Raw genomic sequence first — 71926 nt, forward strand, 5'->3', positions numbered from 1 at the left:
CGGCCGGCCGGCCCGCGCCGCCGGAGCCGAGCTCGCGCCGCGGCTTCCCTCCCGCGCCGTGCCCTTCTCCTCCACGGTCCCATCCCTCCGCCCTCCCCCACTCCCTCCCCACGCCCCAATAGCGGTGGAGCCTCGCAGCGCACGCCCCTCCGCCCTTCTCTTCGCTTGCTCATTGGCTGAGACCTCAAGGACGCGTCCCGAGGGCGGGCGGCGGCCATTGGTGGGATGAGCAATCCGAGTTCCCGGATGAGGGAACATTCTGCAGTATAAAGGGAGCGGGGAAGGCGGGAGACAGCGCAGTTTGAATCGCGGGGCGGCGGAGCGGTCGGCGCGGGGGCTCGCAGGGCGGCGGACTGGTCCTTTCTCTGCCTTGCTTGTCTGAGCTTCAGCAGAATTCGAAATGGTAAACTTCGCAGAGGCGCTCGAAGCCCCCGGGGGCTTCGGCGGCGGCGGGGAAGCCCGTTAGGCTCGGAGGTGGGGGCGAAGTGGCGACGGTTGGGAAGGCGCGGAGCCGGGCTTGGGAGCGCGGGGGGAGGCGCTCTGTCGGCGGCGAGCGGAGCGCCGCGGCCTCGCGGCGGCGGCGGCGGTTAGCTGACGCGCGGCGCCACTGGGGGCCGCGGGCGGGAGCGGGCGGAGGCGGCGCGCGGCCGCGGCGGGCGCGGCGGGGGGTGGCGGGCGGGGGGCCTGCGGCGCGGCGGGCCGGAGACCCCGCGACAGGGCCGCGCCGGGCCGCGCGGCGCTCGGCGCCCGCGGGGGGAGGGGCGGCCGCGCGGTAATCCTATCTCCGCTTCGCCCTCGCTCGCGGGCGTGCGCGCCGCAGGCTGGCGGTAAGGCTGGGAAGGACTCCGGAAAGGCCAAGACAAAGGCGGTTTCCCGCTCGCAGAGGGCCGGCTTGCAGGTCAGTGGCGGCTCGTGCAGTCTGGGGATCGCGGCGCTGCTCCTTCCCCCGCTCTTGTTTATCGTCGCTCTGGGTGGGCGGCTCGTCTTTGCGTGGGTGATGCGGTGTCGCGACTCGGTTCGCCGACACAATGCATATCGGGGAGGGGGCGATCACGTGTGTCGGTGCTGGGGCGCTTTGCTGCACCCGCGTCTCTGCCCCTTGCTTTGGCGCGCTTGTAATTTTATCGCCTTTGACTCTTTGTGCATTTATGTTTATGCTTACAATTAAGTTCCCGGTGGGCCGTATTCATCGACACCTGAAATCTAGGACGACCAGCCATGGACGTGTGGGCGCGACTGCCGCTGTGTACAGCGCAGCCATCCTGGAGTACCTCACCGCAGAGGTAAATGGGAGTACGCCTATAATCTGGAAGGTTTGGGGGGGTGGTGAGAGGGAGGTGGTGAGAGGGAAGGAGGAAAGTGATGCAAGAAAACTCCCAAGCCCTAAACGCGGCGAGAAGCATCTGAGAACGCTAGAGGGAGCTGGTGTTCATTAAGGGATCCCACTGAGCTTGAGTTTGCTGCTCTTGGAAATAAAATTGCTGCATGCGCCTTTACAGCTTTTGCGTGTCTTGCCATTCAGGTAGTGGGGGGAGGCAGTAATTGGTAGATTGACGTTTATGAAGGTTTGATCCTACTCTCTCGATCTTGTCCTTAAGGAAAGATGGATGGAGATTGATTAGAGTCTGCCTTCTAGGTACTTGAATTGGCAGGAAATGCATCAAAAGACTTGAAGGTAAAGCGCATTACTCCTCGTCACTTGCAACTTGCTATTCGTGGAGATGAAGAATTGGACTCTCTCATCAAGGCTACAATTGCTGGTGGTGGTATGTAAATACTAAAATTTTACTTTAAATTTCTTTAGAGAAGAGAATTCTCTTTTTCTCATTAGTGGTTTTTAGTCTAGAAGAGGACACAAGTATTACACTCATCTGCAGTTTGGTTGCATCATGAAATTTTCCATGAATATAACGATGAATTTTTACTCTCAATTCTTGAGCTACTCGTTTAAAGACATCTTCCAAGTTGAACACTGAACTGTCTTGGCTTTAAGTACTGTGTGCAGTAAAGAGTAGAATTAATCTCTGTCCCTCTCCTAGGTGTCATTCCACACATCCACAAGTCTCTGATTGGGAAGAAAGGACAGCAGAAGACTGTCTAAAGGATGCCTGGATTCCTTGTTATCTCAGGACTCTAAATACTCTAACAGCTGTCCAGTGTTGGTGATTCCAGTGGACTGTATCTCTGTGAAAAACACAATTTTGCCTTTTTGTAATTCTATTTGAGCAAGTTGGAAGTTTAATTAGCTTTCCAACCAACCAAATTTCTGCATTCGAGTCTTAACCATATTTAAGTGTTACTGTGGCTTCAAAGAAGCTATTGATTCTGAAGTAGTGGGTTTTGATTGAGTTGACTGTTTTTAAAAAACTGTTTGGATTTTAATTGTGATGCAGAAGTTATAGTAACAAACATTTGGTTTTGTACAGACATTATTTCCACTCCAGTGGATAAGCTCAATAAAGGTCATATCCCAAACTAGTTGTGCTTTAAATTTCATTTGATTGTAATAGGAACGCCTTTCTTTTGAATAGGTATTTCATCGAGCAATAACTTCAGCATGTTTCTTTCCTTGAAATTAAACTGTTAATTCTGTCGATCAACCAAGTCAGAAGGCCCAAATGTACTGTTTTTGTTTTAATGTCATGTAATGCGTCATTAAAGATTTAAAATCTTTGCCAGGAGCTGGAATGGGACAAGTTACTGTTTTTTGGCTGTTTGACCATCTCCGTTTGTGGGCTATGCTTGCTGTATGTGACAGCGCTACCCCAGCGCACTACTGCTGTGGTGGACTTGGGGAGGGGACCCGGCAGGTAGGGACGTCCTGTGTCTAACTCTCTACCTCCACAGAAGGAACTTTCAGGGTAGACTCATTCCGCGTGCTATTCACTGTTAGTCTTACCTCAATGGTTCAAAACTCAGTAACATCTTTAGGGTACGTACTATTCCCATTTTACAGAAGAGAATCAGGATCTTTTTCAAAGTGCCATGTTATTTGCTAGCATGGCTACCAGTAGCTTCACTGAGAGTTGTGTATAAATGTGTGTTTTGTGATTGGGTTGAGTGGATCTTCTTGACACTTGGATTCTGGCAAGTTATTCTTAAAAAATCTAAGTGGCCCTTTTCCCCTCACCAAGGAGACCAATGTGAAGTGGCACGGAATTTCACAGGGCGATGTCAGGAAAATGGGAGAAGGGAGAAAAGCAAGTAGTTTACTTCCATGATGGGACTGCGTTCCCAGATAGCTGGTTCCTGCCTTGTTTTGGTCAGAAAGGATTAGAATTACGGTTTTTCACCAGAATAATTGTGAACTACAAATTTAAAACTTTGTAGCTTCAGGACGTACTGAGCTGCAATTTAAGATCTGTTTGGAAAAATGGCGCGTAGCTGAAATAAGCAGACAAACGAGCCCCGGCCTTGGGGTCAAACGCTGCTCCTGCGTGTTCCGACACCTGCGCTAGAAGCCGCGGAGACCTCGGCACGGCCCTCGCCGCGCGACCCTCCGGGGCCGCCTGCAGTTCTGCGGAGGGCGAGCGGCGCCGGCGCCGCCACGGACGTCAAGGGCTCGGCTGCTGCGGGTGGCTGCCCCCGCCGCGGCGGACCTCCCAGCGAGCCGGCCGGCCTCGCTGCGCTCACTGTGTGCCACGCCCGCTCCGCGCTCCGCCCCGCGCTCCGCCCCGTGCCCCACCCCGACGCCCCCGCACGCCCGCCACACTCCGCTCGCGACACGCTCACTCCGCCCCGCGACCCGGACCGCCCCGCCCCGCTGCCCGGCTCCGCCCCGCACCCCGCTCTGCTCGCCCCGCTCCGCCCTGCGCCCCGCCCCACTCGCGCCCACACGAACGCCTCGCCCCGCCCCGCGCCCCGCCCACGCCCCGCCCCACGCCCTGATTCGCTCTGGCCTGCTCGCCCCGCCCCTCGTCCAGCTCCGCGCCCCGTTCCTCGCCCAGCGGGCCTCGCCCCGCCCTGCTCCGCTCGCCCCGCCCCGCGCCTCGCCCCGCTCGCCTCGCCCCGCCCCGCTCGCCCCGCCCCTCCCTGCTCCTCTCGCCCCGCCCCGCCCCGCTCGCCCCGCCTCGCTCTGCTCGCCCCGCCCCACGCCCCGCTCCGCTCCGGTCCGCTAGCCCCCGCACGCCCGCCCCGCCCCGCCCGCCGTCCGCGCTCGCCGCTGCGCTCCCGGAGGAAACGGAAGCCGGCTCTGGCCATGGAGGGGAACCGGGACGAGGCGGAGAAGTGTGTGGAGATCGCCCGGGAGGCCCTGAACGCCGGCGACCGCGAGAGGGCTCAGCGCTTCCTGCACAAGGCCCAGAAGCTGTACCCGCTGCCCGCGGCCCGCGGTGAGGCCCTCGGCTCCCCGCCCGCCCCGCACAGCCCGCGGCGGCCCGGCGTGGCTGCTCGGTCCCTGGCGGCCTGCGGCGCCGGCGCCGGGCCAGAGGCCGCCCGGCCGTTGTCGTCGGCGTCCGCCGGCTGCAGAGCGGGCTTTGCCCCGGGAGCCGGGTCGCGGGGCCCGTCCCGCCCTCTCCCCGCCGAGGCGGGCCCAGCCCCGGGGGCGGGGGAGCGGGGGCGCGCGGCCGGCGCCGGCTCGGGCCGCAGCGCTGCTCCGGGGCAGCCGTGCCGAGCGCCGAGATGACACTGCTTTTCCCGGGAGCGCTCCTCTGGCAGAGCGGCACATCTTCGGCCGGGGTGCAGGCGGCGCTGCTCCGCTAGATGGGGTCTGACTTGACAGCGCCGTGGTGATCCTCCAGCTAGGCCGCCCTCTGAGGAGCGGGCTGCTGCACCTCCCGGGTCGGATTCGCCGTCTCCCTGTCTTGACCCCAGGCTTCAAAGTGATAGTGACAGCCGGCCTTGCTGAGCGCTCACCGAGCGCCAAGCCTGTGCCTAGTGTTTCGTAGGAGTGTTTCCTTCACTTCTCAGAACAGTCCTGTGTGCAGCTGCAGGATTCATTTGACCAGGTTGACCCATATGGAAACAGTTTTTGAGACCAAATGAGTGAGTGAATGAATGAAATTGTCTTTCCCAAGGTCACAGGAATTAGTAACAAAGTCAGAATAGTACTTGAGCTTTCCAGCTCCAAATGGCCTTTAACCCACTACGCTCTATTGTCCTGCTAATAAGGTATTGTCTCACTTGAGGTTCAAGGTATTTTTAGGTTAAGAAGAAAGTTATTAATAAGTTAATAAGAATGTGGGGCTGCCTGTTTTATTTTGTTTTTAAAATTTTTTTCTACATTGAATACATTGAAGCCCTTGTATTCTTTGCTTTTCTCTGTCCTTTGCATTACATGTTGAACACTATACCAGGGAGGACGGGAAAGTGAAAGAAAAGAAAGTTGTTGGGTTTTTTCATGTGACAAAAAAAAACAATTTACCAACTTAACTATTTTTAAGTGTACAGTTCACTAGTTAACCATTTCACATTGTTATGCAACAGATCTACAGAATTTTTCATCTTACAAAACTGAAACTCTGCCAATTAAACAGCATCCTATTTTCCCCACCCATTAGCTCCTGGCAACCACCATTCTATTTTCTTCTAAAAATTTGACTACTTTCGATACTTTATGTAAGTGGAATCATATGATGTTTGTCTTTTTTGACTGGCTTATTTCACTTAGCATAATGTCATTGAAGTTTATCCATGTTGGGATATGTGACAGGATTTCCTTTTTTAGGGCTGCATAATATTCTATTGCATGTATATACCACATTTTCATTTGTCAACATTTAGGTTATTTCTGTGTCTTGCTCTTGTGAATAATGCTCCTATGAACGTGGGTGTGCAAATACCTCTTCTTTGAGATCCTGCTTTTGGTTCCTTTGGATGTATACCTAGAAGTGGGACTGCTGGATCATATTGGTAATTCTATTTTTTTTTTTTGAGGAACTGCCATACTGTTTTCCATAGCAGTTGCACAATTTTTCATTCCTGCCAGCAGTGCGCAAGAGTTGTGGTTTCTCCAGAGTCCTCACCAACCCATGCTATTTTCTGTCTGTTTTTGATAGTAGCCATGCAGACAAGTGTGAGGTGATACCGCGTTGTGGTTTTGATTTGCATTTCTTTAATGATTAGTGATGTTGAACGTCTTTTTATATGTTTGTTGGCCATTTGTATATCATCTTTGGAGAAATGTCTATTCAAGCCCTTTGCTGTTTTTTTAACTGTTATTTTTGTTGTTGTTGAGTTGAAGGTGTTCTTTATATATTCTGGATATTAGCCCCGTATTAGATAGATGATTTGCAGTTGTTTTCTCCTGTTCCGTGGGTTGTCTTTCACTCTGTTGATTGTGTGCTTTGATACACAGAAGTTTTTAAGTTTAATATAGTCTCATTTGTCTGTTTTTGATTTTTTATTGTCTGTGCTTTTGGTGTCACATCCAAGAAATCATTGGCCAGAGTTGAAATGTTTTGAATCTGCGTACTGTCTGAATACATGATTTCATGTAGTCATTGTCTAGTCCTCGGGGACAGTTTTAACATTATGCAACTAACCACTTGAGACGGAATACCTTGGCTTTTGAACCCCAGCTCTTCCACCTCCTACCTTGTAACCTTAATTTTGGGCAAGTTAGACAATCTCTCTAGCCTTTAGCTTTTTCATCTGTAAAATGGGACAATAATTTATGGATTGCATAGGGCTGTTTTAAGGATTAAATGAGTAAATACGTGGAAAGCGTTTAACTGTATCCACTGTTGTTTTGGTATCATTTCCATTTAACAACTGTGAGGCTCTGAGAATTTTTAAACTTGTAGTCTGTCAATCTTTATCATACAAGCAACTTGAATCAGTCTACTAAAGGATACTATAAGATTTCAAAGCACAACACAGTTGTCAGTTTTAAAGTCACGAACATAGGAACGATGAAGAAATAGAACAGTGAACGTTAATAGCAGAGTGTCTTGTAAGGTGGTATGTGATTACCAAATAAAGTGATAGGGTACAATTGTGATGTAGTCCAAAAACCTAGTTCAGATGCCAACTTTGCCTCTGATAGCTTTGCAACTAGGGACGAGTTACTTAGCATCTCTAAGCCTTGTTTAGTTATGTGTAAAATGAAGATTTCATAACAGGGTTGATGTGAGCATTAACTGAAATAAAGTTACATGCAAATACTTAGCAAAGTGTATTTCACATAGAATGTTCTCAGATGTTTATTGGAATAATTTAAGAATTCAGGGGAGGGAAAGATGTAGAACACTGGTGTAAGCTCCTGGTAAAATATTTAGTGTAGAAGGAAAATGAAGCTGTTGGTTAAAGTGACATTTAAAATTTTTATCCTTGAATTTCACCTCTTCTAGACTACCATCAAACCCTTATAACTCAGAGTTTGTTGGGTTTTTTTTGTGAGGAAGATTGGCCCTGAGCTAACATCCATTGCTAATCTTTCTCTTTTTTGCTGAGGAAGAGTGGCCCTGAGCGAATATCTGTTCCTGTCTTCCTCTATATTATATCTGGGACGCCGCCACCGCATGGCTTGATGAGTGGTGTGTAGGTCCGTGCCCGGAATCTGAACCAGTGAACCCCAGGCCACCGAAGTGGAGGGTACACACTTAACCACCACACCACTGGGCTGGCCCATAACTCACAGTTTGGATTGAATATTCCTCTGGCTGTGTCTTCATACTAAGATAGGCCAAAGAAAACATTACATCTTGATTATCATTGTTCTTAAACAGTGGATGGGAAATGTTAGACTAAATTTCAGAACTTTCCTCCTCTTTATGTTTTATTCTTGCTAGGTGGGAAGTCTGATTGATAAAACACTTTTAAAAATTGGCAAGAGTTTTCTTTGAGGAAAAACTTGATCTTCAAATGAATCTGGGACATCGTTGCTTTCTAAGTTTTTAGTTGAGAATATTATTTTATGGTTTCTTTATTGCAGTGGACTGCTAAGTGAACTGTATTTTACAGCTTTCAAGAATTTTCATATTATGAGTTTGGTTTATGTTTGAAAGGATTGATGTATATGAATAGGTACTAAATAGGAAACATAAATATTCTGAAAAAATAGCATCAGTAGATGGAAAGTAAATTACATTTGTTTATTAAACTGTATATTTATTGAATTATTGATAAGTTTTGAACTTTCACAGAGGCATACAATTTCATTGGGTTTTTTTTGGTCAGGAAGTTTGGCTCTGAGCTAACATCTGTTGCCAATCTTCCTCTTTTTGCTTGAGGAAGATTGGCCCTGAGCTAAGAGCTGTACCAGTTTCCCTCTGTTTTGTATGTGGGATGCCACCGCAGTGTGGTTTGATGAGGTGTCCACATCTGGGATCCAGGCCCATGAAGCCTGGGCCCCCAAAGTGGAGCACAGGAGCTTAACCACCATGCCACGAGGCTGGGCCCTACTTTCTCTGTTATTGCTTTACATTGCTATTTTAACATGTTAGTGTTTCATAGTAATCGGGGGACAGTTTGGAGTATATTTTTTTTTCCCAAGAAAAGCATTTTTAATGTTTTCAAGAATTTCATAATAATTTGAACCAAACGGTGGCCTACAGCTTCAAAAACGTCCGTCCTGGGGCCTGCCCCATGGCCTAGTGGTTGAGTTCAGTACATTCTGCTTTGGTGGTCTGGGTTCAGTTCCTGGGCACAGACCTACAGCACTTGTTGTTGGCCGTGCTGTGGCGGTGACCCACATTCAAGGTAGAGGAAGATTGGCACAGATGTTAGCTCAGGGCCAACCTTCCTCAGGAAAAAGAGAAAGATTGGCAACAGATGTTAGCTCAGGGCATATCTTCCTCAGGAAAAAAAAAAGCCATTCTCAGTCTGCTTTAATGAATGGATAATTCATGTGCAGTGTGCAGCCTTATATATATTGCTGTACAATAGCAATTAAAATAGTCATCTTTTTATTTTTTTCCCTCGTGAGAGATATGTATAAATTTTTTTCCTTTATTTACTACATTATTTTAAAATTTAAATCTAATAAAAAATTCAAAGTTCTCTTCCCCTTTTGTCTCATTTAAAATAGTAAAGTAAAGCTTTTTAAACTGTCATTACATATCTGTAGTATTATCCAACCTATTCCTTTTAAGACAATTTCATTTCTTTCTATTTCTGACTTAATTAAAATGTAGTGATGAATACAAATTATACATTCTGAACAATTATTTCGATAGCACCAAGTTTTGTTGTAAAATGATTTTCAAGTTTCAGCTAATAGCCAGACTGTTTCAGACATTATAGTTAAGGAATGCCAAATTTGGTATTGAACCTTAATTTAATAATTGTGTGACCTTGCATACATAACTATCTTTTTGGGCCTTAATTTTCCTATCTATAAAATGGGAATATTTTTATTCAACAGATATTTACTGAATCTACGCTTCTTTGTGCCAGGCACTGTTCTGGGAACAAGGGAGTCAGTGAAAAATAAGACAGTGTCCTTGCCCTCTTGGAGCCCACGCTCTAGAGGATGAAGTACAAAGCGTTTGCTGGACGTTGTAGTGGCTCAGTTTGGGCTGTTCCCCTTTCCCTCCCGGAGCCTCAGTTTTCTTATCCTCTGGAATCTTCACAAGATTGTTAGAAGGATGTTTTATTCAGTGCTATAAGAACATCATGTATTATTACTGTGGCAAAAGTCTTTGGATGGTGCCTTGGAGCTAACAGTATAATATTTGTCTCTTTTCTGTCATTTTTTAGTTACCCTTTTGAGCACTAAATATTTGCTGTAAGTTAGGATTAATCTCCATTTGGATTCAGCTACTCATTCTGTGCTTAGTTAACATGTAGCTCCCCCTGCCTGGCTGCGTTCATTCCTTATGTTGTCTATATATGTAGCTGTCCTGCTTCTAGATTAAAAAATCCTTTGCCGTCAGGAACCATTTTAATTTTCATCACCCTTTTTTAATCCCCTGGTGCCTAATAGTTTTTTGCATATACTTGTGGCATCTTTAAGCCAGTATTTCTGGAACAGTACTTGTTTATGTAATTTTATTCCCCTCAATAAAGATGACTTGTTAAATAATTAAGTGAAATATATATAGCTGTAAGGCTTTTTCATACTAATATATTCACAAGTGAAGCTTTTCCTTAATCAGACAAGTATACCCAAAGGTAATATATGAAGATTGTCACTGTAGCAAGAATTTGGAAAGAGTATAAATGTCCGTTGGTAGGAATTGATTACATAAATTGCATTGCATTGATATACGGTGCACCTGTTAAAAATAGTGATGTGCTTCAGTAGTTTTCCATCCATTGATCCCCTCACCCTGCTTGTTGGCTATACATTTGCAGCTGTCTTTGCTGAATTCGGAGTTCAGGCTGATCTTGCTCCCCTATTGCAATAGTCCTGAATAAGGTCTTCAAAAAAAAAAAAAAAAATAGGACGATGGGGCCAGCCCAGTGGTATAGTGGTTGTTTACACTTTCCACTTCCGTGGCCTGGACTTCGCAGGTTCAGATCACACATGCCGGCTTAGCACTGCTTGTCAAGCCCTGCAGTGGCAGCATCCCACATACAAAATAGAGGAAGATTGGCACAGATGTTAGCTCTTCCTCAAGCAAAAAGAGGAAGATTGGCACTGGATGTTAGCTCAGTTACCTCACCAAAAAAAAAGGATGATGTGAACCTATATTTATTGCTATAAGATGATATACATAATGTATTATGAATTAAATAAAGGTAGACTACAAACATATGTAGGTTTTTCTAGTTTTATTTAAAAATATCTAAAAAGCTAGACAGCTAGCTAACTAGAGTTAAATATACCAAAATGGTTGAGTAACTTTTTTTCTTGTGTGGGATTTATAAGTGATTTTTACTTTATTATGTCTTTTTTAATGAGCAGAGCAACATTACTTTTATAATCAGACAAAAACTATGTCTAATTTGTGGAGGAGGGGAAAAAATCCATTTGTTTTTCAAATTAGGTGTTCTTATTTTAGATTCCCCTAGAGATGGGCATTATATATAACAGGTGTGTGACAGAAACATATAAAATAAAAATAGATCTCGGTTCTTCACTTTTGGATTATCCACATAAACGTTTTTAATACTATATTTACTTTTTCACTGGTCCTTAATATGGGATATACTTAAATTAAATGCAGATTACATTAAAACCCCAAGCAAAGCAATATGCGTAAAATAAGGTTGGATAGTGGGGCTGGCCAGTGGTATAGTGGTTAAGTTCACGTGCTCAACTTCGACAGCCCGGGGTTGGCAGGTTCAGATCTCCACGCCGACCTACACACTGTGTGTCAAGCCATGCTGTGGCAGCATCCCACATATAAAGTAGAGGAGGATGTTAGCTCAGGGCCACTCTTCTTCAGCAAAAAGAGAAGGATTGGTGGCTGATGTTAGCTCAGGGCTAATCTTCCTCAAAAAAAAAGAAAAAAGAAGGTTGGATTATTTTAGAATCAAAAGTAAATGTAGTCTGGTTTATAAGTACTGTATCTGTCCAACTAATGTTTGTAATACTGCACATTATTGTAAATGAGATCTCAAGTGATGGCTAAGACATTTAATCAGAAAAATCTAATATGTTCTAAATTCTGGCAGTACTTGAAGGGAATCATATTATCTTCTCAGGCGTTGGTTCTCTTGGTTATTACTGCAGAAAACCTAGCTGATTCCATTTTAGAGATGACAAACCTGGATATTGAGACCCAGAGGTAATGGAACTTTTCAAAATTTTCACTCTTTGGAACCGAAGAGTGGTGTGAGCACATGTACACCCACAGCTATAATTAAGCAGAGCCCCCATACATGAAATTATAGAAAGATTTTTAGTATAATGTTGAAAATCTAAAACAACTGTATGATCTGCTTTAGCAATATCCAGCATCTAGCAATTAACATTGGAAAATGTCCAGAAAAACACTGGGAGAACATAGTTGTGCTAAGAATGGAGAATATACAGATGACTTCTAAGTAGCATGCATCGGGACTTTGTGGCCACCTGTAAAGACTAAACACATATAACCACTTCCATATCTGGCTCCACAATTTTTGAAAAATAATTTCTTCATTTCTTAGCTGCAGCAGTTCTATAAAGGGACACTTGCCCCTCACCTGTCTTCGGGTTACACAGTGGTGCAGCTCCTGTTGGAAAGACAGGGTAAGGAGCACTTGATTGCTTTTGTCAGTTTTCAAGAAAAGGAATTGGTTCCCTTTCTTCTCCAAAAGCAGCTAATTATTATTACTTTTTGGGTCTGGTCAGTGGGAGCCCCTGAGGTTCGCTCTTGAGTCCTGCAGACACATTCTTGGTAGTCTGTAGTAGTTACTGTGCTCTGGTGTGACGGAAGGTCTCAGGCTCCTCTCATACATTCCCTGTTCGAGACCTGGAATCGCCCCTCTCTCCAACAAGCCCTGGTTTCTTTTAGTGGAAGACAGTGTTTCAGCATCACCATCGGGCACTAAGGATGCTGTGGCTGCTAGATTGTTCGTTGTTTTGGTTCCTTTTCAGTGTGCAGAGTAGGAAATATTTTTTTTAAAAGCTAAAACAGCTTATGAGTTTATATTGTTACTTCCAATTCAAGTTAAGCACTTTGGAGTGTTTACTTAAACTTTTCTAGCTTATATTTCTATCTCCTTCCTTCCATAGTAGTTATCCTCATTCTCAAGGCCATAGAAAGTCGTCAGGTTTCTCCACTCTAAATGTACTTTTCTTCCTCCTTTATAATAACTAAGCATTTTGTGGGAAAATACTTTGACTCTGTAACAAAGTGCCCTGTTCCACAACAAGCTTTTACCAACTCCTGTTAGCATCCATTGATGTTTCTTTCCTGAATAAATTTCTGATTGTTGCCAAATGATGGTTTTCTAATTCCGTCGTTCCCTCTGTAATTTGTTAGTTCGCATTCAACTTTATTTATTAGTACGGATGCATAGATTCCTGTTTAATTTATTACTATCATTATTTACTTTGATGCTGATTGCCTCAGGTTTAGTCAGCGGGTGCCCCTTCAAGCTGGCTTCTGTGTCTTTTCGACATGTCTTCATTGTTCTTTGAGCTTCCTTGCTTTCTGGCACAAAACATTTTTCAGGCCCACTTTTTACTTTTTCTGCCTTGGGAATCAGCTGTTTCTCTAAGGAGCTCTAATTCTTTTTTTTTTTTTTTTTTATTAATGTTATGATAGATTACAACCTTGTGAGATTTCAGTTGTACATTTTTGTTAGTCATGTTGTGGGTACACCACTTCCCCCTCTGTGCCCTCCCCCTACCCCCCCTTTTCCCTGGTAACCACCGATCAGATCTCCTTATCAATATACTAACTTCCACCTATGAGTGGAGTCATATAGAGTTCGTCTTTCTCTGACTGGCTTATTTCGCTTAACATAATACCCTCGAGGTCCATCCACGTTGTTATGAATGGGCCAATTTTGTCTTTTTTTATGGCTGAGTAGTATTCCATTGTGTATATATACCACATCTTCTTTATCCAATCATCAGTTTCTGGGCATGTAGGCTGGTTCCACATCTTGGCTATTGTAAATAATGCTGCGATGAACATAGGGGTGCAACGGACTCTTGAGATTTCTGATATCAGGTTCTTAGGATAGATACCCAGTAATGGGATGGCTGGGTCATAGGGTATTTCTATTTTTAACTTTTTGAGAAATCTCCATGCTGTTTTCCATAGTGGCTGTACCAGTTTGCATTCCCACCAACAGTGTATGAGGGTTCCTTTTTCTCCACATCCTCTCCAACATTTGTCACTCTTGGTTTTGGATGTTTCTGCCAATCTAACGGGTGTAAGGTGATATCTTAGTGTAGTTTTGATTTGCATTTCCCTGATGATTAGCGATGATGAACATCTTTTCATGTGTCTATTGGCCATATTCATATCTTCTTTTGAGAAATGGCTGTTCATGTCCTCTGCCCATTTTTTGATCGGGTTGTTTGTTTTTTTGTTGCTAATCAGTGTGAGTTTTTTGTATATTATGGAGATTAACCCTTTGTCAGATAAGTGGCTTGTAAATATTTTTTCCCAATTAGTGGGCTGTTTTTTTGTTTCAATCCTGTTTTCCCTTGCCTTGAAGAAGCTCTTTAGTCTGATGAAGTCCCATTTGTTTATTCTTTCTATTGTTTCCCTCAACTGAGGAGTTACAGTGTCCGAAAAGATTCTTTTGAAACTGATGTCGAAGAGTGTACTGCCTATATTCTCTTCCAAAAGACTTATTGTCTCAGGCCTAATCTTAAGGTCTTTGATCCATTTTGAGTTTATTTTGGTGTGTGGTGAAAAAGAATGGTCAATTTTCAATCTTTTTCATGTGGCTGTCCAGTTTTCCCAGCACCATTTGTTGAAGAGACTTTCTTTTCTCCATTGTAGGCCCTCTGCTCCTTTGTCGAAGATTAGCTGTCCATAGATGTGTGGTTTTACCTCTGGGCTTTCAATTCTGTTCCATTGATCTGTGGACCTGTTTTTGTACCAGTACCATGCTGTTTTGATCACTGTAGCTTTGTAGTATGTTTTGAAATCGGGGATTGTGATTCCGCCAGCTTTGTTTTTGCTCAGGATTGCTTTAGCAATTCGCGGTCTTTTGTTGCCCCATATGAATTTTAGGATTGTTTGTTCAATTTCTGTGAAGAATGTTCTTGGGATTCTGATTGGGATAGCATTGAATCTGTATATTGCTTTAGGTAGTATGGACGTTTTAACTATGTTTATTCTTCCAATCCATGTGCAAGGAATGTCTTTCCATCTCTTTATGTCATCGTCAATTTCTTTCAAGAAAGTCTTGTAGTTTTCATTGTATAGATCCTTCACTTCCTTGGTTAAGTTTATCCCAAGGTATTTTATTCTTTTCGTTGCAATTGTGAATGGGATTGAGTTCTTGAGTTCTTTTTCTGTTAGTTCATTGTTAGTGTATAGAAATGCTACTGATTTATGCACGTTAATTTTATACCCTGCTACTTTGCTGTAGTTGTTGATTATTTCTAATAGTTTTTCTGTGGATTCTTTGGGCTTTTCTATATATAAGATCATGTCGTCTGCAAACAACGAGAGTTTTACTTCTTCGTTACCTATTTGGATTCCTAAAAGGAATCCAGCCGAATTGCTCTGGCCAGCACCTCCAGTACTATGTTGAATAGGAGTGGTGAAAGTGGGCACCCTTGTCTTGTTCCTGTCCTCAGAGGGATGGCTTTCAGCTTTTGTCCATTGAGTATGATGTTGGCTGTGGGTCTATCATATATGGCCTTTATTATGTTGAGGTACTTTCCTTCTATACCCATTTTACTGAGGGTTTTTATCATAAATGGGTGTTGGATCTTGTTGAATGCTTTCTCTGCATCTATTGAGATGATCATGTGGTTTTTGTTTTTCATTTTGTTGATGTAGTATATCACGTTGATTGACTTGCGGATGTTGAACCATCCCTGTGTCCCTGGTATAAATCCCACTTGATCATGGTGTATAATCTTTTTGATGTATTGCTGTATTCGGTTTGCCAAAATTTTGTTGAGGATTTTTGCATCTATGTTCATCAGTGATATCGGCCTGTAGTTCTCCTTCTTTGTGTTGTCCTTGTCAGGTTTGGGGATCAGAGTGATGTTGGCTTCATAGAATGTGTTAGGGAGTTCTCCATCTTTCTCAACTTTCTGGAACAGTTTGAGGAGAATAGGTATTAAGTCTTCTTTGAATGTTTGGTAGAATTCTCCAGAGAAGCCGTCTGGTCCTGGACTCTTATTTTTGGGGAGGTTTTTGATTACCGTTTCTATTTCCTTACTTGTGATTGGCCTATTCAGATTCTCCATTTCTTCCTGATTCAGTTTGGGGAGATTGTAGGAGTCTAGGAATTTGTCCATTTCTTCCAGGTTGTTCGATTTGTTGGCATATAGTTTTTCATAGTATTCTCTTATGATCTCTTGTATTTCATTGGTATCTGTTGTGATTTCTCCTCTGTCATTCCTAATTTGCGATTTCTCTCTTCTTTTCTTGGTGAGTCTGGCTAGGGGTTTGTCAACTTTGTTAATTCTTTCGAAGAACCAACTCTTTGTTTCATTGATCCTTTCTATTGTCTTTTTTGTTTCAATATCATTTATTTCTGCTCTTATTTTTATTATTTCCCTCCTTCTACTGACTCTGGGCTTTGTTTGTTCTTCTTTTTCTAGTTCTGTTAGGTGTCGTTTGAGGTTGCTTATGTGAGCTTTTTCTTGTTTAGTGAGGTGAGCCTGTATTGCGATGAATTTCCCTCTTAGGACTGCTTTTGCTGCATCCCAAATGATTTGGTATGTCGTGTTCTCATTTTCATTAGTCTCCAGATAAAATTTGATTTCTTCTTTAATTTCTTCAATGATCCATTGTTTGTTGAGAAGCGTGTTGTTTAGTCTCCACATTTTTGCACCTTTCTCTGCTTTTTTCTTGTAGTTGATTTCTAGTTTCATAGCATTGTGATCAGAAAAGATGCTTGATATTATTTCAACTCTCTTGTATTTATTGATGTTTGCTTTGGTTCCCGAAATATGGTCAGTCCTTGAGAATGTTCCATGTGCACTTGAGAAGAATGTGTAACCTGCTGTTTTTGGATGAAGTGTTCTATATATATCTATTAAGTCCATCTGGTCTAATTTTTCATTTAATTCTATTATTTCCTTGTTGATTTTCTGTCTGGATGTTCTGTCCATTGGTGTTAATGGTGTGTTGAGGTCCCCTACTATTATTGTATTGTTGATGTCTTCTTTTACTTCTATTAAGAGTTGCTTTACAAATTTTGGTGCTCCTGTGTTGGGTGCGTATATATTTATAAGTGTTATGTCTTCTTGGTGGAGAGTCCCTTTTATCATTATATACTGTCCCTCTTTATCTTTCTTTATCTGTTTTGCTTTGAAATCTATCTTGTCTGATATTAGTATAGCGACACCTGCTTTCTTTTGTTCATTATTAGCTTGGAGTATTGTTCTCCATCCCTTCACTCTGAGTCTGTGTTTGTCTTTGGGGCTGAGGTGTGTTTCCTGGAGGCAGCATATTGTTGGATCTTGTTCTTTGATCCATCCTGCCATTCTGTGTCTTTTGATTGGGCAGTTCAATCCATTTACATTTAGAGTGATTATTGAGATGTGGGGGCCTACCACTACCATTTTGTGTCTTGTTTTCCGGTTTTCTTCAATTTCCTTTGTTTCTCGTCCCATGGTCTAGTCTGTTCTGATGGAGAGCTGCTACTCTCTGTTGTTGTCCTTCTACTTATCTCCTCTGCTCTTGGTTTTGTAGCCCCTTCCCTTTTTTGGATTTTTCAGGAATGAGGGTTTTCCTGAGGATTTCCTATAGAGGAGGTTTTGTGGCAATGATCTCCCTTAATTTTTGTTTATCTTGGAAAGTTTTTATTTCTTCATCGTATTTGAAGGATATTTTCACTGGGTAGAGAATTCTCGGCTGTAGATTTTTGTCCTTCAGATTTTTGCATATATCATTCCACTCTCTTCTAGCCTGTAAAGTTTCTGCAGAGAAATCTGCTGATAGCCTGATGGGGGTTCCTTTGTAGGTTAGTTTCTTTTGCCTGGCTGTCCTTAGTATTTTCTCCTTGTCGTTGACTTTTGCTAGCTTCACTACTATATGCCGTGGAGTTGGTCTTTTTGCATTGATAAAGTTTGGAGATCTATTGGCTTCTGTCACCTGAAGATCCATCTCTCTCACCAGATTTGGGAAGTTCTCAGCCGTTATTTCTTTGAATAGGCTTTCTGCCCCTTTCTCCTTCTCTTCTCCCTCTGGTATACCTATAATCCTTACGTTGCATCTCCTAATTGTGTCTGATAATTCTCGGAGAGTTTCTTCATTTCTTTTTAGTCTTGCTTCTCTCTCCTCCTCTGCCTGCAGCAATTCTATATTGCCATCTTCCAAATTGCTAATTCTTTCCTCCATATTATCGGCCCTACTGTTCAGAGCATCTAGATTTTTCTTAGTCTCCTCTATTGTGTTCTTCATTTCCAATATTTCTGTTTGGTTCTTCTTTATCATATCAAACTCTTTTGTGACATAGCTCCTGAACTCGTTGAGTTGTCGGTCAGAATTCTCTCTTAACTCATTGAGTATTTTAATGATGGCTGTTTTGAAGTCATCATCATTTAGGTTATATATCTCATTTTCTTTGGGATTGTTTTCTGTGTATTTGTTACTTTCTTTCTATTCTGGAGATTTAATGTATTTTTTCATATTGCTTGATGTTGTTGATTTGTGCCTCTGCATGGAGATAGAGTTTAGTTGCTCTTTTCACTTGTTTCAGCTGCTGCGGTGGGGGAGCAGCTGTCTATACTGCACCAACCAGGAACCCTGTCCGCAGTTGTTAACTGGGCCTGGGCCCCTCCTCGTAGCCACAGTGGTCCTTTGGATTCCCTCCTCTGCCGTGGTGGCCGTCACAGGGGGGCTTCAGGCTGCTGGTGCCTACTGTTGCAGCCCACCTAGATGTGCTCCCTCCTTGGGGTCTGCAACGGTGTTATGGGCTTTTCCAGCAGCCAGGGGTGGGATCACTTATATTTGTCGCTCCGTTGCTGTTGGCACCCACAAAATCTCACTTGTCCTCTATGGGTCGCAGGAGAGCTATTGGCATCTTCTACAGTCTGTGGTTAGTTCACCTAGCTATGCTGCTTTTGCCCTGGGGTCTTCCAGCCTTGTGGCTGGCGGCTGGGTGCCTTCTACTGGTGCTGTGCAGAGGCTTTCCCTAAGGCTGCTGTGTGCCTGTAGGGTTTCCCCCTAGGCTACGGAGCTGGGTCTCTGGAACTCCCCCCAACCCCAGTCCTCTCCGAGATCTCCGGCTATTCCTAGTCCCACGGGGTGGGCAACGGCAGCTGGGGGTCGCCCCACCCTCTGGGATTCTCTCCGGGCCTCTCCCGGAGCCGTGAATGCTGGGCGTGGCCCCTCTGCTAATGGCAGACAGAGAGTTTTGTCTGTTGCCCGGGCAGAACGGAACTCCGGAGCTTCCCCTCTGGGTTGCAGAGCCGGCCTTTGAAACTTCCCCCAGCCCCAGTCCTCTCCGAGATCTCTGGCAATCCCTAGTCCCACGGGGTGGGCAACGGCAGCTGGGAGACCTCCGTACCCTCAGCGACTCTCTCTGGGACCCTCCGGGAGCCGCGAACACCAGGCGGGGTCTCCCCGCCAATGGCGGGGAGAGACTCTCCCCGCGGGCTCAGGTGTGCAACTCCAAAGTTTCCCTCTACGTTTAGGAGTAGTTGCGGGGGGTTTAGGTAGGGTTCTGGTCACCTGTTTCCACCGTCGCTCCTCTGTTGTGTGCTCGCTCCTGCCCTAGATGTGTGTAGATCCTCTGGGGGCGTCCGTTGGAAGAAAGCCGTTTGCGGGTACTAGGCTGCTGGGTCGGGGTCGGAGAATTTTCACCTATTTCCACATCCTCCCGGAGGAAAGTCCGTCCACCTTCCGATGTATAGTCGCGTGGGTATCTCAGACGTCCTGAGATGCTGTCTGGATATCCTTTGTCAAGCGATAAGTGTCCAAATAATTGTAGACTCGAAGGGGGAGAGACAAAGAGGACTACTCACGGCGCCATCTTGGATCTTCCCTCCTGAGACACTCTTCTTTTTCCCTGTTTACGATCACAGTGGGCCAGGGGCAGTCACAGTGTGTGGTCACTGCCCGTACCAGCACGAATTTCTTGTTGTTCCTGGCGGCTTCACAGGACAACCGCAACCCCTCAACATTTCAGGCAATGACCCATTTAGGGACTATCTCAGGAAGGAATGTGTCAGGAGCTCTAATTCATTATAGTGTACAATGGTACTTAGAAACTAAGACACAGACAATAGATAGGCTCATTGCTACAGGATGTCACGCCAGACAGATCTAGGAAATATATGTATGTTTGAATGCATGTATGTATATGTATAAGTATGTATATTTGTGTGTTATGTGAGTTTTTATGTGGGCACACACACATCTATAGTAATTTATATTAATTTTGATATCTGTGTGAGACTCACACACCTTCCCTTTCAGTCCACCACAGAGTTCATTCTAGCCTTCTCCATTTTCATACTTGTAATTCCAGTTTCTGACAGTGAGAAACATGGCTCCTGGTATCGTCAGTTAACTTATCTGTTTATTTTCCCTTGTGTGTAATGAGTTGACTCCAGTGCAGGCCCTCTCAAGCTCAGCCATGTTTTTGGCTTTGACAGCCTCCTTGGTTCTGTGAACTTCCTAGGTTCAGGCCTCAGCTGCCAAAAGGAAGAGAAGGGAAGGGAAGACAATTTTTTTTTCAAGTAAAAGGAAAGACAGGACAGCTAGTGTTTTTAAATACTCAAACCTATCTATAGTGTCAGAACCTATTATCATTACGTACCATATGCTCTCTCTTTTAATCATCATTTAGTCTTATCTCTATAGGTCACTATACATTTATCAGTCCTTGTGTGGAGGTATCTCTAATTATTTTGGATTCCTGAAGCTTGTTCTCTAGTAGGTTTCTAGGAAGGGCTTGTGGGAACTATGTTCCCTAAGATCTAGAATGTTGGAAACAGTTCATCTGTGGTCTTAATGCTTGAAGTTAGTTTCAGGGATACAAAATCCTTGGCTCAAATTTTTCTTCTTTTTTTTTTTTAAAAAAAGATTTTATTTTTTTCCTTTTTCTCCCCAAAGCCCCCTGGTACATAGTTGTGTATTCTTCGTTGTGGGTCCTTCTAGTTGTGGCATGTGGGACGCTGCCTCAGCATGGCCTGATAAGCAGTGCCATGTCGCCCCTGGGATTCGAACCAACAAAATACTGGGCCGCCTGCAGCGGAGCACCTGAACCCAGCCACCCAGCCACTCAGCCACAGGACCAGCCCCCTCAAATTTTCCTTCTTTGGATATCTAAATATGTTATTCTGTTATTCTTTGCAAGTAGTACTGATGAGCAAAGTCTGATGACAATCTAATTTTCTTTGCTTTATAAGTCATTTGAGCTTTTTGCCTAGATGCCCAGCTAATTTTACTAGCATATATTTTGGTGTTGGTTATTCTGGGTCAATATTCTTAGGTATGTGGTTTGCCTTTTCATCATATGGTTTCAGATGTTTTTGTATTTATATCAAAAAAGTTTTCTCCAATTATTGTTATACAGATTTTATTTCCTTTATTTTTCTTCTTGGAGACTCCTATTATGTGTATGGTGGATCTTCTTTAACTGTCTTCAGTATTTGCCATTTCCTTTCTAATTTTTTTTTCAATTTTTAAATTTTCCCTCTTTATATTTTCTTTCACTCTCACATCTGTTGTGTTTATTAAGTCTTTGTTTTTTCTAGTTCTGTCTTTTTGAATTGATTTTTTCTTTTATTTCTTATTCTTTCCTGAGTTTTATCATGTAAGCTCTGGATAGATAATTTTTGGAATTGTTCAGATTTTAGTTTATGTTGTTCTTTATATTGTGTATAATTGCTTAGTGTCTTTCCAGCTTGTTTTGAAGTAGTAGGTTATAGTGTGTTCCTCTTTTTTCGGCAGGTCTTTGTGTTGTGCTTTCACTGTCTGCAGAGATTTATTCTCTTCCTATTCTCTTTTTTTCTCATAATAACCTTGTATCAGATTTCACTTTTATCATTTCTTTTACTCGTCTTTATGTGAAGTTAGTTAGCCTTTCTAAATACACAGAGATCCTTCTCCAGTTTTTTTTTTTTTTTTTTGAGGAAGATTAGCCCTGAGCTAACTACTGCCAATCCTCCTCTTTTTGCTGAGGAAGACTGGCCCTGAGCTAACATCCGTGCCCATCTTCCTCTACTTTATATGTGAGATGCCTACCACAGCATGGCTTTTGCCAAGAGGTGCCATGTCTGCACCCGGGATCTGAACCGGTGAATCGCGGGCCACCGAGAAGAATGTGTGCACTTAACTGCTGCGCCATCGGGCCAGCCCCTCCTTCTCCAGGTTTTGTGTAATGTTTGGAAATATGTCACCTTGCTATGTAAGATCTCCTCACTCCTTTCTCCTTCCCCACTTTATCTAGAGGTTTTCATTTCTATTTTTCTGTTGCCGCATCCTCTTCAGTTTAGATCTTGTTCCCAGCAGTTTCTCCTTCATGTAATTTTGTTCTGGAAGAGAGATTTGACTGATTGGTTTTGAGAGTTTGTAGTGACTGGAGTGTTCTATGCCCTTAAGAGTTTATTGTGGACTCTCACTCATGTGCTCCTGTAGTAAGCAAAACCCATTACTTTTTATGCACTTTTCTCAGTTTTGCGTGCTGTGCTGTGTTGTGTCCCTGTTGGTTAATTTGGAGTTCTTTTGTTCTGTGGACTGGTAAATGCCCTGTTAAATCCTCTACTTCTTCCCACACAGAGGGTAATACACTAGTCCTCAGTAGTCCTTTCTTATCCGCGTTTCACTTTCTGTGCTTTCAGTTACCCGGGGTCACCTTTGGTCTGAAAATATGAAATGGAAAATTCCAGAAATAAGCAATTTATAAGTTTTAAATTGCACGCCATTTTCAGTAGTGTGATGGCATCTCCCATTGTCAGGCTCCGTCCTGCCTGGGACATAAATTACCACTTTGTCCAGCATATCTACAGTGTATATACACTACCCACCCTTTCGTCACTTAGCCTACTCGGTTATCAGGTTGACTGTAGCAGTACTGCAGTATTTGTGTTCAAGTTACCTTTATTTTACTTAATAATGGCCACAAAGTGCAAGAGTAGTGATACTGGCAATTCAGATATGCCCAAGAGAAGCCATAAAGTGCTTTCAAGTGAAGTGATGAAAGTTCTTGACTTAAATAGAAAAGAAAAAAAATTGTATGCTGAGGTTGTTAAGATCTATGGTAACTTTTATTGCAGTTTATTGTTATAATTGTTCTATTTTATTATTATTGTTGTTAATCTCTTACTTGCCTAATGTATAAATTATAAACTTATCCATTGGTATGTATCTATAGGAAAAAACATGATATATATAGGGTACTGTACTATCCACAGTTTCAGGCATCCACTGGGGGTCTTGGATTGTATCCCCCATGGATAAGGGAGGACTACTTACTGTACCCACATAGACCTCCTGAATGCACTAGCTGGGGAAAAGATATAGTAGAAAGAAGTTCTCTTATGTATATAAAATTAGATGATAAATATCTCTATGTTTGAAAATTTGCCAATGTACTGCTGCAATTTAAAATATATATGTAACACCTTTATGGAGCTATAATTCACATACATACAATTCATTCATTTAAAGGATACCATTCAGTGGGTTTTAGTATATTCACAGAGCTGTGCAACCATTACAACAATCAATTTTAGAACATTTTCTTCACCTCACAAAGAAACCCCCTACTCATTAGCAGTCACTCCTCATTTCTCCCCAGTTCCACCCTTCCCTTCCCACTAGCCTTTGGCAACCACTAATTTACTTTCTGTTTCTGCAGATTTGCCTGTTCTGTACATTTCATATAAATGCATCACACAATATGTGGTCTTTTGTGACTAGCTTTTTTCACTTAGCATGTTTTCAAGGTTCATCCATGTTATAGCATATATCAGTACTTCATTTCCTTCCTTTTTGTTGAGGAAGATTAGCCCTGAGCTAACATCTGTGGCCAATCCTCCTCTTTTTGCTGAGGAAGACTGGCCCTGAGCTCACATCCGTGCCCATCTTCCTCTACTTTATATGTGGGACGCCTGCCACAGCATGGCTTGTCAAGCAGTGCCCTGTCTGCACCCTGGATCCGAACCGGTGAACTCCGGGCTGCCAAAGCAGAATGTGCGAACTTAACCTCTGCGCCACTGGGCCGACCCCTTCATTTCTTTTTCTGGTTGAATAATATTCCATTGTATGGACATACCACATTTTATTTATCCATTTATCTGTTGATGGACATTTGGATTGTTTCCACTTTTTTTCTATTATGAACAATGCTGTTTGAACACTTGTGAACCAGTTTCTCTGTAGATGTATGTTTTTATTTCTCTTGGGCATAAACTCAGGGATGGGATTGTTGGGTCAAATGGTAACTATATGTTTAATCTTTTAAAGAACTATCAGACAATTTTTCAAAGTGGCCACGCCATTTTACGTTCTCACCCACAGTGTATGAGGGTTCCAGTTTCTCTACATCCGTACCAACACTCGTTATTGTTCATCTTTTTGATTATAGTCATCTTAGTAGGTGTGATGTGGTATCTTATTGTGGTTTTAATTTCATTTGCCTAATGGCTATTGATGTTGAACAACTTTTCATGTGCTTGTTGGCCATTTGTATGTCTATTTTGGAGACTGTCTATTTAGATCCTTTGCTCATTTTTTAATTGTTTTTGGTCCTTTCGTTATTGAATTGTAAGAGTTCTTTATATATTCTGGGTATATGTCTCTTTCAGATTTATGATTTTCTAAATATTTTTTCGTATTTTGTGGGTTGTCTCTTTACCATATTGATGGTATTCTTTGAAGGGAAAAGGTTTTTAACTTGGATGAATTCCAGTTTCTCTATTTTTTCTTTTGTCATTTGTACTTTCGTCACATCTAAGAATGTTTTGCCTAAATCAGGGTCACAAAGATTTACTCCTATATTTTCTTCTGAGTTTTATGGTTTCAGCTCCTACATTTAGGTGTGTGATCCGTTTTGAGTTAATTTTTGTGTGTAGTATGAGGAAGGTATTCGTTGTGTTGCATGTGGATATGCAGTTGTCCCAGCACCATTTGTTGACCCACAAGTGCTGATATGTAGTATGTTCATTTTTATTCAATTCTATTTTCTTATTTCTATTATGATTATTTCTTTGATACATAAGTTGTCTAGATTTTTTTTTCTTTGCAGCCCATTTGTGATCTTTCCGGTTAGATTTTTGTGATTGATTTCTCACTTAAATGCATTGTGCTCTATATATCATGCTAACTCTTTGAGATTTGAAGAGGATAACATTACAACCTACCTATAATTTAGTCAATTTTCATTCCTTGTGTACCTGTAAAGAATGAATATTCACCAGTTGTTGGATATAATGTTGTGTCTCTTAGATCAAGCTTGATAATTTAGATGTTTATATCATTTGTATCCTTAGTGATTTTTTTAGTCAACTCGATGTCAGTTATTGACTGAAATGTGTTAAAATCTACCATCATGGTGGATTTCTCTTTTTTTCCTTTTAGTGCTCTTGTTTTTTTTTTTATGTTTAGTTTTAACTTATGGGAAGTTTCAGACATACACAAAAGGGAAGAGAATAGTATAGTCAATTACTACACCCTCCTGTCTGTAACCATTATGAATATATACGGCCAATTTTATTTCATATAGTCTCTCCATCCCCTTTTTTATGCCCCTCCAGCATCTTAAAGCAAATCCTAGACATAACTATTACTGTTTTATAGACTCAGTGTTCAGATTTACTCACACATTTACCACAGTATTTGCTCACCCTACATCTCAGCCTGTCTGGAAGCATTTTCCTTCTGCCCAAAATATACATGTTACAGTATCCTCTTGTGAAACCTTAGGGGTAAATTTTCTTAGTTTTTGTTTGTTTGAAAACGTTTTTAATCTTGTGCATTTTCTAGAAAATTGCTGCAGAACTCAAATTGTCAGTTTATCTTCCTGAGCGTTTTGAAGATAGTGTTATTTTAGCTGCCATTGTTGCTCTTGAGAAATAAAATGGGAAGTCTAATTTCTGTTTCTTTGTAGATAATCTCATTGGCTACTTTAAAGACTATCTCTTTTTTCTTTGGTATTCTGCAGTTTCACCATGATATAGCAAGTAAAAGTATGTCATAAGTAATTGAATGATAGTAATTTTGAGTTATTAGCTTTAAATTTCTTAACATTCTACTTTTACATGGTGATTAAATGTCTGTAAACAGTTATGTGCATAAGGGAATGCTTGCTCTTTAAAAAGGTCCTATCGTAAATCTTTTTGGAATACACGATTTTTAATTTGTTGTCTTTATGACTTTCTTCTCAAGATCGTGTGTATGTACCTTCATGTAAACAGGCATAGTATGCTCTCTGTGTCTTTCCACAGCACTGTTGGAAATAATTATGAAAAATGGAAGCACTGCTGGAAGTAGCCCTCATTGCCGCAAACCCGCCGCAAGTGGAGATCAGGGCAGGCCTAACTGCACGAAGGACAGCACGACTGCGGGTGGGGAAGGTGGGAAAGGCTACACCAAAGACCAGGTGGATGGAGTTCTCAGGTAGGAAAAAGTCTGACTTACCTCAGCTGTAATTGATACTAATGCAGTTTTTAATGTTAGAACAGCTAGAAAAGGTGTTTGAGTTATATTTCGATAGAACAGACATTGAGGAATTGAACTCTGGGTGTCTTATGCTTTATATTCTTTGTAAAATCAGTCTGTAAAGTACTGACTCTGTGGAAGTTTCCATCTTTTAAAGTAACTATAGGCCACAAAGGCACTTCCAGATAATTTTTTCTTTGAGGAAAATTATTTCAATTTTTTGACACAGTGAAGTGTTTTGATAATAATATTGAAAGAGGATAAAGAATTGTGTTGTTTTATGTATACGTGAAAACAGGAGAATTCCACATGATAGGAAAATTGAGGGCAAGCAACAACATTTTCTATTATAAATAAAGATATATAATATCACATATTAATGAAGTTTTTTTTTTCTATTTATGTTCTTTCTTTAAGGCTATTTTTATATATATGCAAACACTATAATGTCCTCTCCTTTTAATATTTTTCTTACTCTAATGATTCTCAATGTTTTAGTTTTACCTCATGATACACTTCTACAGAAGAATTAGGTAAAGTTGAAAAATTATGAACTAGGTTTTGAGGATCTGACTTTACTAATTTTATACTTAAGAAAAGATTTTCTGAAAATAAAAGGAACCTGTGAGTCTGAAACACTAGAGAAATAGTGTTTTGTTTCCTGCTACGGCTCAGGAAGCTGTGCTGACGTGGCACTGATGTTCTCTAGGGAGACCAAGGCGAGCGCGCCAGGCTCTGCACAGGCTGAGTCGGGAATGCACGTGCAGTCACTTAGCGCGCGTGGAACTAGCTCAAGTGAAGAGTCGGTAAAACTACTAGGTCGTCTTTCTCTTTTGCCCTTTCTTACCTGTTTCTCTTTTAGTCTTATTTCCTTTCTTTTCTCACCCTTTTTCCTCCATTTTTGCTTTTTAGTTCATTTTTTTTACTCACTATAATTTGGAATTAAAGCCATTTTGAATCAAATATTAATGTATTTATATTTTGCTTTTTTTCTTATGTATTTAGATGCTAAAGCTTGATTGTAATATTTTATCTGAGTGTGACCACAATAGTAAAAGAAGACTGTCTAGTCTTGGTAAAGCCATGGAAAAGGGTATTTGATTAGCATGAATGGTACTGAAGCACTTTGAGAACATAAATAATGTTGCTAACCACTTTTATAACTATAGTATTGTGTCAGAGGTGGCGGAATATGTGAGATAAGTGAATAAATGAGAGACTTGCTGGAGAATTTCTTTAAGCAAAAACTTTAATTAAACAGTGTGCTGAGATGAGTTCCAGGAAACCACATCTATCCGAAAACAAATTGTCTTTTCTGGTAGACGTTATTTTGGTTGGGAGAACATGTTCTCAATGAAGGGCCTAAATAGTGTTCATTGTATCATATGTGAGTTTTACTTAGAATCATTTTGTGATTTCTTTTTTGAAAGACTATAGAATCACGTATATATTTGAAAATATCACCAAGAAAATATAGTTGACAGTTTTGGAGTATAAGACTCTCCTAAATCTGATGTTATTTTTAAAAAACCTTCTTTCTCTATTTCTTTTACCCTAGCCTTGAAAGGAAAAGAGGAGTAGCTCAAGGTGTGGTAGAAATGAAGAAAGAGCAGCACTTTGCTTTGCTGTCTCTGTTTTGGTAGGTAGGCAGGGGGATGTTTTGAGAATGGAAGAATGACAGATGCTAGTGGGTGCAGATACACTTTGTATATGGGCCGAATTGACAGATGGAAACATAAAACCTTGAGGGAGTTTCTGTTGGCTTCTGTATTCTCTGTGAAATTGGAGATAAGATTTTCCTCTGAGAGTCTGAAGAAAAGAGATGAGAGGGAAAGCTCGAGCAGAGTGGGGAAAGGCTGGGCTCTGCAGAGGGGGAGGGCGGAGGGGATAGAAGGGTTGCTGCTGAGCCTTGAGGTCCTAGCCAGGTCCAAGACTCTGAGTTCTTATCGGGTACAAGTATTAGCTTAGTAGTACACCTGTATTAGAGATTGTTTCTCTGGTCAATAATTTTATTAGACCTTTTTTTATTAAATAAATGTAGTTTTTTTCTTTGGGGACTAAATATGATTGGAACTTTTTTTTCTTTTTAAAGATTGGCACCTGAGCTAACAACTTGCCAATCTTTTTTTTTTTTTTTTTGCTTTTTCTCCCCAAATCTCCCCCAGTAGATAGTTGTATACTTTTAGTTGTGGGTCCTTCTAGTTGTGACATGTGGGATGCCGCCTCAAGATGGCCTGCCGAGTGGTGCCATGTCCGTGCCCAGGATCTGAACCGGTGAAACCCTGGGCCGCCAAAGCAGAGCACGTGAACCTAACCACTGGCCCACGGGGCCGGCCCCGGAACATTCTTTAATCGAATCCTAAGTTGTTCCAAATACTTCAGTTGGTACCTTATATAAAAGTTGCTAAGCTGAATCATGTAACGCTTATTCGCTATGTTAGCCTTCAGAAGTGTTGCTTTAGTGAGGTGACAGATCACCAGCAAATGCTTACATGCTGTATGTTGTTGTGTTTTGTTTTACTTACACATAGGGGATTTTCCTGAAGACAGCCGTGTTGTCTTGGTGGCACGATTATGCACATCAGTTGCTCGGTGACAGTTTGGCTCCATGGAGAAGCCATGCAGTAACACTGCATCCATTGCGTTAGGAAGAGCTAGTTTATAGTCACTGAGGAACGTGTGTGACTTTGTAAGATGAATTCTCTGTGAAACTAAGCACTGTTGTCTTTGTGTTGAAGTGTATTAAAAAATTGAGAAAAAGGTGTCATAGATCTAATTTGAAGAGGTTTTTAATATCTCATTGACCAAAAGTCCATTTTTTTATTTTAAAAATTTATAGGATCAATGTGAAATCATTAACTGGACCCACCGTTATATTTATTATTAGGAGACTTCTGGACTACAGCTACGTCATTTGAATTACAGGGATTTGATTAGGATTTGATATAAGCTGTAGTTCCTTAAATGAAAGGAAAATAAATCATTGGCTAAACTTATAAAATCATCCCTTGTCTCAGGAATAAAAAGTATTTCCTTAAACACCAATTAAATTTAGAGTCTCTTAAATAATTAGCTATGACATGAACAAAAGACTCTCAAGAGGACCTTCCTCCCGTGCCCACGGCGCTCTCTTGCACTCCGAGGAAGACGCCAAAGGCTCAGCCATACACGCTTCTCCTTTGCTGAGCTCCTGACGGGCCTTTCGGGCCCTGTTGCATAATACTTTCTTCCAGCGTAGGTAATGGGTTACATCTTTTTAATTTATTTTCATTTTTCTTTGTTTTTTAAAAAATTATTTGATGAGGATGGAGAAGAAAGTTTGAATCTTTCAGTAAGAAGTGAACTGTAAAAAGTGTGACAAATGCATTTAGCTGGTGAAAAGGAGCACGATGAGCAAAATATGAATAGAAATAAATATGCAAATGGTAATTTCTCATTCAAGTGTGAAAAATTAGGTAAATGAGTACATTTGGAGCATTTACTGAAATATGTAGTCTTCATCCTGTCCATTGGTGATGTCGACTGTATACCTCGCTGCTGGCTTCTCAGAGAATTTCTCCTCTAATCTGTGATGAAAAAGTCAGTGCAGGGAAGATATGGTAGAGCTCGATACAGCTAAGAATTAGTGAAATAATTGTTTTTCCTACCTTTTTTCTCTTGATGGCAATTCTTAGCTTTTTGACCCATGTCTAGAGGATTGTGAATGCCAACCAATTTGCCTACACTGTCAGCACCCGCTCCCGGGCTGCCTTTTTCTGTTGTCTAGCCTTTTGTACTCAGGAAATACCAACAAAACAATTTTAGAAGGTTAATCTCGTACATAATTAAACATATTATGCATTCAAACCAAATAGTAATGACTTTAGGATTGTTCAGTGTTTTGTTTATCACTGCCTTTTTTTCCTGCGTTCAGATAGTGTCTGTCATATTCTTAGCTCTATTCCTTGTCCCACAGTCTCTCTTCCTCTATTCCAAATTGATTTTTGGTGCCAAATACATTTTCATTACAGCACTTATCATCTTTGGTCCGAAAATGACTTTTAGACCCTATTTCTGCCATTAAATTGAACCAGTGATCCATCCTTCCGTCATGAAAGGTGGTGGCCAGGCCCAGTCCCTGCCTTCAGGGGCCTGTAGTCTGGAAGAGAGGTCAGACAAGTAGACAGGCAGCTGCAATAGGCAGAGGTGATTCCTGGGACAGGGCTAAGTTCAGAGGGCTTTGGGAAGGTATGAGGGCCATCAAACTTAGTCTTGACGAATGTGAGTTCTGGAGAAAAGGAAGAGCTAAGCTGAGGTCTGAAGAAGTTGTAGAAACTAACTGAGCAAGAAAGGAGGCAGAGAAGGCATGTTCTGGGCACCAAAACCAACATCTGAAAATATCTAGAAGAGGCGAGAGTCTGTTTAAACACTGGAAAAGCAAATAGAAGGGCGGAGGATGACTACTCTGGAGTCTGAAGGGCTCCTTTTCTTCTTTCTTCTGGTTCTGAGACTGCAGTAGGATTGTCAAGTCAAACTGAGATTTGCATCCTTAATTCTTAGATCTTTCCTAACCACTGTTCAAAATAGCATGCCTACCCTTGGCCACTTTATTTTTCTCTAAATATTTATCACCATATGATGTGCTTTCTGTTTACTTGTATGTTTACTCATTGCTTGTCCCGCTCCAATTGTGAATTTAATGTGAGCAGGGATTCTTCTACTGTTTATTCACCACTATAGTATCTGAAACAGGGTCTGGCAGAAAGCAAATGTTCAGTAAGTTTTTGTTGAAGATATAAATCTCAGTTCCCATCTATTGCCTGGTTATATGACTTTCGGCAATTTACTTAACCACTCAAAGCCTTGATTTCCTCATTGGTTAAATGGGAATAATATCCGCCTGATGAGGAGTAAATGAGATAATTTGTGTAAAGTAATCAGCATAATAAGAAATTTACAGTTTTCTTTGTGAAATTGGTGTGGACTATTCAGAATTCTTCATATTTTAGAAGGGTAATAGGAAGCATATATATTATACATTATATCATGTTTTAGGAGGGTTTGGTAAGCAGCCCAAACATCTAAGAATAACATTTCTGCAGCAAAACGTACAAATATTCACACTGAAATGGGATAAGTGAAGATTCTATAGCAGCTTCACATCTGTTTGGGTCAAATTTTTCCTCTGAAAGAGTTAAAATCAGGTTTTTGCAGTCAAATTAGTTATAGAATAACTCATTTTTCAGAGCTTTATGAATATTGGAACATGGATATGGGATTGTGGACCTGTGTAGGTGTTGTATAAATGGCCCCTCCCCTTTTTTTCTATCACATAGTTTCTAAACGTATCTAGGAGAGTGGGTCTCTACAAACCAGGATCTTTCTCTCTTTTGTTCGCTAATGTATCTCAGGTGCCCAGAACACAGTCTGGGATGTAGTTGGTGCTCAATAAATATTACTGACTAAATAAAGGAAATGTCATGTTTATGAAATAAAATTGACTTGTGTTAATATTTATTATCTAAGGTAGAAAAATCCAATTTTAATTATTATTACTATAAAGAAGACTGCGTAACAGATTTTTGTTGATGTGATTATAAGAAAATTTCTATAATGTTATACAGTAGCTTCTCTTTTTTTTTCCCTTGTTGCTATAACAAATGATGAATACTTTCATAATGAAAGGAGAGCTAAAGCTCATTTATTCCAGAAACATTTGTTGAGATCCTATCATGTCCCGAGCACTGTGATGGTTAATAGGTTCAGTAGTAAAAAATGATCAACTAGGGTTCTTTTCTTTGACAACTTTGAGTCAGTCTTTGCCATTGTTTAGCTGCCAGTGAACAGTTATGCCTCAGATCCTCTTGCCTGTTACTGCCTCTATCACCAAGCACTCACTCACAGAACACATCTAAAGTCATAAAGGACTCCACAAAAAATATTTAAAATGTACCTGGATTTTAGTGAAGGAAAATTACTAGGTCATGGGAGAATGTTAGCATCCAAAAGTGTTAGTGTTCTCTGCTCCATTCAGAGTATTTCTTTTCCTAACATACTTTAAAGACCCCAGGCTTAAATCTGTTACGTCTTTAGGGTTATAAACTATGTAAGTAATCTTTAAGAGTATGCTCATCATCATGAAAATCGTGTGTAACAAACATTTTTGAGTCCCATGATGTATTTTATTGTGATATTTTATCTTTTTCAGAGAGTGATACAGATGAATTCTCTTTAGCATAGCCAAGCTGAATTAACTTGCCTCGACACTGAAACCATAGGGTACTGTAATTGTTGTACATGCACTAAACTGTTGCTTTGATATTTGGGTAGGTCTAGGTTATGCAACAACAAAAGTGCTGGAATGCAGTATGTGTTAATCCTTAGCTGTGACATACTTGCGAGGAGTTTTGGAATTTCTTTATGCACTTGAGTACTATAAAATTGTTCTTATCCTCTCATTTTGGTTACAGTGTGTGCTGCGTCCTTCACCCACAGCTGTTAGGGGCTTTGCTTTCTTCTCTGTAGTTGTGATAAATTATACCAAGGACATTCTCATGGCCGACTCTCCTTAGACTGAAAAGAGGTTAGAGGAATGGTCTGTGGTCAGAAAAGAGAAGGAAACAATAACCCTTAACAGTAAAAGCTATCATTTGGTATTGAGAAAATGATCCACAGACAGTCCTTTATACTATTCTAATCAGTACAAAGTTAGATATGTCATGTGAAATTCTTCCTTGAAATTTACATTATAACATACTCTCTTGTTCACAGCATAAACAAATGTAAAAATTACTATGAAGTACTTGGAGTTACCAAAGATGCTGGTGATGAAGATTTGAAAAAAGCTTATAGAAAGCTTGCTTTGAAGTTTCATCCAGACAAAAACCATGCACCTGGAGCAACAGATGCTTTTAAAAGTAAAGTAAACCTTTTAAAGCAGTTTTACTAAGCTCTTTTTAAGGTCCGCTTTGTTTCAGAATATTAAATTCTGCCTTTAGACTGGTGCATTTGGAAGCCAGCATAAGCAAGGGTCCTCAAAATCCTTTAAAACTTCACTATTAACTTATTATACCAAAAGCCACACAAATGCACTTTGGCTTTACAAAAGGAACATGCCAGCTTTGGCGAAGTCCTAAGTAACTTGTATAGATACCCGTACATGCTTTCTAGCTTACCGTGTACAAGTGATGTGATGATTATGCATGAGCTAGCATATTACCAACTGGTTCTAAGGAAACTAAAAGCAAAAAAAAGCTTTTGAGATATTGGAGACTGTCTAGAATTGGAAATTACTTGGAATCACTATCTGCCCAGTGTTCTTAGATTTGTATTAACTCTGGCCAATTTTTGCATTTTTTGTATGTAGTTTCAACTAATGGGATATTTTTTCTTTTTAAGAATTAGTTTCTTTCCTTCTGCCTACTATTCACTTTTCTTCATTTTCTTTCTCAATATTATTTTAGTTTTTTGTCATTTTAGTAAAGAAATGTTAGAGAACTGATTTTGTAATTTCATGTTTGTTACATACCATTTATTCATAATAGTTAACTTTTAAATCATAGGAAAATGCTGAAGTTTGTGATGTTCTTGTGAATTTGGCATTCATAGAGCCAATGTATAATATTTACAGTGAATTGCTGGAGTCTTGGAATAATAAGAAGGAGATACTCATTTTTAAAATGTTCCTAAAAGATAGACAACTCAATTGGTCTTTCAAAAAAAATATTGTTAAAATTGTTTCAAAAATAGTTTTATTTCTTGAAGGAAGTTGCCAAGCAAAATCCATTTGGGGATTATGAATATATTCCAATAAAAGCAGCCGCCAAAGTGGTGCTGGTGGGAGTGAAGTGGCGCTGTGCACTGAGCGCCTTCTCTGTGTTTCCCTCAATTGAAAGTGGTATGTTGAAAGTACTGGAAAAGTTTCTTCCCTCAAAAACACTAACTTTAGCACATAGTCCCCTAAAAGGTAAAAAATGTTTTTCACATTATGAATTAAAATAATTTAAAGTTTTTGGTGTTTTTAAAAACGTTTAAAAACATTTTGGCAGTGAATTGTTTGCATGTTTGTGATCTGCTAGGTGATTTCAGTATTAATTCTTCATTAATGCTGAGAACATTAAACTGTTTCTTTCTCCCACTTGTATTGAAGTCATGGTAGCATTATTGGTCTTGGAATAACAGTAAGTGGATCTACCAATATTTTTACAGCCTGTGTTACGTTTGGAAGAGATGAGCAGTGTACATGTCCCCCCAGCTTGACACTCAGAAGGGGTTTTACAAAGTGATTGTACTTTGGGGTGATACATTTCAGTTTTATGCTGTGCTTTGCAAAACCAAAAACTTAATGTTTATCAGTGTGCTAGGAGGTGATTCATCTCTAGAGGAGAGGCTCAAGCTATTCAGTACACAGAGGTTATATGTAAATCAGAAGGCTAATTTATTAATCCCAGAGAGGGTCAGAATAGGGAGTTGGCTGATGAGCCCATTTTTCATTAAGTGGAAACTATGTAGAAAACCCAGGTTGCAGTCCACAGATGCTTGGTGAGCAAAGGTAGTTAATTAGAGAATATTACAGCTTGTGTCATCATACAGAAATGGCAAGTTTCATTCATTCAGCACACAGGGTCTTTTCATTACCTCCTGAATCATCTTGTTTTATCTTTAACAAATAGATCTTAACCTCTGTTTTTGGGTTATCAGGCTGTTTATTCTAAGCAAAGACTATAGTTTTTTCTTTTGTGTAAAAGGTAAGTATGGATTGATTGCTCTGTAATTACCAAAACACTTTTTACAGAAGATGGAGAACACTTGCTTTTTATTTCCTCCAAGAATAAAAAAAGAGGAGATAATTGGTTTCCGGAATTAAATTAAATAGATATTTTCATTTGTGTGTTTTGTAAAGCTTTAAAAATAAAGAGTTGTTATCAAGGAGGGTATACTAAATGAACTCTGAAGCTCTTTGTTCTTTACAGTTAGTATTGTAAGTTTCTCAAAGCAGGGAATATTTTACTTACATCTACAGAGGGACTTGCACAGGATATAGAAACATACTTTTAAAAAAGATTTGAATGAAATGGATCTCTTTTCTTCTCTTTGACATCTGTGTCTTCAAAACATACTCAGTGTGCATTATCTTCAAAGACTCTCAAGTATTTCAGAGACTATTTGAATTGTACCTGGGCCTGTTGACATCTATATGAATGTTATAACAAAGGGCATGGATTAGCTGTTAATGTATTTGCTTGATAAATAATAATGGATCAGATGCTGTTGCCCATGTTAGGTCTGGTTGTTCAGTATTCTTAACATCTGGAATCTGTGTCTAAAAACAAAGAAGTCAGTTCTGCCCTTTGGGCTAGTGTCTATAGAGAAATACAGTAAGAGAATATGAGATCCTCTTACTCAAAGAATTTTTAATTTATAAAGGGGAAACAAGTCTCTCACAGAACATTTGGAAATAATAATAATACCTAACATTTGACAAGCATTTCATAGTTTTCCATTACCATTTTTAAAAATTTAATGCTTGTTAAAAATCTTGTGAAATAGTCAGGGGACCCATGTCATCCTCTTTTCACAAATAAGAAAATTGAGGCTCAGAGAAACTAACTGATTTACCCCAGGATCTCCCAGAAGACTGAATATAAATAAATACCAAAACATAGAGTAAAGATTTCTGAAGAAAAGTGAGAAATGTAAAGTAGCATTATGATCAGAGTAACTGGAGAAGCCTTCATATAATAGGTGAGAATTAAGAGTTTTCTCGAGATGAGTATGATTTCTGTGATTGGAGGAGAAGGAAGATGGCAGAAGCTTGGGTATGAGAATGAGGCAAGTGATGTAAAAATGAATGAGGACTTCCACTTTCAGGAAGATGGAAGAGATGTACTTATCCCTGAAAGGGGTAAAACTGAGTGTCCTAAGTACAACTGAATATTATATATAAAACAAAACAAACATAAGAAAACTCTGATGAAAGGTGGAGAGAAGAAGGTAGACCAGCTAGGGACCTTGGCACCCAAAGAACAACATGGCAGTGAGTTGCTTGGGTTTTCATTTTGCCTTTTATATGTCAGACTAGGTGCTGGAGAAGCAGACAACCCAGAAACACCAATGAACACAGACAATCTCCAAGAAAAGCATGCTCTCTCTAGTCAAACAACCAGGAGAGGGACAGCCTAGCAAGACAGAAAACTTTTAAGCAGTGGCCATTCTACTACAACCAAATACCACAGAAAAACCTGTGACTGCACCCATACCCACACCAGCAAGGCTGAGTAGAGAACTTAGGCTGCCACCCTCTCTGAGCTGTAATGAGATGCCCTAACCCTCCAGTTGGGGTGGTAACAGAGAAGATCGAGTAGGGAGCTGATACTTCCACTCCTACCTGGCAGCAACAAGGCATCCCTTCCTTTCCCCACTGGAGTAGTGTCATAAGTGACCTGGTGGTAAGCAAAGGTAAGCAAAGCCATATCCTTACTACACCTGGGGAGCAGTAATGAGGCACCCCTATTCTTGCCAGCCAAGGGAGTATCAGTAAGGACTTGATGAGGGACTGGCAATCGCATCCCTGCCCAGCAGTAATGAGGTTCCCCTCCCTTCAGCTGTCATCAGAGGCCAAGGAGGAAATCTGGACTCTTTTTCCACCTGGGAGTAACAAGGTGCTATTCCCTTTTTCTGTACCAGAGTAGTGTCAGAGGAGGACAGTTAAAACAGAAGCTTTAGATAAGATTCAGAGTCTCATAAGGTAATACCTCAAATGACCACATTTCAGTTGAAAATCACTTGTCATACTAAGAACTAGGAAAACCTCAAACTGAATTTAGAAAGTCAGTCACTAGATAGGCACATGGAGATGACTGAGATATTAGAATTGCCTAACAAAGATTTTAAGGCATCCATCATAAAAATGCTTCAATAAACAATTACAAAAAATGTTTGAAACAAATTTAGAAAAATAAGTGTCTTAGCAAAGAAATAGAAACTCTGAACAAATAAACAAAAGGTGTAATGAGTCAAATGGAAATTTTACAAGTTAAAAATCCAAAAGCTGAAATAAAAACTAGCAATAAATGTAATAAACAGCAGAAGGACAGAAAGAGGAAAGAATCAGTGAACTGGAAAATAGAAAAATAGATATTATCTAATCTGAACTATGGAGAAAATAGACTGAAAAAAAGAAGAAAGAACATAGCCTCAGGGACAAGTGGAATCACAACAAAAGATTGAACAATCGTATCATTGGGGTCCTGGAAGGATAGGCGAAAGAGAGCATAGCTGAAAAAGTACTCAAAAGATAAAGATCGAAAACTTTCCAAACTTGGAAAAAGATCTAAGCTTATATAATTTGAGAAGTTGAATGAATCCCAAACAGATAAACCCAAAAAATCTACACCGAGACACATCACAGTCAAACTTCTGAAAACTAAAGACAAAGGAAAAATCTTGAAAGCAGTAAAAGAAAAATGACACCTTCCCTATAAGGGGAAACAGGTCAAATGACAGTGAATTTCACATCGGAAACGGTGCAGGCCAGGAGGGGATGGCACATTTTTCAAGTACTGAAAGAAAAGAAATTCAGAATTGTATACCCAGCAAAAATATCCTTCAGGAATAATGAGGAAATCGACATTTTCAGATGAAGGAAAAATAAGAGAATTTGTCCCTAGCAGACATGCCCTAATAGAATAGCTAAAGGAAGTTCTCTAAACAAAAGAAAACAATAAAAGAAGGAATCTTGAAATATGAAGAAGGAAGAAAGAACATGGTAAGCAAAAATATGGGTAAATGCAATATTTTTTACTGCTTCTCTTGAGTTTCTCAGTTATGGTTGACACTTGAAGCAAAAATGTTAACATTGTCTGATATGGTTCTAAATGTATGCAGAGAACATATATAGGGCAATTATATTATAAATGGATGAGGATAAAGGAAAATAAAGAGAAGTAAGGATTCTGTAGTACACTTGAAGTAGTAAGATGATGATACCCGTAGGCTGTGATAAGTTATATATACAATACCTAGAGCAGCTACTAAAAAGCAGGAAACACTGGATAAATCAAAATGGAATTCTAAAAAGATGTTCACGTAACTCACAGGAAGTCAGGAAAAAGAGAACAGAAAACAAAAAGTAAAATGGCAGACGTGAGCCCTAACTTATCAATAATTATATTAGATGTAAATGATCTAAATATACCAATTAAAAGATTGACAGAGTGAATTAAAAAAAAACATGACTATGTTTTTCTACAAGAAGCTCAGTTCATTTATAACAATATAGACAGGCTGAAAGTAAGGAGGTGGAAAAAGATATATCAAGCACACATTAATCAAAAGGAAACAGGAGTGACTATATTACATAAAGTAGACTTTAGACTAAAAAAATGCCAGAAAGGGACACTGTATTATTTTAAAAGGGTCAGTTCCTCAAGAAGACATCACAGTATAAACGTGTATGCACTAAAAACAGATATGCAAAATATGTAAATCAAAAACTGATAGTACTGGAAGGAGAAATAAATAAATTCACAATTATAGTTGGAAATGTCAACACCTCTCAACAACTGATAGAATGAACAACTAGACAGAAAATCAGCAAGAATATAGAAAAATTAAACACCATTAGCCAGCAAGATCTGATCACCATTTACAGAACACTCCGCCCAGCAACAGCAAATTATAAATTCTTTGCAAGTGCCCACAGAGCACACTCCAAGATAGAGCGCATCCTGGGTCATAAAATAAACCTCCAGTAAGTTAAAAGGCTGAAATCATACAGAGTGTTCTCTGGCCGTATGAAATTAAAGTAGAAATCAATAACAAAGGTAATTGGAAAGTGTCCAGTCACTTGGAGACTGGACAACACACTTCTAAATAATCTATGGGTCCACGAAGTCTCGAGAGAAATTTTTTAAAAAATACGTTAACTAAGTAAAAATGTAGCATTATCAGAATTTGAGGGGACCAGCTAAAGCAATGAGGGAGGAAACTTATGACACGAAATGCGTATATCAGAAAAGAGGAACAGCCTCAAATCAGTCATCTAAGCATCCACCTCATGAACCTAGAAGAAGAGGAAAATAAACCCAAAGCAAGAAGAAGGAAGGAAATAATGGTGAGAGTGGAAATCAATAAAATCGAAAACAGAAAAACAACACTGAAGATTAATGAAACAAAAGAACTAATTCTTTGAAAGATCATTGAAATTGACTGACAAAGGAAAAAAGAGAACAGTTCTACACACAGATTTACAACTTAGATGAAACGGATCAATTCTTTGAGAATTACAAATGATCAGGACTCAGTCAATCTGAAGTAGATAATGTGAACAGCTAGCTCTGTAACTGCTAAGTAAATTAAATTTGTAGTTAAGAAACTCCCAAAAAGAACCCTCCAGGCTCAGATGCCTTTACTGGAGAATTCTTCTTTAAAACTTTTAAAGAAGAATTAAAACCAATTCTACGCAGCCTCTTTGAGAAAATAGAAGAGAAGGAAACATTTCCCAATCCATTTTACAAAGTAAGTATTACCCTGCTATCAAAACCAGTCAAAGACACTATGAAAAAAGAAAACTACAGGCCAGTATTCTTCATGGAATAAACTCAAATACCCTTAACAAAATATCAAAATTCAGTAATATGTAGAAAGAATGATACACCCTGACCAAGTGGAGTTTATTCAAGGATGCAAAGCTGGTGCACTATTCAGCTATCAATCAGTGTGATCTTCTATACGAATAGAATAAAGAAGGAAAATCTCATGATTTTATCAATCAGTGCAATAAGAACATTTGAAAAATTTCACCACTCATTCATGATAAAAACTGACAGAAAAATAAGAATAGAAGGGAACTGCCTCAAACTGATAAAAGAGCAGCTACAGAAAACCTTCAGATAACTTTGTACTTTCAGTGGTGAAAGACTGAATGTTTTCCCCCTAAGATTGGGATTGAAGCAAGAATGTCCTCTTTCACCATCTTATTCAACATAGAGTGGGAAATTCTAATCAGTCCATTGAGGTGAGAAAAGGAAATAAAAGGCACACAGATTGGAAAGGAAGATATCAAACTGTCCCTATTTGCAAATGACTTGATTATGTATAAAATCCAAAGGATTATACCCCCACCCCCCAAAAAATCCTAGGACTAATAAGTGAATTCTGCAAGGTTTCAGAATACAAGATAAACATACAAAAGTCAATTTCTGTGTTTAGAAATATTTAGTATATTTCTATGTACTAGCAGTGAACATGCAGACACTGAAATTAAAAATATATTACCATTTACAGTCAAACACACAAGAAATGCTTAGGTGTAAATTTAACAAAACTTGTATAGGATGTGTTTACTGAGAGCTTTACAATACTAATGAAAGAAATCAGAGCAGAGCTAAATAAATGGAATGGTATATCACGTTCACGGATTTGAAGACTCAAGACAATAAAGATGTCAAGTCCCCCCAAATTGATATGCGTATTTAACACAATTTCTGTCAAAATCCTAGTAAGACTCTTTTACAGATAAAAGCAAGTTTATTCTAAAACTCGTATGGAAAGACAAACAACCTGAATAAGTAAAAAGAAAAGAATGGAGTAGGATTAATCACTGTACCTGATTTCAGGACTTACTTTACAGCTACAGTTATCAGTGTGGTATTGGCAGAGAGATAGACACATAGATCAATGTAATAGGATAGGAAACCCAGATATTGACCCATACAAAGAGACCCAGCTGATTTTTGACAAAGCTGCAAAAGCAATTCAATGGAGGAAAGATAACCTTTTCAGCAAATGGTTTTGGAGTAATTGGACAGTCATAGGCAAAAAAAATTAACTTTGATCTAAATCTCACAGTTTATACAAGAATGAACTCAAAATGAATCATGAACGTAAATATGAAACAATGTAAATATAAAACAACAAAGAATCTAGTAATAGAAACTTAAAACTTCTTATTTACCGAGATTTTAAACACTTAGCAGAAAATCTTGGGAGCAAATCTTTAGGATGTTAGGCTAGTCAGTGATTTCTTAGACTTAACACCAAAAACATTTTATGAAAGGAAAAGTTGATAATTTGGACTTCATCAAAATTATTTAATTTTTTGCTCTGCATCCTGTGAAGAGGATGAAAAGACAAGTGACACACTAGGAGAATATATTTGCTAAACGTGTATCTGACAAAGGACTAGTATCTAGAATACGTGAAGAGCTCCTCAAACTCAAAATTAAAAAAACAGACAATCCAATTAGAAAATAGGTAAGAGACATTCCACTGAAGATGATATACAAATGGGAAATAAGTATATGAAAAGATTTTAAACATCATTCATTAGCATTAGAAATAATACAAAGTAAAACCAAAATGAGATATGACTACACACCCATCAGAATGGCTAAAATAAAAAATAGCAACAACACCAGATACTGGTCTCGATGCGGAGAAACTGGATCACTCGTACATTGTTGATGGGATGTAAAATGATATAGTCACTCTGTGAAAACAATTTGGCAGTTTCTCAAAAAACCAAATATTTGGCTACCATACAATCCAGCAATTGCATTTCTGGGCATTTGTTGCAGGGAAATTAAAATTTATGTTTACCCATAAACCTGTACATGAATGTACACAGAGTATTATTCGTGATAGCCAAAAACTAGAAACAACCCACATTTCTTTCGGTGGGTGAATGGTGAAACAAACAGTGCTACCTCCACACCATGGATATGAACTGTTGGCTTCCTAACAACCTGAATCAGTCTCCAAAGAATTATGCTGACTGAAAAATGCCAATCCCAAAAGCTTTCATTCCATTTATGTACTGCGTTATTCTATTTATGTAACAGTCTTGAAATGCCAAAATTATAGAAATAGAGAATAGATTAGTGGTTGTCGGGGGTTAAAGAAGGGATGGAGGGGAAGGAAGTAGGTGTGGTTCTAAAACAACAAGAACAAGGTGATGGAAATGCTTTATATCCTGACTGTACCAATGTCTCTATCCTATCTGTGATATGTCCTGTAATTAAAAAGATATTACCATTGGGGAAATTAGGTAATAGGCTCAGGGGATCTCTCTGTATTATTTCTTAGAATTTCATATGAATCTAAAGTTACCTTAAATAAAAAGTTTCGTTAAAGAAAAATGAATAAAGTGGCAGGTATCTTTTGGTGAAGTAAGTGAGACACGGGTAGCAATGTATTTTGTAAGGCTTTTGAATACCAAAATGAATTTTGGATTTAATTCTTGAGATCATAAGAAACTGGAAAAAGTTCTTGATTTTGAGTGTAGCACAAAGTAAATGTATAGAAAATTACTGTAGTCAGTCGATTAAACAAATTTTCTTACATACATAATTATGGATTATTACAGTATTTCACAAATATCTGCTAAAATATCTTAATGTTTGGAAATTATATTTTTTAAAAAAGAAAAATCTTGGTTAAGTTCACAGGCTCCACTTCAGTGGCCCAGGGTTCACAGGTTCGGATCCTGGCTGTGGACCTACATACTGCTCTCCTCAAGCCACACTGTGGCAGCATCACACATACAAAATAGAGGAAGATTGTCACAGATGTTAGCTCAGCAACAATCTTCCTCAAGCAAAAAGAGGAGGATTGGCAACAGATGCTAGCTCAGGGCCAATATTCCTCACACACACACAAAAAAGAAGTCTTGAAGATAGAATTGGGTTGCCAATATAGTAATAGTTTAAAAAGTAATAGCATTATTAAATTACCTGAAATAGTCCATTACTATATAGTCGTTAAATCCTGAAACTGATATTATTACTGGAAGTGTAACTTTAGCAGATATTGAAATATACGCTTCGTTTTTATAGCTATGGGTTAATACCTTGCTGTAGTTTGTAAGTACATTGATTGGATCTTTGATTATGCTTTCCCATTGGAGCAACATTATAAGTGATGACTATAATTTCTGAGTCATAGATCTACAGTATTTGAGAATCTGAAGAAAGTTTTGGACCATCTCCTCAAATAAATGGACCGTCCACCCGATTTTTCTTTTTCTTTTTGTTTTTTTTTAAAGATCTGCACCTGAGGGGCTGGCCCCGTGGCCGAGTGGTTAAGTTCGCGCGCTCCGCTGCAGCCAGCCCAGTGTTTCGTCAGTTCGAATCCTGGGTGCGGACATGGCACTGCTCATCAAGCCACGCTGAGGCAGCGTCCCACATGCCACAACTAGAAGGACCCACAACGAAGAATATGCAACTATGTACCTGGGGGCTTTGGGGAGAAAAAGGAAAAAAAAATCTTAAAAAAAAAAAAAGATCTGCACCTGAGCTAACAACTGTTGCCAATCTTTGTTATTTTTTCTCTGCTTTATCTCCCCAAATCCCCCCGGTACATAGTTGTATATCTTAGTTGCACATCCTTCTAGTTGTGGCATGTGGGATGCCGCCTCAATGAGCCCTGACGAGCGGTGCCATGTCCGCGCCCAGGATCTGAACCGGCAAAACCCTGGGCCGCTGCAGCGGAGCGCGTGGACTTAACCACTCGGCCACGGGGCTGGCCCCATGATTTTTCATACAATAGGGTTCACAAGCCACTTGAAAGCTATCTCTGTCCCAGGTTTAAGAAGCCCTATGAGAAGAAAAGTTCTAGATTATCTGTATATAATTAATTTCAGTGTGGTATATAATCATCTAAAAACAACTACCTAATGAGCATCTGTTTGCTTGCACGGTACCTATGGCAGCCACCACATGGGATCCAGAAAGTATTTAAAAAATATCCCATTTTGCAAGAGGCTTACCATCTAGTTTAAGAAGCAAGCTGTGTTTATGAAATGATTAATTATTAGAAGTATCAGAATGAGAATAGGGTAGTTCCTGCTTTTAGATCAAAGCATTACCGCTTTTGTAAATTACCTCAAGAAGACATTTTGGTAATCAATTTACTACTGCCTCTCTTGGACACAGGAGTATGAGATTGGAAATAGAATTCTTTGTAAATAAATATCACATAGTGGCAAAGTGAGATAGGAAAACTAGAGACTATCTGGATTCATTGAGAAACAATTCAGACTTTGTGCTGGCCCTTGGGGACATTGCAGTGAAAACATAGACACAGTCCCTACGCTCATGGAGTTTACAGTTTTAAGAGCAATAAATTGTTCTGGAATAGAATAAAAAATAGCTCATTCTGGGCTGGAGTGTGCAAAACAAGGTTCATGGTGTAGGTTTCACAGTGTACTTAACGCTGCTAAAAAAAATTTGACCTTGAACAAATTTCTTAGCTTTTTTGAGCCTCAGGGGGCTCATGTGTAAAGTGGGAATAATAATGGATGACGTAGTAAAGTAAAGAGGGTGGCAGTTGGTAGCCACTGCTGTATCATTGGTTTGAATGGAACTAATGAATGACTAGATTAGGAGACTCAAAAAGGAAGAAGCAGGATGTTAGGGGATGGAGTACAATAGTATCGAAAGATGGACATTCCTTTATGTTCAAGGCAGTAGGGAGACTTGCCTGTCTAGGATAAAAAATTGTGTTGGGAGCTAGTAATATGTATAATTGCAAACAATGTATAATACCTTTAAAAGAAATTGTTACTGTTTTACCGTTTTCTTGATTAGTCTCAAAGTAATTTTTTTCTTGTTATTAACATGACAGTGGCTTTTATATGGGACTGTCTTAATAATATAAAAACTTTGCTTACCAACTTTTACTCATTACTTTTTCAGAGATTGGAAATGCTTATGCTATTTTAAGCAATCCAGAAAAACGAAAACAGTATGACCTCACAGGCAATGAAGAACAAGCATGTAATCACCAAAACAATGGCAGATTTAATTTCCATAGAGGTTGTGAAGCTGATATAACTCCAGAAGACTTGTTTAATATATTCTTTGGTGGTGGATTTCCCTCAGGTATTTTAATGTTAATTATAAATATTATATTTTATCAAGCTAGAGATCCTCACCTCCAGTTAGTCTGTTTAGAGATTTATCTACCTTCTCCCCTATGTTTTTCCTAGTATTATGATCCTGTGATGGTTTTTCATAAAGGTAGAAGAAAAATGTTAGATTTATTAGCTTTACTGTAAGTCTCTCTTTCACTTAAAACACATTTTAATAATAAAAAAAGAAATGAAGAGCACAGATATTCTGTATTTTATATAAAGCTGAAGAAAGGATGTGTAAGTAGGAAAGCCAGTGGCAATGTCTTAGTTAAGTGCTCATACAGGTACAGGAGGTATCCTATACCCTGGACAACTATTTGACGTTGGTTCTCTGGAGCTCTATGTAGATATTTCATTAATAACATTATAAATTACTAATTTGGATGTATGCGGAGGTACTGTCCATTGAAATATTAAAATATCTGATTCATAGGTTATATATAAAGTAAGTGGGTTTTTAAAATTACATTAAGATAGAAATAATTACTTGAACTAGGCTATCAAAGTAAAGTATTCTAGAGGAACTACTAAATGAATGGATTTTATAGTACCAGCATGAATATTGAACTCCACTTAGATTTACTGTGAGTTGTTTGTGGGGAAATTAATTTTCTTTCAGAGTAGCTCCTCTAAGGTGGTTAAAATTATAGCTCCAGTCTTGTTTACAGCATATGCTTAATGTGCTAAGTTAAACATTCTATTCAAAATTAGGAGAATCTTTATGCATGTAGCAGTATAATTTGTCCTGGTGGCCCTGTCTGAATATTATTCAGAAAGATTGGTCATTGATAGGACATTTTATAAAGCATCCTTGAAGGAAGGAGAATGTTAAATACAAATTAATGACTGAAAATATAACCTGTATTTTGATGTATTAGGATACATAATTACCTTTCACAGAAAAATTATTCAGACTAATAATTTTGACTGAAAATATGCTAGAAACAATCAAAAATCTTTCAGATTTTAGTGAATTTTCTGGTAGTTGATTTATAGTTCTTTTGTTTGTTATAACGTTGTTTACTTTGTCATTGGTAGCCATTTCTGGTTGGTCACCTTATTTGAAAACAGCTTGAATGTTTATCAGCAAGAGAATATTTGAATAAATTGTGGTCCACCCATACCATAGTATATTACGCAGCTGTTTTTTCAAAAATGAGTTAGAGCACTATCTCTTGATTTTCAGAGATATTTGTTATTCATTGGTAAATGCAGAAGGCAGAGTTTCAGAGTAATGATCCAAGGTTTGTAAAAGCAACCGACTACAGCAGAAGTCCTCTATGCATGCAGTGTTCAAGTTCTCCTGAAGAGGGAGCTTTACTTTAAAGGAAGTAGGGTCCGGCGAGAATCGTCCCTGTTTCCCTCCATGCGTCTCTGACAAGAGGAGAGGGCCATAAGCATTCACTACTTAAATATGCATTTTTTCAGTTAATTTAAAAAATTAAAAATGTAAAAATAGGATTTTTCTGATCATAATTGCTATCCCTAATTTAACCTTGTTTTTTATTTTCTAGGTAGTGTACATTCATTTTCAAATGGACGAGCTGGTTATAGCCATCAACATCAGCATCGACATAGTGGACATGAAAGAGAAGAGGAAAGAGGAGATGTATGTTTATGATATAATTAGAAATCATAAAGTGGCAAATCTCAGCTCAGGAAAAGTAATTAGAGTTGTCTGAAAATAGGGCAGTTTGTTTTAAAAGGAAGTAATGAATTTTCTCCCACCACAGGTGAGGGGTAGAGACTAGACAATCCCTCAGGGGTATGAGGGGAGCAGGGTAGAAGTCACGGTGGAGGGTGGTTGGGCATATGACACCTTCACATTTGGTGCTCTGTGATTCTAATGAAGATAACACCTGCAGTGGGCATGTTTTGAAGGTAACTTCTTATTGTTGGTCCTAAAGGATTTAGAATTAATACTGAAAAAGGTAAATTGGAAGTAACTCTCCTTGTTCTAATACAGTTATACCTAATTGCATGTAGCAGTTAAATTACATAAAGTAGAAAGGTAGGTGGAAAGAGCACTAGACTACAAGTTAAAAGGCCTGGGCCCCCGCTCTGCCACTCATCAGCTTCCACGGTCCACCCTCAAATCCAAGGTGAAAAGAGCTTTACAACCTTCTGCATAGTGGTGGTCTCTCTGTGCATGAGAGAAAGGAGAACGTCCTCATCTGTAAGATGAGATCAGGTTAAATCAGTGTTTTCCACATCAGGATCTCAGGTGAAGCAACTGGAAAGTGGTATTTTGAAGACTCACCCCAGGAAGTTGTTAGATCAGGCAGATTTGAGAGCACTGAACCAGATGATCTCAAATCCTTTCTGCCTCTCAAAATGTGTGACAACTGTTGGATTCTTGACATCTATGGTTATATTACAATTTGTTATTCTTTGATGATTTTTTATAGGGAGGTTTTTCTGTGTTTATCCAGCTGATGCCCATTATCGTATTGATCCTCGTGTCGTTATTAAGCCAGTTGATGGTCTCTAGTCCTCCTTATTCCTTATATCCCAGATCGTAAGTAGCTAAGTGAAATTTTACAAAAAGAATTGTTGTTTCTTATATAGCTTCCTTTAAAGATCTTTGTGCTTTTTTAAACTTTTAAGTGCCAAATCTTCTATTACCACAAGTGTACCAGATTTAAAAGTCTCTAATTTTAAAAATAGTTTCTCAAGTGATTAATTTGTATTATATTGTTAGTTTACATTTTTCTTGCATTGTGGATAAAGACAGAAGTGCTGTCTTCGAAGTTGATAGCAATTTCCTATAATAGGTAACATGTTGACATTGAAAACAAAAAATACTTTAAAAGATAAAAATACTTTAAAAACAAAAATAAAATTGTGATTGATCTTACAGAGATTTGTGTCATTAAGGGGGGAATCACTTCACTCCTCTGTTTGTAAAATATTGATTAAATAAAACCAAATATCACTTTTTTGTTATGTGAAGTCTTTTTCCATAATATACTTTATATATCAGAGGTCAAGACATAAAGGAAATTTAATGCAGCATCCATTCTAGAAAACTTTACTGTAATACAATGAATATAAAGGAAACTTTGTAAAATCGTATTGCCAGTGATTTTATAATATTAGAAACGGATTGGTCTAAAAACAAGAAATACCTTCTTATTTTTTCCAAATAAGATTTTTGTCAACTAAAAACTGAGAGAACTTATAAGAACATAGTATATTAAAATATGATTGCTTTTTATGACATGAATGGTGGTTTTAGGCAATTGGAGATAATGTGAATAAATGATTACCAATATTAACTTTTTAATTATTTTTAATTGCTTTTCTTAGCTTGGTTTGGAGTAGCAGATCAGAATGTACAATTTTAATTAAAAAAGTAATGATCAAGCATTTCTTTTACAGTGGATCAGGACAAACTATTAAAATGCAGACAGAAAACTTGGGAGTCGTCTATTATGTCAATAAGGACTTTAAAAATGAATATAAAGGAGTATTATTACAAAAGGTAGAAAAGAGTGTGGAAGAAGATTATGTGACTAATATTCGAAATAATTGCTGGAAAGAAAGACAACAAAGTAAGTTTGTCAAATGTTTAACATTTAGAAACTTACTCAGAGTCTTTGGAATTGATAACTATAGATTTCTCTACTGAAGAAGTATTCTAGAACCGCCTGGCACATGATTGGAACTCAATAGTTAAATGAGACAAAGTGTTTCAATGTACATGTGGCCTAATAACAGTGTTTAGCACTTAGGAAGGACTTGATAAATGGTATTTGTGTTATTGTTGTATCAGTAAATATCTGGTTGAATAAGTGAATAATACCAAATTTCAGTGTATTTAAGATGTTGTCAATTGTAACATGCATCATTTTATGTGCCACTAAGAAAGAAAAAATCCTGGCACATAAACTGTGTCATCAATTTTAATATGCATTCTGTTTCAGAGTTAAGTTTGAAACTCTTCATTAATTTAGCCTACACATTTAGCATTTAATGTACGAGTTTTATGGACATTTCATTTTCCTTTATTTATTTTGTGTGTAGAGAAGTCCTTGGGAACACTTAATCAAGTTGTTTAGCATTTTCCAGCCTCAGCTTCCTTAATTTAAGAGGCAGCTCCACCTATAAAAAGGTTGACCATAAGAATCTACTGAGATGCTGCATGTGAACTGAGTGTTATTATAGTTTTTGTTTTTCTGTCAGTTCGGAATAATAAAGTAGACCATATAGTGTAGACTTTGGAATTAGACTAAAGTTGAATCCTTGTTTGAAATTTTTAGCTGAATGATTAGGGCCAAATATTCATTCTAACCTCTGTGAGTATATTCTTTCATGTGTCAAATGGATGATGATGATGAGTGGGAGGAGGAAATAACTATCATTTATTTACTGCTTATTGTTTTGGTCACTGTCCCAAGCACTTTATATATATATTAACTCATTTAATCACCACAACAACACTATGAGGTTATTATACTCATTTTATATATGAGGAAACTGAGACAGAGAGATTAGTAAATTCTCAAGGTCATAGAGGTGTTCTATGATTCAAAACCAGTCAATTTGTCTCCAGAATCCACGCACTATGTTCCACAGTCTTCTCAATAATACCTAAATTTATGGGTTTGTTGTGAAAATTAAATCAGGCAATAGCTAAAGTGTTTCTCATGTAGTAATTGCTCAGAAAATGGTAGCAGTTACCATAGTCTCTCACCCACTAGGGAAAATTTGATGAAACATAACCTTTGTATACTTCAAAGAGCATTCTTATCTCTGGCCTTGGTCTATATAATGGCAATTAGAGGAAGTACGACCTCCTTGGTCTCCAAGTCTCTGAGTCTGTAAAATCAGTCTGTTCCGTGTGGAGAAGATTACATTAGACTAGTGGTTTTAAACTGGGAATGATTCTCACCTGTCTCCCATGGGACATTTGGTAATACCTGGAAACTTGTGTGTGTGTCAACACGGGGTGAGGGTGGAAGGGATTACTCTTGGCGTCTAATGGATTGAGGCCAGGGATGCTTTGAACTTGCTACAATGCACAGGACAGCTCCCTATAGCAAAGAATTGTCTGGCCGCAAATGCCAATATTGCTGAGGTTGAGAAACCTTGCATTAGCTGAAGGTCTTAATGGCAGTATGTACCAAATTTTATTTTATTGTATTTCATTTCATGTCATTTCATTTTGTGTTCTGTAGTACCTTGCACAATTTTTTGCACATCATAGGCATATAGTAAATTCTTTATGGATGTATGAACAATTGGATGAATGATTAATGAATTTGTATGAATGAATGTATTAAAGACCTGTTTTATTTTGTGTTAAAAGAATGACTAGCGCATTAGGTGTATCCACTTTCAAATACAAGTTCTAGTCCTCAGCTAACTGGCTGATTTTTGGATTATGCTTACTTACATTCTATTTCCTTAAATAATTGATAATTGACTGTATAAAGAGAAAGAAGGAAGGAAAAGGTATTCATATTTATGGAAGATAGTGTAATGCTATGGTCAAAGTGCAGACTTTGGGACTGCCTTGCAAGATCTTGGCTCCACCAACACATTATGTAGGCCACACTACATAACCTCTCTAAACCTGTTATCTCATTGTTAAAATATGGACCATAACAAATAATGTATGTTAACACTTAGCGTAATGCCTTGCACCAGTAAGTGTTCACTATTGTTACTCATTATAATTATTTTTTATTCCATCCCTACTATAAGCCAAGTGTTTTTGCTTGGCATAATTTAGTTTAATCTTTAAACAGTCTGGTAAGATCAGTATTAATAGGTTTCATGGACCCTTCAGTCCATGTTTTCTCCACTACACCAAGTTGTCTACAGCTATATTGTACACATTTATGTGTGTCTTTTAAAGTTAATATCAAAAGTTTTAACTAAATCTGATTTTAATAAGTCTTTTATAAAACAACTTGCTTGTGTTCAGAAATATTAAGGAAACAAGACAAAACTCTTAAAGACCAAAGAGACGTGACAACTAATACAATGTGTGATCCTGGCTGGGGAGGAAATGCTATAAAGGATATCATTGGGACAGTTGGGGAACTTTGAATATAGACTACATATTAGATAATGGTGTCATATCGTTAAATTTCTGAATTTGAAAATTGTATTGTGGTTATGTAAGAGAATGCCCTTGTTCTTAGGAGAAACATGCTGAAGTAATTAGGAATGAAAGGTCATGATGTCTGCAACTTACTCTCAAAAGGTCTGCAAAATAATAACCACCACAACAGTAACAACAGCCTTTATTGTAGAGAGAGCTAAAGCAAATTTGACAAAATATGAAGAATTGGTCAATCAAGGTAAAGGGTTTTAGCATGTTCGTTGTAGTAGTCAAGTTTTGTGAAATTTTCAAAAAAAAAATTCAACAAACTTAGCACATCTAGAGGTTATGGGTTTTGAATGAAGGTAGAAGTGGGAGGAGCTCAGTATAACAATTTATTGATTGAATGTTTCACTTGTTGATTAGGATAAAATTATCTTGTTTCTTAAATTAATGTCATTGGAAAGATTGTTGGCCAGTGGATATTCTTTTGCCAGGTTGTTTTTTAGGGTCACTTCTAACACTCTCTAATGTCTAGATTGGTAAAAGAGGTGTTTTATAAAATAGAAGCAGTGATTTGAGATCATGGAAAGAATATTAGGCTAGGACTTGGAGGTCGGAATTGGAATCTAGACCCTGCAGTTTACTAGCCCTGTGAGCTTAGGTTATCTACTTTATTTGGGAAGAATCATCTGCAGATGGATTTTACAAGTCTTTACATTTGTAAATAAAAAGGGTGGAGTGGTTTTGATTGAGTTGTTAAATCCTACCCTGACTGATTGAATAAACATCATTTCTGACAGATCCTGAGAAATCGCCTGCTCTCTTACCTCTGAGTATATTTTGAATGTGGTCCTGACTGATGTCCTCTACTTTAGCCACTGTTTTCCAGAAAGTAACCAAGTTTTTTCTCTTTTTGTTATATCTTCTCTAAGTGCTCCCAGCCTTTAGAAGTGTTAATAAACAGTGAAATGGCTGAGTAACAGGAAAATAACAAGGAATCCCTGAAGAATGTTTGATTTCTAGTCCATTTGTTTTCCCTTAGTAATGCTGTCCACATACTGAAGGAAGCCTCAGAAGTACTTATTTGCTGAGTACCACTACTCTGATTGTATAGCAAGCTTCTTTTCTCTTTTGTGTACCTTCAGTAAGTTTATTACATATTTTTTTAATTCAAGCAAACTCAGAACAAGATTTTAAATTTTTCTGCTCAAGTCTTGGCATAATTAATTAAGCTGAAACCTTAACAAAAGGTCACAGCAGAAAAGACCCACTAACGGTAGTGGATAGTCTATGATGTCTTTAGGATAAGAGGTCAAGATGATAAGTTAGAGCAGTCGCTTTTAAACCACTGGAGACGGGTGGAGGTGGAAGGGGTTGATGGGATTCTACCCTTATTTCTTCTCCAGAGCAGCTCTGGTGTTTTACGTGCTAGGCTTCCAAATGGCTTTTAGGAGTAGGACTTGGCTTGCTTTAACTATTTTTAAAAAGTCAGTTAATAGAAGTATATCGAAGGGCTTCTATGAAACATTATTTGAGTTTAAACAACTAGGTGATCTCAATTATTACAGTAGGCACTCTGTATCCACCAGTTCTGCATCCTCAGATACAGAGGGCCAACTAAGGGACTTGAGCATTTGAGGATTTGGGTGTTCATGGGGAGTAGTGGAACCAATCCCTTGAGGATACCAAGGAATGACTGTATTTACTTAGCAAAATATGTTTATTTGTTAATAGAAACAGACATGCAATATGCAGCAAAAGTATACCGTGACGATCGACTCCGAAGGAAGGCAGATGCCTTGAGCATGGACAACTGTAAAGAGTTGGAGCGGCTGACCAGTATCTATAAAGGAGGATGAACTGGAATTTTATTTACACCTTTTAGCATACTCTGTTTTTTCTGTAAGTAAGTTTGGTTTCATCATGAGAGCTAAAGAAAAAGATTTGATGTTAAAAACTAAACTGAATAGTTGGTCCCTGAAATCTTGGACTGTTTATGGCCTACTGGCTCCTTTAAATAGTAAGAAACTGAAGACTAAAATTAATATTTTAGTTACGCTTCTGCAGTTATTTTCACTTTAAAAGCTTAAATGATTCCTAACTAAAAATGTCTTGGGAAAGCATTATCACACCTGTAGCAGTTTCCAGTTTTAGTGATTCTCCGTTTTTTTCCTTGTCGTGTAAATATTTATGGGATGATCATTTTGTGTACATACCGGTTATTGCCTTTTTATTTGAATTCTTTTAGTGTTTAGTTCCATGAGACACGTCAGTTTAAATTGATGGAATAAATGTTCTATGACAAAATTACATCTTCCTTGTCAGATGTCAAATGTGTGGAATTTAAACAATGAAACTTTTTCAAAAAGAAAAAAAACAAAGCCTGTTTAACTTTATGTAAAATCTTGTAGCATTATCAGCTTAGAGGGAATTGATATTTTTAATATTGCCATTATATTCCAAAATATATATTGAGATAAATGAACTGGTGTAGACTATCAGTTTGCTATTTATTTAGTTTTATGAATTGCTAAGCCATGCATACAAATGAAATGCTATACTGATAGATTTTAAAGAAAATATGAAGAAATGGCTATATAGATATTAAACAAAAAGGGTCTTCAACAGTAAACTGCAGTTATGTCGTTTGCAATTCTAATAATTAAAAGGCCCCCAAATGTTCATATGTATGTTTTTAAATGCTGCTAAAATTTATGGAGAAGAGGACCTACCTGTTTTTCCCCCCATGGAAATTTGCAGTTTCTTCTTAGTGATCATTTAGGCAAGATCCAAAAGTAAATGGGTTCTTCTACAAATAAGTAATAAGAAACGTTACTACTGAAATAAAGCTTTGTGCCTTTTATCCTGATTGCCAACTCTTAAACATATGGACAGACTATAGCACGCTTCCTGGGTCAGAGCATGATCTGTTTGGCCACAGGCAGCAGTGAGCAGAAAGCTAGCAGCAGGTGGAATAGTGATGTATAGCAAGTTATCCTTACAAAATTCTGAGCTGAAATCTATTCACTATTAATTCAATTAATCCTGTAGCAATAAGCTCCTTGTAGTTAAATCCATAATATAAATTACAGAGATCAGCTGGAAATTGAGGTTTTTGGTGCCTGATATTGGGTATGAAACTATTTGATTTCTAGTCTTGTATGTTTACAGTTGTAATATTTTAATGATTTTGCTTCATACTCAGTTAATGGAATATGAACACATCTTTAGTAGTTTTTTGTGTGTGAGAGATGCTAGTTAAAGTGGCAGTGTTCTTTTGTTTAAAGATATTTTCGGCATGTAGTTAATTTATAGCATCTGTTGAATAAAACTTCTAAAATGACCATTCTTTTTAAAATGTTTTCTTGTATCCCTCTTTCCAGGTGAGTCAATAGATATGCCTGATTGAATAAGTAGGTTAAACTAATAATATAGTATCCTAGGGAAGCTGGACAGCTTAACCAACTTTATTTTAGAAATGAGGCCTTTAAAAAAATAGCAATGCTTAAAAGAAAATACAATTTTAAATATTTTCTTGAGCCCATATAATGAGTTTTTAAAAAAATAAGGTCATAGCATTCTAATTAACCTGAAAGTTCATATTGCATCAGAAAACTTATAAAAATTTAAATGAAAAACTTTCATCTATATTTTTCCAGTTTTAGTGGGAAATTTACACTATTGTGGTTGATGCTTGTGTGAATTGAACTCTTGTTGACTGATTCTTTTTCCCTTAATCCTGACTTTAAGGGGATAGATGAAATTATCAAGTTAAGTGAAGCTGTACACTCTGAAGTCGTACATGGCTTTTGGACAGTATTATATTTCACTTGCATTGCTGCATCCCATTACATTCCATAAAATGTTTGGGGAAATGTTTTTGATAAAATGAAATTTTCAAACCAACTGTGGGAAATGAGTGATAGAGTGCCTGAAAATTTAAGCCACATAGAAAGTATGCAAGGGAAGATTAAGTCCTTACTGTCACCTATATAATGGTGCAAGGGTCCAACCAAGTGTCTTAGAATTTTGGGTTAATTCTGTGAAGAAGACTTCAGCTATCTTGAGATGTAATAAGATTTTCATGTTTGCCACTCTTTAATAAAAATTCCAACATTTTGCTGTCTTTCTTTTAGCTACAAGAGCTTTGCGATTTCATTTGATAACTTGTACTATTCATTTAGTCATTGCTGAAAAGCCCTCAGTCTTTGAGTACTGCTTTATTAGCTTCTCTGGCTGGTATTTTAGAAGTTTGACAACAATTATATGTATTAATGCTTTACATTTTATCCCTTTTTAAACATACACAGACATCATTGCTTATGAGGGTTTGAGAGAAATAAGTAGTACCTTTTCTGCTCCTCTTTTGATTCCTTAGTTCCCAAATGGACTGGTGCTAATCATTTGTAACTTTCAGAATTTATTTTGATCAAATCTGAGAATTTATTTCAAGTTATAATCCATTTAATAAGTGAAAACAATATATTTTGGGAACAGATTGCATTTGAATCTTTAAGTATTTGTTTCATACTCATCACATTCTTATTTATGACTTACAAAGACTTGGTAGAGAAAAGTAAGTCCTTAAGGTATACCTATGCCAGGGCATTAAGCCACTGCTTTTGTGTCAACTCAGGTGTTCACAGGACGGGCATGTGGAATTCCAGCCCTGTACTTTGCACTTCTTTGCTTGAGTTTTCTTCTTAGTAAATCTTCAGTTATACTAGTCTGTCAAATAGTTAGCGAGAGAAAGATTAATCTCTTGATTTCCCTTTGTTGATCTATAATATTTTTAAATGCAGCTGTTATTTAATTAATGTGACATTAATCTTACTTAATAGTGTATTCCTACATATTTCATTAAAAAAATAAATCTCCCACTTGTATTAAGGCAGTGAAATATTTCTTGACGTTGGCCTGAGGACCAAATGAGCCATCTTTCCAGTTAAGTGTTATGTCAAGGGACCACATGGTTCAGAAGGAGGATTTGTGCATTAATTTAGCTTCCACATATGAAGCTGGGGTGTAATACTACTGATATTACTATCTGTCTTCACAAAGTGAGGCAAACTGGAAGGGCAGTCGTCGTTTTTTTTCTCATCTGAACAGAAAAACTTCTGAACAATAAATCTAAAGTTTAATTTTCACTAAATAGCTGAAAACCCTTATCTGTGGCCACATTGGACTACTGCCTAGGTAAAATCTATAAAATTTTCTATAAGCCAATGAAAAAGAAAAGAGTAGTACCACAGTAACTTCCAAATTTTTAAAAATTTTAATTACAAAGAAAAAGTGGATAGGATGAGGAACTTCAAGGAATTCTTACAAATCCCTTTAATAATCTGGCAGGCAACACAGTCCTAGAATTCAGGCATCCTTTTTTGTTTTGTTACTGTTAAATAGACATTTTCATGTAAATGGAAACATTCTCCCTCAAAACATTAATTCAAAACATACTCCTTATATTAAGGATTATGTAACCACATTTTTTGTAAAATCCCTGCGGGTAACTTTTTCCTGTTGGTACGTGATTCCTTTTCGTTTAATTTTACTATCTGCTGGTTTTGGGGCCAATAGATTTGTGAATATTCTGTGGATGTGTCCCTCTATAGGTGTATATATATATATTTTTCCAGCTAATACCTCAAATGTGTGATTGTTTAATATATACCACACTATGTTTGCACAGAGCAGGGCTTCCATTAGCAGTGGGTATTCTTATTTCTAACTTTGAAAATCAGCCCACAGAATTTCATCGGTGTGAATTCTTTCTGTTGATCTTTTTCATATTTTAAAACAGATTCCTATTATAAAGCCTATACTTCAACTATAATTGTATCTTTCTATAGCAATCTGGAAATATGTAGGGGTAAGAAGTGTTTCTTGAAATGTCTTAGTGAGTTGTTATTAAAATTGGGCTTATTGGTTGCTGCACTGTCTAGTAACTGTGTAGCGGGTGACACCTGGCACGAATGTGAATAAGTCTCATTCGCTTCAGCAGAGGAGTCGGTCCATTCCACTCTTGACATTCTGCTTTGCCATTGAACGGCACCACTTAAGTAACAGAGATTTTTCAGTGACACTGGAGTATTTTAAGCATCAGTTTCAAAATGAGTTGTTTTTTAGTTGGATGACAGTACCAATGAGAAGAAACTCACACGTAAATGTTATTTTGTGATTTATTTGTATTAAGAAATGCCTCTTACCTATTTTTGTTCTGTCTTTGTTTTTTAGATTGCTACATAAGATTTTTTTCCATTTAAAGTTTAAATCATGTTTTTTTAAAAGCTGCAGGTAATTTTCAAGGTGTGATGGAATTTTAATGGAAGCCTTGTATAAGTTAAATGAAGTGAAACTGGTAAAGGAGATCTTACTTTATTTGTCTATAGTGCATTTAAGATTATACAATTAGATTTAAAAATGAAATGTCTGATTTGTAAAATATTTAGTGTTATATCAGACTTATATAAAAGTTTCTGTGTGAGAACTCTGTTAAAGAAAATGCATTTGATTTTTAATGAATGTTCTGCTGAATGATTTATGATGAATTTTCTGTCTTTCAGTCTTTGCAGTTTATCTCAATATATGAATAAAAAGAAGGTGTGTTCTCACTGTAAAGGATTTGTTTTTTATCATGTTTTTCTTAATATGCCCTTTATTTCGTTCGTTCATCCCTTCAACAAATGTGTGAAAGCCTGCTATATCCCAGGCAGTGAGCATAGTGCTGGTAATTAATCACTGAACAAAACAAAAATCCTTGTGAAGTTTACATCTACTGAGGAAAATAAATGACAAGTAAATAATTCTGATTATGATGATTGCTACAAATAAACTTAGAACGTACAACGAAAGGATGTATCTAGAAGACTTAACCTGCTCTGGGGGGATCAGGGAAGGTTCCTCTGAGAAAGTGAGCTTAAGCTGAAACCCAAAAGATGAGGTCAGTAGGATTGAGGTGGTGCTAGAGAGATTTTTCAGGCAGTATGGTAAGTTGACAAAGTCATCAAAAGTTTATGGAAGTGAAAACAAACTTGTTTGATTATGGCATAAGGAAGCCAGGGTAAGTTAGAGAATTAAGATAGGGGCCAGATCCCATAGATCATATATACCAAGATGATGATAATTGGACTTTATCTTAAGTCAATAGAAAACCTTTGAGATTTTTAAGGAAGAGTTACACGATGAGATTTGTCTTTTTACAGTATCATTTTAGTTGCTGTGCAAAGACTGGAGGGCAACAGTGAATGAAGGAAGGAAAGGAAGTTACTCTCAAAGGAAAGGTGATCATGGCTTGGACCAGAGCAGGAATATAGCTAAAAGTGAATGGTTTTGACAGATATTCAGGAGGCAGAATCAAGAGAATTATTTGATTGGATTTGGAATAAATGGAGGCAGCAATTAAAAACTTGCCAAAAATTTGGCTATGAAAAGGAGTAGAGAAAAAGGATGGGAGCTTGAAGAGGATGTGGTTGCTAAAGAAAGCTTTTGTTTCTTGAATTGTTATTTATTACATGAGACCTTACTACTTATTACATGGGAGATCTTACTAATTTTTTATTTGATGGAAAGGGGCAAGTAGAAAGTGAAAGAGTAAAGACAGAGAAAAAGAGGGATAATAGCAGTTAGCACCTGATATGTCCAGAGGATACAGGAACCTCCACAAAGATAGAAGAATTACTTTAGCTAACAGACCCCACTAGCATTCTTTCAGAGAGGAATGCACAGAGGATGGGTACAAATGCAGGCAGATTTAAAGTGTTGGTGGCAAGATGTAATGGCTTGCATTTGCTTGATGAGATAGGCAGTTTATCTACGTAAAGTGAGGGAGGGGAAAGAATGATAAGCAGATGCTTAGAAAGAAGACAATTCGAAGGAATTGTTTTCACTGAGTCAGCTAACTAATGAAAAGGCTGGGTTTCTGCGGGTCCCAGGTTGGTGACAGAATATAGTCTGTTGAGTTGTATTTTCTCCAGCCTAACCCAGCAGCCTAGGCATAGTCCTGGAGAATACAACTCAATTAACTCCTCCAAATTTGGGGTTCTGTTAGGCAGGAAAGATGGTAGGGGAGTTTAAGATGTTGACAAGTTAGTGATTCCAATGATTGACTATTGGATGTAAGTTAGGAAAATCAGGGGATTTACTGATTTCTGAGCTGACTGCCTAAATCCAGGGTGTGCTGACAATGGGAGGTAATATAGAAGAGAAAGTTACTGCATATGACCTTATAATTGTATTCCCAATGGGCCAAATGCCAGACCACAGCCAGAATCAAAATTAGCAAGACATTTTCCAGCTTGGCCAGTCTAAGTGATAAAATTTTCATCTTTGTATGTTGGAGAATCAGTAAGGCTCTCCTCCCCATATGGATTTGAATACCAACTAAAATTTTCACACAGACAGTGGTGCCAGCCTAAATCCATGTTGCTTTTTTTTATAGGAAAGCATAATCAAAAAACCATTGAGAAATCTCTGCTGTATACAACAGCTAAGAGAAATTTAAGCTAAAGAGATGGAGAAACAAAATAACCAATAACGTTAGAACTTTAACAACATATACATGTTTAACTATATAATGTACCAGTGTGCTGTGTACTAGAAACTTGAACAATAGATAGACACTTTGTGTGCATGTGTATGTGTACAGTTTCTCCTAGTCTTCCTGAACCTCCGGGATCATCTGGCACTCCCCACTCTGGAGAAGTGGTACATAGTGCTGATAATCTTTTAGGTCAGTAGTATTTCCCCTAGTCCTGTACCAAAAGCAGTGGTATTCATGAGTAAATGCAAACAGATCCATTGAATACATGAGGAACTCTCTCACCGACATGCCATGATTCGGACACCACCACACTTGGAAATTAGAAATCGTAGTAGTTTTATCAATTTCAGGATGTAGTGATGTTTGGAGAGCTTGGAAAGCAGTGCTTTTCCTTTGTGCCACTCAAGAGGAAGAAGAAATATTTTCCAGGTCAACTACCATTTATTAAGGTCATCAAGATGGAGAACTTTGTTAAAATGAAGAGTAGCACTTCCAGAAATTACAAGTTCTTGCTAGAGTTTGTATTTTTATTTGTCTCTAAACTTGGGGGCACATGGTACAGGGGCAGGGAAAATAAGAAATTTTAGTTAGGGCCAGGATTAATGGTTTCTTTTAATCACTTTTATTCCACAAATGTTGAACGAGTACCTACTGAGCGCAAGAAAGTTAGGCATTGTAAGAAACTGGAAAACACTCAAACATGACCCAGCCTTCCAGACCTTACGGTCTCATTGAGAAAACAAACCCAAACTGTGACACATAATTATGCACAATTAACTCTCCATCAGTCTTGGCAGTATATAGTAGCATTCAAAAGAATGTGATGGGTGAGAAGATGTTATAGGGAAACAAGATTTAAACAGCTATGGTAGAGGATGAAGGAGTTCAGAACATGCCACTGCAAAATATGCCACTTTGACATATTGATTATTTTGAACTGAAGGCACTAAGAAACAGCAGATACAGGAAGGCCAGTCTGACCCTCTGAGGAAGGTGCCCTCCTCCCACCAGGAAGAGAGCGTTCTTACCATCCCAGACAGGATTGATGGCAGATGGACCTGTACAAACAAACCGACTAAAATAGCCCTTATCTTCCATTAATTTCCCTCATATATTTCATAGTTGCTGTCCCACAATTTACTGCCCCTAGCCCAAGCCTTTTTGTTTTGTGACATCCCCACAATTTGTCGTTCTTTGTGTACAAAGATATATAAGCTTTTGGGCCTACCGGCTTCTCTGGATCTTCATTTTCCTTCAGAAGGCTCCCATGTACCTGTAAAAGTATTAAATACATTTGTGTTTTTCTCCTGTTACTCTGTCTATGTCAGTTTAATTCTTAGGCCCAGCCACAGAACCTAAGAGGGCAGAAGGAAGTTTTTCCTCCCTTACAAGAGAAAGAAACATTTCGATTAAAGAAACGTTCAGAACAAGTATAAGAAGATAAAAGTCATGTTGATGGAAAGGTGAGGCAGTCAGTTTGACTGGAGTAAAGGATTCACATTAGAATGCATTCAGAAGTGAAAGAGAATATGTTAGTGCCAGATTAAAGACTGTCCACTTCATCACTGTCTGTAACGGAGCATCACTAAAGACTCCTGAACACAGTAATGTGCATTGTTTCAGGTTTATCTAGCCGTTATTAAGTAGCTATTAATATAGTCTTGCTGAATAGAATAATGCTTTGAATGAAGAACTGAAAAAGAAAATGCAAAAATCATCAGGGAAGAAAGGAGGACAAAAAGGAAAGAGCAAACATGGTACTTGACTGATAGAATCCTGCAACCAAGCAGACGTAGGTCAGGAGAAACAGTTACGGAGAAGTCTTTACAGCGCTTGAGTCAGAGCTGACAGTAAGACACGTAGGTGGAAATAGCCAGCATCCAACAAGCAACTGAAGGTGTGAACCCCGAAATCAGATGGAAGGTACAGATGAAGACTCGCGTTCTCAGGACACCGCGGAAAGAGAAAAACCACCGAGAAATCAAACGAGATTTAAATGCCTTTATCTAAAGAGTTAGGAGCCTAGAATGAGTGAGGACCTAAAATAGCTTGTGCCGTGTCCCAGAAGCTAAGACACCTAAGGGTTTAAATAAGGAAGAGGAAGTGATCGTCAACGATGTCAGCTGCTGTGGAACTGCTAAGATCGCTCGTAAGGATCAGGAGGTCGCTGGTGATCCTTGAGAGCTTTGTAGTTCTCCGTTTTATCCAACTCTCTCGCCACGTCTTGGCTAGCGTTAATTCCGTTTGCGCTCCTACTTTTAGGGGTTGGAGTTGAAGACGACTGTAAGCCAGCTCCCACAGACTTCATGTACCACCTACTCTAAGTTTTTGTCAAATGTACAACCCAGCAAGGCCCCAGACCCAAAATAACATGGGCGGCGCTTCCAAGGCACAGCCGCCCAAGAGGCAGGGAGAGAAGGCTGCCTGCCCGCCACCGGGAGGCGTTGGGAGTAGAGGCTGGAGGGGCCCGCGGGACCGGGGGCGCCCCGGAGGCCTGCGCCCCCGGGCGCGGCCTGGACGCGGCCCCGAGTGAGGGTGCGCGGGCGCCCCGCGATCGCTGACAGACGAGGGCATGGGTCCGAGGCCTCCTGACCCGGGCTTCTGATCACGGCAGCCTCGTGCTCGCTGTTCAGCCCTAACACCATCCCTTCAAGCTTTTCACCTACGAGGAGAGGCTTTAACGTTAAATCAGAGCCCCGAAGAACTAACGAAACCTATGCACCCGCTCCACACAAAAGTCTGCCGCTGCAGGCCAGAGCCGGGGGGCTCGAGGGCCCGGCAGTCTCGGGAGAAGCCTCCACCCGACGACCGACGACCAGACGTCGGCGCAAGCGCAAGCGCAGGTGGAGGCGGCAGCCCGCGGAGGGCCGGGCCGGGGCGCAGGCGCAGCCGCGCCCTCCGGGTTGCCGCCCCGTCTGCCCGGAAGTCTCGTGTCACCGGGGGCGGAGGCGTAGGAAGTGCTTCCTGTAGGCCGGCGGAGGTCACGAGTCATGTGACGACGGCTTTCTGAGCAGCCTGTCTTTGAAGCTGTCCCCGAAGTGACAGCTGAGAGGCCCGGGCAGCCTAGATACCCGGGTCGCTGGAGCCACCTAGCCCGGTGTCCAGGCCCGGGCCGCAGGGGCGCGGGCAGTGAGGCGGAGGCGAGCGGACGACCCTTCGCCCCTCTTTTGGGCCCAGACCCTGCGGGCAGAGGGGCAGTGGCTGAGGTAAGGCGCCCCGACTCCCTGCGGCCTTCCTGCCGCCCGGGGAGCGCCGGCCGCGCTCGCTAGGTTGGGGTGGGGAGGGCGAGGCAGCCTTGAGGGGAGAGTCACCAGGAGTTTCTCTTCCAGGCGTGGAGCTTGATCCTGCGGGAGAGAGGGGCTCGTCATGGCGGATGTGAGTTCACACCACGCGGGGGAAGGAGGGTGGGGAGTTCGGAGGGGCCGCCGGCGGCCGAGGAGGCGCTTGCCGGGTAGCAGTTGCTTCGTTGTAGCCCTCCATGATTGATTTTCTATAGGATCTGAGTGAGTGACTGATAGGAATAGATTTGCGGGGTCCTGAGGTTCTGCTGGAATGGGGGTGGAGGACACCAAGGTGCCTGAGGTTGAGGAATTGTATTCTTCCCACTCCTCAGTCCTGGGCCCTAAGAGAGGCTCTGAATATTTACCGTTTGACTTTCTAAACGGTGGTTTGCTGCTCCGAAGCTTTTTTTCCACTAAGTGGTCATGATGTTCCGCTAGGTTCATTGTAGCGACTTGAGATGATTTCTAATCGATGGCTCTTTAAAAGCACAGCGATAAAACCGAAATTCTGGGTTTAGGGAATGTGATTGTACTAGTTACTAGAAACAGCAGGGAATTAATACTGTTAACTGCTGTTTATATTTAACATCCTGTTGTTGTTTTGCTTCCATACGTGCTGAGTGTTCTTCTAAACATTGAACGTATAGTCGTTTAATTCTTAGAACAGCTTTTCTGAGGTAGGCGGTGTTATTATTCCTGTGTTATAGATGAGAATGCTAAGGCACAGAGATCAAGTAACCTGCCTCAGGTTACACAGCTCGTAAGTTGTGGAGTCAAGATGCCAACCCAGGCAGTCTGGCTCCAGAGTCCATGCTCTTAACTGCTACGCTAAATGGTCATTCAATGTTAATATGAATCTGATTTTTCTTTTTAGGTTGCAAGATTGTGTTTCGACATTTAGCAACTTTTTATGCCTTTATCACTCCATTTTCTTGGGTGTCTTCCATTATATCTTTGAGACCTTATTATTCTTCAGGCATAATCAAATTACTAAATATCTTTAGTGCATCTGCCTTGCAAAGGTTTCTATAACAAAGGCTGTGGGTGGAATAAAGATGATTAAGGTATAATTCTGCTTAAGGGTTTTTAAAGTTTTTAAAAAAAGTACTTAGATGTCCATGCATTATTGTGTGAAAATTCAAAGGAGAGAGGAATTACATCTGGTTTGTGTTTATCAGGAAAGCGTATTTGGAGTATTTGGTGGTTGAGATTAGCTTTAAATAATGAGTAGCAGTTTTGTTAAAAGTAAGATTGAGACGGGGAATATTACTAGTAGAATGAATAGCGTAAGCAAATTAGGGGGATAGGAAAGGGAACGATGTGTGTGGAGGAGCTGAGAGTAGTCCAGTTTAGCTGGGGCTGAGGCTGTGTGTGAGGCAGTGGTAAGAAGCAGGACTGTAAAGTTAGTTGTAGACCGTATTGTGAAGAGCCTCAAATGTGTAAAGAATTTGCACATAATTCAGTAAACAGTGCAGAGCCCTGTAAACGTGGTTCTCAACCGTGGCTGCACAGGGAATGGTTTGGGGAGCACCTCCAACCCAGGCATCAGTGTTTATTTTTCTCCTTCCCAGGTGTCTTCCATACCAGGGTTGAGAATCACTGCAGTCATGGCTTTAGCGAAGGGACATGATGTGATTATTAGCACCCTGTAGAATTCTGTGGGATAGAAACAGGAGACCAGCATACCAATTGGGAGGCTAATGCAAATCATAAATAATAAAATGAACCTAAGTTATAAGTCAGTTGAAAAGAAGAAGGGATCAATTTAAAAACATTTGACTTCTCAAGTGATTTGAAAGTGACGCATGTGATGTTAAGATTATATGTTACTCTATGTTTCAAACCCAGATAACAGGATTGGTATTGCCATTAGTGGAAACTAAGAAGGGACTGAGGAGATCTGGATTTCGGATGACACAGGATGAGTTGTGTTTTTTTGTGTGTGTTAAGATGAGAGCAAAGATAAGCTGGTGGTGATAACGTGAAATAAAATAAACATTCCGTTTTGGAGAATAGTGGGGATTAGGGACAGATATCTGATTTACCTCTGTAGACCTCATAATTGATACCTGGATTGTCAGTGAAATTCCCCAGATGAGAGAGCAAAATGAGACAACATGAAATAGTCTTCTGTTTCCTTAGTCCTGATTAGGGTCTGTGCTAACACTTGACACACGTTGTCATTTATCTTTAGTCGTGAGGAAACTGAGTTTCAGAGAAGTTGATTAACTTACCCACGATCATCGAAGTGATGTTAGAAAGCCTGTCTGTGGACACGGGAAGATGTTCATAATATATTCTCAAGTGAATAGTAATGGGATGCAAAATAATATGAAAAGTATGATCTGCTTTTATAGCTAATCTATATTTGTCTTTCCTATTTCCGGATATGCTAATTACTTTACATGCATCATCTCAATAAACTTGAAAAATAATATTATGACATAGGTTTTATGATTATCCCTTCTCAACAAATAATGAACCTGAGGCTTAGAGAAAAAGGTTGGTTAATTTGCTTCAAGTCACACAACTATAAGTATCAAAATCAGAAAGAGACAGATAAAAACACAAGCAAGAAAGATTATGAATGATGACTTGAGATACCCGAAATGTGGATAGGACAGTATCTAGAGAACCAGTTCAAGGCATATTATTATAATGTGATTTTTTTATATTCTCTTTCAGGATCTAAAGCGATTCCTGTATAAAAAATTACCAAGGTAAAACATTACTAATTCATTATTAAATAATTTCCTCATAACATATGTTGATTTTATGTAGTATTTTGTTTCTGTTTATTTTAGACTAATATTATGTGTATGTTATGCTATTATTTAGCACTTTCAAATACCTAACATAACCCTACGTAGCACAAGAGATGTCCTTTGAATTTGCAGGTAAATAACACGAGGCCCAAAGAAGTTACGGTTTGTCTTACATTTAAACAGCTAGTGAATGCCAGAGGGGCAGATCTCAGATTTCTTGCCATTTTAGTTTTCAAATATACTGTCATAGTAGTTTACTGAATTATACTATGAAGTAGTTAAGAGTAATTTTAAGGGAAAAAACCTAAGAACTTGCCTTTACTTTTAATATTGATTTGAAGACCTAATTGCCAAGTGTATATAACCCCAAAATGCTAGACTTAGACAGTAGTTCATACTTTGAAAAATCACAAGGCTTTCTTTTGCCTGCCCACAGTCCATTTGATGCACCATTTTATAAATTAGGCTCTTGTGTTGAGGACAGCACACTTCCTTTTAGATATTTTACTGAGCCAAAGGACTGTCACTTTAGTCGAATTAAAATTCACATTTAGTTTGATGTGAAATGATACCTTAGAGTTAAGGGCATGAGAGGGGACTGTGACTTGAGACATCCATTTTCACATTCCGGAATAATTGAACAGCCTTTGAGATAATACAGCAGAATACGTGGTGAGATCCTTGTTTTATTTCTTATCTTCCAAATCTGTTTGCAGTTCAAAAGGTTTTAGATGTCACTTTATTTCTGTAGGTAGGAAAAAAACACTCTTGTTTGGATTTTTGCCTGAGTTGTTTGGTGTGGTTTGCCTATTGGCTTGTGCCTTTAGGCGGATCACAGACCACTAGAAATAAATGTAATCTTCTGGTTTTATTATATCTGTATTTTTCTTCCATATTCAGGAAGAAAACACTATTGAAGTGTTAAATAATTGTTACCGTTGATTTCACGTTCATGAAACACTTAAGTGCCCCCTTCCTCCTGGTACTGGCAGCCCAGAGTGACAAGCTGCTGGTGCTGCTCTCAGCCTGGCCATTACCAGTACAGGCAGTGCTAGCTTTGCACGCTAGTGCAGGGCGCAGAAATGGCCTTTCAAGCGGAAAGTGTCTAAAGCAGTCTTAGGAAGCAGTGGGAAAATGACAGTTGTTTTGTAACCTTTAAAAAATTTTGTCTAAACGTTAGACCCTTTCATGTTGTTGCTTATATTTAGGGGAATGGAAACAAATGCTAAAACTAATATTTGTTTAATACATTATAATTTAAAACTGTAGAAACATTGAGAATTAGAGTGTTTATTTCTTTGTAAAAAACTTACCAAGAGTAGTTTAGACACTCTTTCCTACTTCTTTTCATATACCATAAGACATATGAAAGGTATAGCCTTAAGATATGAAACAGGCGTCTTTCCTGTGCCTTGGCAAATTGGCATACTCCTTTCTAAGTTTGGATTAGCTTCCAACCTTTTGTCCTGTGTCCTTTCAATGTTGTGAAATCTCTCTGAGGGTTCCTTTAATGTGAAGTTTTTTTGCCGGTGTCACTTCCTCTGCTATGTCTTCATCCTTTTCATCACAGCCAGTTTCCTCATTTATGTCAATAAGTTGTCCTTCACTGAGTTCCTCTGGCTTCACATCTGGTGCACAACAGTGATAGTGTCAGCATTTCCACAGCTCTTTCTTATGTACCTTCATTTACTCTCTATTCGAATTTCACTTCTAGCATTATCACTTTTCATTTCTTGGCTGTATTTCATCTTTAATGGCCAGTTCCCTATTTCAGTTATCTTCTTGGTTTTTTTGGATGTCACATGGTTTATCGCTGGAAGACAAGGAGATAATGAAACTACATGCTTTGCTATCTCTGCATAAACTGAATAGTAGATGCTCAGTGACCAGTCACCAACACACTTTGAAAGAAGTGATGTGATTGGTTGCTGACCACAGTGTGCATCTGTCATTTACAGAGTTATTTACATAGTGATTTGTGAACTAAAGAATTAGTGAAGTTTGTGCTTTATGCAGTTATTCAGTTAATGTACCATAATTACTGAAATTTGGCTCATGCTGTTGGGAGAAGTTTTGTTATTTAACTAAACTGTGGTAGCCAAAAGTTGACCATATTGGAACAGTAAAAGATGAGTGCTTTCTGTATTTACCTGTTGAAGGTTTAGCATCCTTTCAAGGATGCTAAATTGGCCAGGGGGGTGGGATGGGAATACCACACTGGCAACAAAATATGGCAACAGAGGCATAATTGACATTTGTAAAAACATAATGAAAGTCTTTTCATAATGGAAGGAAAGAGATTAGTATCATGTGTGTTGTGGTTTTTTTTTTCTGTAATGACCAAGGCCAGTTTGATTCATAACCATGACCCTTCTTTAATGTAGGCTTATTGAATGCCAAGAGCTGAAGGAATGAAGACATAATGATATTGAACACTTACAAAGAAAAGTAGTGGGATATACACTTTGATTTGTTACTAGATGTATGTGAAGTTAAGGGATTTGCACACAGGCAGCCTGGCTTCAGAGCTGTGGGTCCATGCTTTTAGTAGTTATACTGCTGTTCCTCTCAGCAACCGTCAGGCAGCTGCAGATGTTAATGGGATGTGGTTTTGTTCATTTTTTTATTCTGTGTTAAATATAGTTCTTGGATTTGTACTTGAAAATCTAGTTGTGACCTGAAGCAGCCTCAGACTTTGTCACAATTGTATGTGTTTCAAAGTAGTCAAATGTTTCATCATTATATGAATAAAACATATTTAATGTTTTCAATTACTAATGTAACATTTGCTTTTTTGGAATAAAAATGTTTGTTGTAGTAAGCTTAAGGTTTAGAGTTCTTCAGAATATTTCATAAATTTTAAATTATCCCTTCTAAAAATGTAGTGTACCTATTAATGCATCATAATTATTTTCAGTTATTCATGATATCTGTTCATGTTATTCTTTGTTCAGTATTGGAAACACATTTTATATTTGTGACCTGATTTCTTTAAATGGGTAATGAAGTATGTGAATGATTTTTCTACTTTGTTGGACATTTATCTGTGAATTTGAAATCCATTAAAAAGAAAGTCCCTTTATTTCTAATTCCTCTTTTAGTGCATTAGTTGGCTTTTAAATTAATTACCATGAAAATCAGAAAAAGGAAGCTACCTATGGTGACACAGGTATTTCTAAACATCTTTGTAGTACTCTTTCCCTCGTTTTTAATTTGCTTATTTTTTGAGTAGGCAATACATTCTTAAAGTTCAAGATTCAAGTTGACTGAAGGATGTGGAGTGAGAAGCTTCCCATCCCTGCCCTCCAGCCACACGTTCTCGTCTCAGGGGCACCTGTCGTTGCCTTCAGAGAGAGTTTATGCACCTACGAGCAGACATGTATATAAGCACACGTATTTACACCTATACACATCTTAGTCAGTTCAAGCTGCTGTAACAAAGGGCCGTAGACTAGATTTCTTATAAACAGCCAAAATGTATTTCTCACGGTTGTAAAGGCTGGAAGTCCGAGATCAGGGTGCCACCATGGTTGGTTTCTAGTGAGGGCCCTCTTCCTGGTTGCAGATTGCAGACTTCTCATATCTGTACTCCCTGGAAAGAGGGCTGGCTAGCTCTCTGGCTGCTTATAGGGACACGATCTCACTCATGAGGTCTCTACCCTCATGGCCTAATTACCTTCCAAAGGCCTCCAAATACCATCACATTAGGATTAGGGTTGCAACATAGAAATTTGAGAGCGACATAAACATTTAATCCATTGCCGCATATGCACGCATATGTCTACACATGCCTTTACATAAATTGTATCTTCATGTACACCCTATTCAAAATTGTGGGTTGTTGCGCTTAACAATAGAACTTTGAGATCAGTCCTTCCCAGTACATGAAGAGCTGCTGCTTGGTTTTTTATGACTGCAGAGTATGCCATTCATTGTAGATGTGTGTCGTAACTTATTTAACTTGTCCTTCTTGATGGACAGTTAGGTTTCTAACCTTTTCCTGTTTCAAACAGTTGACAACTGTGCAAAGTGATTTGTGTGTATACAGGTATTTGTAGAATATATTTTTGTATAATCTACTTTTTAACTTAGAAGAATATATTTGTTTTATGTATTAATTTTATAGAGTGTGTTTTAATCCATAGATAATTTCAGGATTGAATAATAATAGAAAATAATGCCAGTAAATATTTATACACAATTGTTTCATCATTTTTATTTTTATTGTGAGATAGGTAAATGGTTTTGTGTGTAAAATTTTCTCCTCAAATTTTAATAACACTTCTCTGACTTAAAAGTTTTTAACAATGGGATTTTTAAAAAATTTAATTGCAGTATCTTAGGTTAATATAAATATTCTTCATCCCTAAGTTAAAACAATAAGGTTAACACAATAAGGAATGGATAATTCTTGGTTACAGTAGGAACACTGAACATATGAGTTGCTTTCTACAGATATTACAAGATAGTTACAAGGCTATAGATTTTCTGTAAAAAAGTTTGAAAATGTGTTCACACTGTAATTAACACTTGTGCTCTAGGGAGTCTCACTGATAAGTTAGTACTTAGACCGCAGTGGTAAATTATGTCATTGTCGGTGTGAACAGATGACACCCTGGGGTTAATAATAATTAATAGCTTTGAGTGTTAATTATGTATAAGCCTCTACTTTACATGCTGCATTATTTTATTAAATTTCACAATAGCCGAAAAAGAGTGTTGACTGAGGTTTAGAGAGGTTTCGTAACTGGCCCAAAGTAGCATAAATAGCAGGAGAGCCTGGACTGGAACCCAGGTCTTTCTAAGTTCAGATCTATAGTCTAGACCATTCTACTCACTCTTCTTACGTAGGCATGGCTGAAAGGATTACTGCATGACCACCTTCTTTCTTTCCTGTTCCTTCAGCCTAGAATGATCTTTCTGCCCCTTCTGCCTTAATCAGCACTGTAACATTTCAGCTGAGGTATCTCCTCCTCAGGGAAGCCTTCCCTGACCTACCTGTCTAACTCAACCCCTCATTTGATAGGCTCTCATAGCCCCACTGAGCTTTTTTGTTTTTTTGAGGAAGATTAGCCCTGAGCTAACATCTCCCGCCAATCCTCCTCTTTTTGCTGAGGAATACTGGCCCTGAGCTAACATCCGTGCCCATCTTCCTCTACTTTATATGTGGGACGCCTGCCACAGCATGGCGTGCCAAGCCTGCACCCGGGATCCAAACCGGCGAACCCTGGGCCGCTGAAGCGGTATGTGCGCACTTAACTGCTGCGCCACCGGGCCTGCCCCCCACGGATCTCTTGATGGCGCTTGCCACAGTCCTAGTGTTACATTTGGTAGTGTGAGATTGTTTAATTGATAGCCACTCTCCTTTAATTTTGGTGAAGGCAGAGACTATGTTTATTTTTGCTTATGGTCTCATAAATATTAAGTGCTACAGATACTGAGCACTTGGTATTGGAATAAATGAGAGAAAGAAAAATATCTTTTTATCACTGTATCCACTGCTGATAACCTGTCATAGTTTTGTAAACCATGGAATGATAACTAGCAATTTTAGTGGAGACTGAGCTATGTTTTAGATCTTCATTGATAAACTACGTAAATTTGTAAAGATTATAAACATGTCACTAATACACATTCAGTTTCTGAAAGAGTTTTTGCAAACACATTAGAGGAGCTTATGATATCAATAATTGAGTTTCCATGGTTTTTCAGAAATATATGTGAAAATTACCAGTATGACTTTGAGGTGCATATTTTGAGATAATATTTTAATTTTTTCTTCTTTCTAGTGTTGAAGGGCTTCATGCTATTGTTGTGTCAGATAGAGATGGAGTGCCTGTCATTAAAGGTAAACTGAGCACTTACATGCTAGTGTCATGTTTGCTTTTGAATAAAAATGTGTTCATATCTGAATAGTGCAGAAGGCAAGCATATAAAACCTATTTCAGTAAGTTCAGGAGATGTCTTAGTTTAGGGGGAAATGTTTGCTTTTGCATGTTAAAGACTGGGTTGGAACTTATAACTTAGTACATGTCAAATGTATCATGTTAACATCCAGAGTTTAAGCATGGATTTATCACAGACCTAGTTTCCCTTTAAAGATGATTTATTAGTAAATCTAAGTGATGAGAGTGGGCATGTATGCCACTGGATGTATTATACACACATACCCCTTGCACTGTATATTTTTTATTAATATCACCGGTAGTTTTAGGAAATACATCCATTCATTTGAATCAGCATTCATTGATTGTTTTGTTTAATCTTTCTTGGTTTTCTGCTCCCTTACTGGAAGTAAGATTTTTTTAAACCTCACAAC

At 38.9% G+C, this 71926-nt stretch overlaps 3 protein-coding genes across 4 annotated transcripts in view; all 3 read left to right on the plus strand.

Annotated features, from left to right (window-relative positions):
- The window catches only part of H2AZ1 (H2A.Z variant histone 1), a 2495-nt gene extending 17 nt beyond the window's left edge, over nt 1-2478 (plus strand). Inside the window, exons 1-5 of the mRNA XM_044766377.2 lie at nt 1-403; nt 821-898; nt 1170-1283; nt 1637-1766; nt 2040-2478. The exon at nt 1-403 is cut by the window's left edge and continues 17 nt beyond it. Of these exons, the coding sequence (XP_044622312.1) occupies nt 401-403; nt 821-898; nt 1170-1283; nt 1637-1766; nt 2040-2101 (387 nt within the window). The 5' untranslated portion in view covers nt 1-400 and the 3' untranslated portion in view covers nt 2102-2478. The remainder of the gene's footprint in view (nt 404-820; nt 899-1169; nt 1284-1636; nt 1767-2039) is intronic.
- A 1586-nt stretch (nt 2479-4064) lies between these two features.
- Nucleotides 4065-56314, plus strand: DNAJB14 (DnaJ heat shock protein family (Hsp40) member B14). 2 transcript variants are annotated; one of them, XR_006524624.2, is made up of 9 exons: nt 4086-4331; nt 25862-26033; nt 32826-32971; nt 44750-44935; nt 46482-46576; nt 47376-47485; nt 48349-48521; nt 52065-52166; nt 52757-53334. XR_006524624.2 is itself a non-coding variant. In XM_044766376.2 (8 exons), the coding sequence occupies exons 1-8, from the start codon at nt 4199-4201 to the stop codon at nt 52879-52881; spliced, it is 1140 nt and encodes a 379-aa protein (XP_044622311.1). In that variant the 5' UTR covers nt 4065-4198; the 3' UTR covers nt 52882-56314. The 2 variants fall into 2 exon arrangements, 1 of the variants encoding a protein (XP_044622311.1); XM_044766376.2 differs by lacking the exon at nt 52065-52166 and having other exon boundaries at nt 4065-4331; nt 52757-56314.
- Nucleotides 56315-62452: 6138 nt separating this feature from the next.
- Nucleotides 62453-71926, plus strand: part of LAMTOR3 (late endosomal/lysosomal adaptor, MAPK and MTOR activator 3) — a 14671-nt gene continuing 5197 nt past the window's right edge. Inside the window, exons 1-4 of the mRNA XM_014846069.3 lie at nt 62453-62767; nt 62891-62936; nt 65528-65562; nt 71397-71455. Coding sequence (XP_014701555.1) covers nt 62928-62936; nt 65528-65562; nt 71397-71455 — 103 coding nt within the window. The 5' untranslated portion in view covers nt 62453-62767; nt 62891-62927. The remainder of the gene's footprint in view (nt 62768-62890; nt 62937-65527; nt 65563-71396; nt 71456-71926) is intronic.

The sequence above is a fragment of the Equus asinus genome, chromosome 3, assembly GCF_041296235.1.
Source record: "Equus asinus isolate D_3611 breed Donkey chromosome 3, EquAss-T2T_v2, whole genome shotgun sequence".
NCBI classification, from domain to species: domain Eukaryota; kingdom Metazoa; phylum Chordata; class Mammalia; order Perissodactyla; family Equidae; genus Equus; species Equus asinus.

What these genes read in the sequence shown, in the direction of transcription:
- DNAJB14 (XM_044766376.2), top strand. Translation starts at nt 4,199, where the DNA reads ATGGAGGGGAACCGGGACGAGGCGGAGAAGTGTGTGGAGATCGCCCGG. An exon ending in AGCAACAGATGCTTTTAAAA is followed by an intron (nt 32,972 to 44,749) that starts GTAAAGTAAACC and finishes TTACTTTTTCAG; the next exon opens with AGATTGGAAATGCTTATGCT. An exon ending in TGGTGGTGGATTTCCCTCAG is followed by an intron (nt 44,936 to 46,481) that starts GTATTTTAATGT and finishes TTTATTTTCTAG; the next exon opens with GTAGTGTACATTCATTTTCA.